This window comes from Lolium rigidum, chromosome 3 (genome assembly GCF_022539505.1).
Source record: "Lolium rigidum isolate FL_2022 chromosome 3, APGP_CSIRO_Lrig_0.1, whole genome shotgun sequence".
Lineage (NCBI taxonomy): Eukaryota > Viridiplantae > Streptophyta > Magnoliopsida > Poales > Poaceae > Lolium > Lolium rigidum.
The window spans coordinates 264,295,325-264,367,413 of NC_061510.1; the positions used below are offsets into that span (position 1 = coordinate 264,295,325).

General features: G+C 43.7%; 1 protein-coding gene and 1 pseudogene across 1 annotated transcript; one reads left to right on the plus strand and one right to left on the minus strand.

Moving 5' to 3' along the window:
• The first annotated feature begins 20,996 nt into the window (after positions 1–20,996).
• On the plus strand, positions 20,997–22,094 carry LOC124699426 (annotated as a pseudogene).
• A 38,960-nt stretch (positions 22,095–61,054) lies between these two features.
• LOC124699427 (very-long-chain aldehyde decarbonylase GL1-10-like) lies at positions 61,055–64,277 on the minus strand. Its single transcript, XM_047231731.1, has 5 exons — positions 63,773–64,277; positions 62,463–62,785; positions 62,187–62,334; positions 62,070–62,102; positions 61,055–61,276 (listed from the first exon to the last, which is right to left on the minus strand). Exons 1-5 carry the CDS (start codon positions 64,100–64,102, stop codon positions 61,229–61,231), a joined length of 882 nt encoding a protein of 293 aa, XP_047087687.1. The 5' UTR covers positions 64,103–64,277; the 3' UTR covers positions 61,055–61,228.
• Positions 64,278–72,089: the final 7,812 nt, after the last annotated feature.

Genomic DNA, 72,089 nt, shown 5'->3' on the forward strand with positions numbered 1-72,089 from the left:
TATAACATGTATATCTCATGGATAATTGTCAACATAGAGTAATATAACAAGTGCAATATGCAAGTATGTAGGAATCAATGCACAGTTCACACAAGTGTTTGCTTCTTGAGGTGGAGAGAGATAGGTGAACTGACTCAACATAAAAGTAAAAAGAATGGTCCTTCAAAGAGGAAAGCATCGATTGCTATATTTGTGCTAGAGCTTTTATTTTGAAAACATGAAACAATTTTGTCAACGGTAGTAATAAAGCATATGAGTTATGTAAATTATATCCTACAAGTTGCAAGCCTCATGCATAGTATACTAATAGTGCCCGCACCTTGTCCTAATTAGCTTGGACTACCGGATCATCGCAATACACATGTTTTAACCAAGTGTCACAATGGGGTACCTCCATGCCGCCCGTACAAAGGTCTAAGGAGAAAGCTCGCATTTTGGATTTCTCGCTTTTGATTATTCTCAACTTAGACATCCATACGGGACAACATGGACAACAGATAATAGACTCCTCTTTAATGCATAAGCATGTGGCAACAATTATTATTCTCATATGAGATTGAGGATATATGTCCAAAACTGAAACTTCAACCATGAATCATGGCTTTAGTTAGCGGCCCAATGTTCTTCTCTAACAATATGCATGCTCCAACCATTAAGGTGGTAGATCTCTCTTACTTCGTACAAGACGGACATGCATAGCAATTCACATGATATTCAACAAAGAATAGTTGATGGCGTCCCCGTAAACATGGTTATCGCACAACAAGCAACTTAATAAGAGATAAAGTGCATAAGTACATATTCAATACCACAATAGTTTTTAAGCTATTTGTCCCATGAGCTATATATTGCAAAGGCGGATGATGGAATTTTAAAGGTAGCACTCAAGCAATTTACTTTGGAATGGCGGAGAAATACCATGTAGTAGGTAGGTATGGTGGACACAAATGGCATAGTGGTTGGCTCAATGATTTTGGATGCATGAGAAGTATTCCCTCTCGATACAAGGTTTAGGCTAGCAAGGTTATTTGAAACAAACACAAGGATGAACCAAGTGCAGCAAAACTCACATAAAAGACATATTGTAAACATTATAAGACTCTACACCGTCTTCCTTGTTGTTCAAAACTCAATACTAGAAATTATCTAGACTTTAGAGAGACCAAATATGCAAACCAAATTTTAGCAAGCTCTATGTATTTCTTCATGTAGAGTATATGATGCAAGAGCTTAAACATGAGCACAACAATTGCCAAGAGAAATTATCTAGACTTTAGAGAGACCAAATATGCAAACCAAATTTTAGCAAGCTCTATGTATTTCTTCATGTAGAGTATATGATGCAAGAGCTTAAACATGAGCACAACAATTGCCAAGTATCACATGGTTTCATGTAGAGTATTTCTTCATGTAGAGTATATGATGCAAGAGCTTAAACATGAGCACAGCAAGCTTAAACATGAGCTTAAACCTTCCAGAGCCGCCGCCATCGCGAAGCCAAGATCTGGGGGACAGGAGTCTCTGTTCCGGCACGCCGCCGGAACGGGGAAGTGCCCCCGGAAGGCTTCTCCATCGACACCGCTGCCATCTCCACCGCCATCTTCATCACCGCTGCTGCTCCCATGAGGAGGGAGTAGTTCTCCATCGAGGCTCGGGGCTGTACCGGTAGCTATGTGGTTAATCTCTCTCCTATGTGCTTCAATACAATAATCTCATGAGCTGCCTTACATGATTGAGATTCATATGATGATGCTTGTAATCTAGATGTCATTATGCTAGTCAAGTGGGTTTTACTTATGTGATCTCCGGAGACTCCTTGTCCCACGTGTGTAAAGGTGACACAGTGTGTGCACCGTGTGGGTCTCTTAGGCTATATTTCACAGAATACTTATTCACTGTTATGAATGGCGTAGTGAAGTTCTTATTTATATCTCTTTATGATTGCAATGTGTTTTGTATCACAATTTATCTATGTGCTACTCTAGTGATGTTATTAAAGTAGTCTATTCCTCCTGCACGGTGTAATGGTGACAGTGTGTGCATCCGTGTTAGTACTTGGCGTATGCTATGATCATGATCTCTTGTAGATTGTGAAGTTAACTATTGCTATGATAGTATTGATGTGATCTATTCCTCCTACATAGTGTGAAGGTGACGATGTGCATGCTTGTGTTAGTACTTGGTTTAGTCGTGTTGATCTTTCATGCACTCTAAGGTTATTTAAATATGAACATTGAATTGTGGAGCTTGTTAACTCCGGCATTGAGGGTTCGTGTAATCCTACGCAATGTGTTCATCATCCAACAAGAGTGTAGAGTATGCATTTATCTATTCTCGTTATGTGATCAAAGTTGAGAGTGTCCACTAGTGAAAGTCTAATCCCTAGGCCTTGTTCCTAAATATCGCTATCGCTGCTTGTTTATCGTTTTTCTTGCGTTACTCTTGCTGCCATATTACCACCATCAACTACACGCCAACAAGATATTTTCTCGGCGCACGTTACTACTGCTCATATTCATTCATACCACCTGTATTTCACTATCTCTTCGCCGAACTAGTGCACCTATTAGGTGTGTTGGGGACACAAGAGACTTCTTGCTTTGTGGTTGCAGGGTTGCATGAGAGGGATATCTTTGACCTCTTCCTCCCCGAGTTCGATAAACCTTGGGTGATCCACTTAAGGGAAACTTGCTGCTGTTCTACAAACCTCTGCTCTTGGAGGCCCAACACCGTCTACAAGAATAGAAGCACCCGTAGACATCAAGCTATTTTCCGGCGCCGTTGCCGGGAGGAAAGGTAAAAGGTACTCACACTCCGGATCTCGGCTACTAAGTTATTTTCGCCGTTGTAAGTACTCGAAGCTATTTCCTTTAGATCCTGCAATTGCATCTTTTTGTTTCTTGTTTACACTAGTTTGGCATAATGGACAACAATGAGCTTCTTATTCTATTTCCTGATTTAAGACATGGATGGTTTGATGCGAAAATTAAAAAACCTATGGAACCTTATTTGCATGCTCGGTAGTAATATTAGTATGAACGCTTTGAACACCATTGTTGATAATGATATAGAAAATTCTAAGCTTGGGGAAGCTGGTTTTCATGATCTTTTTAGTCCCCCAAGCATTGAGGAGAAAACTTTCTTTGATGATACTTTGCCTCCTATTTATGATGATTATAATGATAGTGGTCTTTTGGTGCCACCTACTATGGAGGATAATGCTTATTATGATTATACTATGCCTCCTACACTTGATGAGAATAATAATGATAGCTACTTTGTTGAATTTGCTCCCACTACAACCAATAAAATTGACTATGCCTATGTGGAGAGTAATAATTTTATGCATGAGACTCATGATAAGAATGCTTTATGTGATAGTTATATTGTTGAGTTTTCTCATGTTGCTACTGAAAGTTATTATGAGAGAGGAAAATATGGTTGTAGAAATTTTCATGTTACTAAAATGCCTCTCTATGTGCTGAAATTTTTGAAGCTACACTTGTTTTATCTTCCTATGCTTGTCAATTTGCTCTTCATGAACTTGTTTATTTACAAGACTCCTATGCATAGGAAGCATGTTAGACTTAAATTTGTTTTGAATTTGCCTCTTGATGCTCTCTTTTGCTTCAACTACTATTTCTTGCGAGTGCATCATTAAAACTCGCTGAGCCCATCTTAATGGCTATAAAGAAAGAACTTCTTGGGAGATAACCCATGTGTTTATTTTGCTACAGTACCTTTGTTTTATATTTGTGTCTTGGAAGTTGTTTACTACTGTAGCAACCTCTCCTTATCTTAGTTTTGTGTTTTGTTGTGCCAAGTAAAGTCGTTGATAGCAAGGTTGATACTAGATTTGGATTACTCGCGCAGAAACAGATTTCTTTGCTGTCACGAATCTGGGTCTAATTCTCTGTAGGTAACTCAGAAAATTAAGCCAATTTACGTGAGTGATCCTCAGATATGTACGCAACTTTCATTAAATTTGGGCATTTTCATTTGAGCAAGTCTGGTGCCCTAATAAAATCCATCTTTACGGACTGTTCTGTTTTGACAGATTCTGCCTTTTATTTCGCATTGCCTCTTTTGCTATGTTGGATGAATTTCTTTGATCCATTAATGTTCAGTAGCTTTATGCAATGTCCAGAAGTGTTAAGAATGATTGTGTCACCTCTGAACATGTTAATTTTTATTGTGCACTAACCCTCTAATGAGTTGTTTCGAGTTTGGTGTGGAGGAAGTTTTCAAGGATCAAGAGAGGAGTATGATACAATATGATCAAGGAGAGTGAAAGCTCTAAGCTTGGGGATGCCCCGGTGGTTCACCCCTGCATATTCTAAGAAGACTCAAGCGTCTAAGCTTGGGGATGCCCAAGGCATCCCCTTCTTCATCGACAACATTATCAGGTTCCTCCCCTGAAACTATATTTTTATTCCGTCACATCTTATGTACTTTACTTGGAGCGTCTTTGTGCTTTTATTTTTGTTTTTGTTTTGTTATTTTCATTCACTGAATAAATTCATGCTTGTGTGGGAGAGAGACACGCTCCGCTGGTTCGTATGAACACATGTGTTCTTAGCTTTTAATTTTCATGGCGAAGGATGAAACTGCTTCGTTCATTGTTATATGGTTGGAATTGGAAAATGCTACATGTAGTAATTCTAAAATGTCTTGGATAATTTGATACTTGGCAATTGTTGTGCTCATGTTTAAGCTCTTGTATCATATACTTTGCACCCATTAATGAAGAAACACTTAGAGCTTGCTAATTTGGTTTGCATATTTGGTTTCTCTAGAGTCTAGATAACATCTAGTATTGAGTTTTGAACAACAAGGAAGACGGTGTAGAGTCTTATAATGTTTACAATATGTCTTTTATGTGAGTTTTGCTGCACCGTTCATCCTTGTGTTTGTTTCAAATAACCTTGCTAGCCTAAACCTTGTATCGAGAGGGAATACTTCTCATGCATCCCAAATCCTTGAGCCAACCACTATGCCATTTGTGTCCACCATACCTACCTACTACATGGTATTTATCCGCCATTCCAAAGTAAATTGCTTGAGTGCTACCTTTAAAATTCCATCATTCACCTTTACAATATATAGCTCATGGGACAAATAGCTTAAAAACTATTGTGGTATTGAATATGTACTTATGCACTTTATCTCTTATTAAGTTGCTTGTTGTGCGATAACCATGCTTCTGGGGACGCCATCAACTATTCTTTGTTGAATATCATGTGAGTTGCTATGCATGTCCGTCTTGTCTGAAGTAAGAGAGATCTACCACCTTTATGGTTGGAGCATGCATATTGTTAGAGAAGAACATTGGGCCGCTAACTAAAGCCATGATTCATGGTGGAAGTTTCAGTTTTGGACACATATCCTCAATCTCATATGAGAATAATAATTGTTGCCACATGCTTATGCATTAAAGAGGAGTCCATTATCTGTTGTCCATGTTGTCCCGGTATGGATGTCTAAGTTGAGAATAATCAAAAGCGAGAAATCCAAAATGCGAGCTTTCTCCTTAGACCTTTGTACAGGCGGCATGGAGGTACCCCATTGTGACACTTGGTTAAAACATGTGTATTGCGAAGATCCGGTAGTCCAAGCTAATTAGGACAAGGTGCGGGCACTATTAGTATATTATGCATGAGGCTTGCAACTTGTAAGATATAATTTACATAACTCATATGCTTTATTACTACCGTTGACAAAATTGTTTCATGTTTTCAAAACCAAAGCTCTAGCACAAATATAGCAATCGATGCTTTCCTCTTTGAAGGACCTTTCTTTTACTTTTATGTTGAGTCAGTTCACCTATTTCTCTCCATCCCAAGAAGCAAACACTTGTGTGAACTGTGCATTGATTCCTACATACTTGCATATTGTACTTGTTATATTACTCTATGTTGACAATTATCCATGAGATATACATGTTACAAGTTGAAAGCAACCGCTGAAACTTAATCTTCCTTTGTGTTGCTTCAATACCTTTACTTTGATTTATTGCTTTATGAGTTAACTCTTATGCAAGACTTATTGATGCTTGTCTTGAAGTACTATTCATGAAAAGTCTTTGCTTTATGATTCGAGCTTGTTTACTCATGTCATTACCATTGTTTTGATCGCTGCATTCATTACATATGTTTACAATATGATCAAGTTTATGATGGCATGTCACTCCAGAAATTATCTTTGTTTATCGTTTACTCGCTCGGGACGAGCGTAAACTAAGCTTGGGGATGCTGATACGTCTCCGACGTATCGATAATTTCTTACGTTCCATGCCACATTATTGATGATATCTACATGTTATATGCACATTTTATGTCATATTCGTGCATTTTCTCGGAACTAACCTATTAACAAGATGCCGAAGTGCCATTTCTCGTTTTCTCGCTGTTTTTGGTTTCAGAAATCCTAGTAACGAAATATTCTCGGAATTGGACGAAATCAACGCCCGGGTTCCTATTTTGCCCGTAAGCATCCAGAACACCCGAGAGCCGCCAGAGGAGGGCCTTGTGGGCCCCACACATGCAGGTGGCGCGGCCCAAGCCCTGGCCGCGCCACCCTAGCGTGTCGTCGCCCCTTCGACCCTCCGACGCCGCCTCTTCGCCTATAAGAAGCCCCTGGACCTAAAACCTCGATACGGAAAAGCCACGGTACGCGAAACCTTCCAGAGCCGCCGCCATCGCGAAGCCAAGATCTGGGGGACAGGAGTCTCTGTTCCGGCACGCCGCCGGGACGGGGAAGTGCCCCCGGAAGGCTCCTCCATCGACACCACCGCCATCTTCATCAACGCTGCTGTCTCCCATGAGGAGGGAGTAGTTCTCCATTGAGGCTCGGGGCTGTACCGGTAGCTATGTGGTTCATCTCTCTCCTATGTGATTCAATACAATAATCTCATGAGCTGCCTTACATGATTGAGATTCATATGATGATGCTTGTAATCTAGATGTCATTATGCTAGTCAAGTGGGTTTTACTTATGTGATCTCCGGAGACTCCTTGTCCCACGTGTGTAAAGGTGACTAGTGTGTGCACCGTGTGGGTCTCTTAGGCTATATTTCACGAGAATACTTATTCACTGTTATGAATGGCGTAGTGAAGTGCTTATTTATATCTCTTTATGATTGCAATGTGTTTTGTATCACAATTCATCTATGTGCTACTCTAGTGATGTTATTAAAGTAGTCTATTCCTCCTGCATGGTGTAAAGGTGACTAGTGTGTGCATCGTGTGGTTCTTGTCGTAGGCTATGATCATGATCTCTTGTAGATTGTGAAGTTAACTTATTGTGATGGTATTGATGTGATCTATTTGGTTATGTTGATCTTTCATGCACTCTAAGGTTATTTAAATATGAACATTGAATTGTGGAGCTTGTTAACTCCGGCATTGAGGGTTCGTGTAATCCTACGCAATGGTGTTCATCATCCAACAAGAGTGTAGAGTATGCATTTATCTATTCTGTTATGTGATCAATGTTGAGAGTGTCCACTAGTGAAAGTATGATCCCTAGGCCTTGTTCCTAAATACGCTATCGCTTGTTTACTCGTTTCACCTGCGTTACTACTCGCTGCGTTACTACTGCTTGTTTCTCGTCCCGGGCAAAGCACTTTTCCGGTGCCGTTGCCATTGCTCATACTTATTTATACCACCTGTATTTCACTATCTCTTCGCCGAACTAGTGCACCTATTAGGTGTGTTGGGGACACAAGAGACTTCTTGCTTTGTGGTTGCAGGGTTGCATGAGAGCGATATCTTTGACCTCTTCCTCCCTGAGATCGATAAACCTTGGGTGATCCACTTAAGGGAAACTTGCTGCTGTTCTACAAACCTCTGCTCTTGGAGGCCCAACACTGTCTACAAGAATAGAAGCACCCGTAGACATCAGGCTCCCACCCCACATCTTGGCGCGGGGGGCCCCACTGCCGCACCGCCCTATGGTGTGGGCCCCCTGCTGGCTTTCCTCGACTCTTCTTCGGTCTTCTGGAACACTCCGTGGAAAATAGGGCCGTGGGCTTTTGTTTCGTCCAATTCCGAGAATATTTGTAAACCAACTTTTCTGAAATCAAAAACAGCATAAAACAGGAACTGGCACTATGGCATCTTGTTAATAGGTTAGTCCCAGAAAATGCATAAAAACATTATAAAGTGTGAATAAAACATGTAGGTATTGTCATAAAACTAGCATGGAACATAAGAAATTATAGATACGTTGGAGACGTATCAACGCTAGCGACAAAGACGTGGACCGCTTCTCCAAGGATCTGTCGGTGAAAGACCTTGAAAAGCTTGTCCGGAAGATTTCGTCGCTTAGCAAGAAAGACACCATTCCAACCTCATGTCGCGTGGAGCCGTATAGCAGCACCAACACCCTCCCCAAGGTAAACTATCTTTGCCCTCGACGAATTTTAACTTTGTCGACTACTATTTTGCTGAATTCATTGGTGTAACTTGTCGTCTCTATCTTTTCCTTCTGTAGAAACATCAAGTTTTATCCTCCCTACCTCCCCTTCCTGAAGGTGGGAGGTCGAGGAACGAACCATCGTCACCGATGATACCCAGGGTACTTCTCGCCCTGAGAGTGAAGTTGCGGGTTCTCATATATCCGCAGCTTCCTCTGAAAGAGATGCTGAATCCGAGGCTTCCGAGTTTGTGCACTCTCTCCCCTCCGCTGCTTCCCCGAAGAACAAACGGAAGAGGGGTGAGGTTGCAGACTCCGGCACCTCCAAAGCCGGCGAATCGCCTACCGAAGAAACTTCCCCCGAAGAGGAGGAAGCCTTGAACCCTTACAATGATGCCCTCGTTAGCTCATAAGTCTGTCGTCTTTTTCACTCGATATATTGCTTTTATAGTATTCTCATACTATTTTTGATGCACAGTGGCGACGAAGAAGAAGAACCCACTGTTAATGTGACTGCTCCCACGAGTACGTCACAGACTTTAATTCTTTCCAAGACTCGCCCTGCTACAGAGGAAACCTCGCCTCCTCAGCGGGACATAGGAAACCTGACTCCTGTCGGCAGCCCCCGTGCCCCTTCGCCGAAGAGAGCGAGGGTTGAACTTGGCAAAGAACATGTCCTCGAACTTTTCCCAGCTGTCGATGGATCCAGGTGGTAACTTTTTAATCCATGATCGCGCTGCTCCACTTAGGTGCACTTGGATGCTCTGCATGGCAGTTGCTTTAGTTCCTCCCGTCAATTTCACTGTTTCCAAATAATCGACTAGCCAATCCTCTGGATCTTGCAGGACATCGAACTTCTTGTAATTATCGGGTAACTTGAAACCAGATGGGACTCGCGTTTTGCGAACTCTTCGAGTAAAACAAGGGAGCCCGCACATCTCCTCTTTGTTGACTTCTGGTGACTGCCGACGTTCCCTCCTTTCTTGCCGTGCCCTATCAACTCGCGCCTGTGTCGATGTATTTCTTGTCGCGCTTGTTCTTGGCGGGTCCTGTACTGCCACTGTTGGTCGTGGACTATTTTGCCTTGGAGCACCTTCGGGAGGTGTGCCTGTGTTTGCGAACGATGTTCCCATGACTCCAACTCCTGCCATGGCCATGTTATATAATGCTTCCCTCGGATCTCCAGGAGGTGGTCTGTTTGCCAGTATGAAGGCCTGAGTCGCCATGTACCCAGCTTCCGGTGTTTTGGGAATAATGTTCCCCCTTGTGTCTATTGACATAAAGGACATGTCGAGGTTCTGGATCAAGCTTTCCCTCTCGGCTTCAGGTATGTTCTGCAGCCTGGACCTTCCCCTATTACGGGCTGCTCCGTGATTGGATTCCGAAGTTTCTGAATGTCGGCTGAGCTCTGCCCTTCTTCGGCTTGACGCGGAAGCTGCGGCTTTCCTCCTATTAAGCTCAGCTGTTTGCTTTTCGAGTTCTCGTCCAGCACGAGCGAGTCTATATTGGTATGCTTGCAATTCTTCAACCGTAGCAGTTGTATTCATCGGCTCTATACCGTCCATAGCTTATGCAGCTCTGTCCCAGGCCGCTTGTGGAAGTTGTACCATATGCCCTTCCGCAGGGCCGACATATTTGGTGCCCAAACCCCGCGTGAGGTCAGCGGGATCGACATATGGGTTCCCCAAAGGGTCGAAAGCCTCTGATGTCTCCTCCTGTGGGCGACTCGGCTCCCCAACTACATAAACTTGATGATATTTTGAAGCTTTATCTTTGATGGGGTTGGTGACACCATCGTATAGATCGGTGAAGATCTCCCGAACAGAAGTGGATCTGTCGATGAAGTTGTAGCTATCGACGCTGTCTGAGTCGCTGCTTATATTGGAGTCCGCAGACGACTCGAAGGACATGCCGCCGAAGATCTTGATGAGTTCTCCGCTTGTTGCCTACTTGGCGAAGCGCGGCGACGAGATTTCCTCGGCGTCGATCTTGAAGGATGACGATGATTCCGAAAAATCGGAGTAGACCGCCGACGATCCCGACGAAACCGGAACCTCGAGACGATGCGATCCCTCTTTTCCGACGCGGAAGTGGAACCTCCCGAACGTCATCTCCATAGGCTCCTCCAGATACGCATATGCATCCACACGGGAGGGCGGGTATGACGAGATCAGTTTATCTATTTACCTCTATCGATTGCGTTGCTTTCTACCGACGACGTCGACGATGTTGAGCGTGCCATCGAGATCGGATCTTTGTCGCCTTCAATCCCCACAGACGGCTCCAATTGACAAGGTATCGACTTGTCAATGCCTACAGATTGTAGACTAGGGTTTTCAAGGAAGTAAAGGGCAAGTAGATCTCGAAGGTTCAGCCGGAAAAGTACTCGACGACTATGAAAACTAGGATTGTGTTGACAATGAAATCGATGCTTTCTTTGTCCCTCGACTCCCCCTTATATAGGAGGCGGAGCCGAGGGTTTCATGATGTACAAGTTACAAAGTCCGGGAGACTATCTGAATCCGTCCCGTAATAGTTACAAGTCGATATTCCTAATACAACTCTATCTTTTCAAACTATCTCCTGACTGGGCTTCCGGGCTTCATAACCTTCGGGCCATGAGCCTTCAGTAAACCCCGGGTACCATCTTCGGCAGGCCCATTGGGGATGCCTATGTCAATGTGGCCTGGTGGTGGCAGTGCGAGTCCAAGGTCACCGTGACGAAGATTTCCAGACAAGCAACGGCCGGCCACCTAGCGTTACCGTCGCGCGTTGGTGTCCCCCGGTGGCGACTGGAGTGGGGGCTGGAGGAGTGGGTGCGGGCCCAATCTAGGCTTAGTGGGCCCCGATCTGTTGTTGGCAACAACCTCGGCTGGTGGTTCTGCCTCGTGCCGGTGGAGAGGGAATGAGGGAGGCTGACATTTTCTTGTTGAGTGGGAGGTGGAAGATGGATATGCCCTCGGCCATGTGGTGTGTTGGAGGCCACGGCTCAGCAACAACGATGGGGAGGAGCTACTGTGATGGTGGTGCAGGACTTCTTGGGCATCGATGTCCGACCCTCGGAGGTGTGGGATGTGTGATGACACGGATAAAATCCCGCCCGACCTTGATCGGGCTGGCGGGGATGGCATCCGCATGTGTCCTTTTTCCTCATTGGAGACGTCGCCGAGGGGCATCGATATCTTCGGTGCTCTCTCATGGTGTTGGTGTTGTCTCCGGGCCAAAGCCTAGATTCGGAGTTGGATCGGCACGACAACGTTCTCGATGTCGTTCCTCTGTTGGGAGTATCATTTTTGGAGACACAACTTGGAGGAACTAGGTTGCGCTCCTCCGGTGCTCGCCGCTGCCCAAAGTTGTTCTTCAGGGGCGCTATGAACGCCATCGCCGGCGATTCCAAGATCATGCTTCAAGGAGAACGTCTGAGTTCCACCATCTATCTTATTTATATGGTACATCGACAAGGAGTGTGCGTTTTGGAGGGTTTGTTCTTCGGAGGTGTCCGGTGTTGGTCGAGACGCGGCTTTGTAGTCTAGCTTAGGACATGATCTTCTAGGTTATGTTGTTGTGTGAGTGGTGGATGCCTTTGGACTAGCCGATGTGAAGTTGTTCTACGCTCGTTGCTTGCAGCGATTTGTAGTTTCTTGTACTCGAATCTCCCCTTCTATAAAAATATGGTACGTAAAAAAAATCTTTTTATCCTGACAATGTTCCATCCTACTACAACCCTAGCGCACCTCCAAAATTGCACAGTATTCCAACATTCCTGTTGCCATTCTAGCCGAGGAGAAGTCTTTTGTGATGAAGATATATGGCTACTCAAAAACCAAGGAGGTCTTCAAGCATGGCGAACATGCGACGTCCGCCCGTTTTAGCGTACCTGCGTCTTGATTCATCCGATGCCAAAGTTGTGAAGGCCAAATTCAAGTTTAGCATGCTTGACAAGGATGGAGAACCTGTGTCCTCTTACAACTATACAAGCCCTATAAAAACCTTCAGAAGCAAAGGTTCATATTGGGGTTACAATAAGTTCATCAAGCTAGAAGGCTGATCTGGATGGATTAGTGCATCTCAAAAACGATTGTTTCAGCATCAGCATCAGGTGTGATGTGTCTGTCATAAAGGCGAGTGAGGAAATAAGGGTTACTCAGCTTGTGGTGGTTCCTCCAAGCGACTTGCATCAGCATCTCAGCTATGAAACACATTATGCGACGGTACCAAACCGGTCCGTGTGGTGTTCTTTATATACTGGACAAGATTACATAGGTGCCTTGTATAATTAGAACTTCTACAAACAGGGGATCTAACGGAACACAAATACAATGTTTAACACTCCACCTCAATCATAACTTATCTAAGTTAAAATTGCGTCTAAAAGCCTCCAATTTACTAGTAGAGAGTGACTAAGTAAAACCCTCTGCTAGTTGGTCTCCAGAAGGTATAAACTGTATGTCCAGAAGTTTTTGAGCTACCCTTTCACGAACGAAGTGGTGATCGACTTCAATATAATTTGTCCTTGCATGAAACACATGATTATCAGAAAGGTACGTGGCTCCAAAATTATCACACCACAAACACACAGCTCTTGGCTGCGGCACTCCTAATTTTTCAACAAGGTTTGAACCTAAATAACTTCAGCAGTGACATTTTCTAGAGCTTTATATTAAGCTTATCTACTTCAGCGAGAAACTGTTGCTTGTTTCCTCACACTCAATGAGATCAAGTTTGACCTAAAGACAACAACAAAACCATCTGTGGATCTTCGGTCATCTGGACATGATGCCCAATCCGCATCAGAGAATGCACTGATCAGGATAGATTCAGACTTACTCAATCTCAAGCCAACTGGGATGGAACCTCTCAAATATCGCAGAATTCGCTTTGTTGCTGTCCAGTGAACTATAGTAGGTGCATGCAAGAACTAGCAGACTTTAGCAGACTTTATTTACTAAGTAAGCAATATAATATTGTGTCAGAGTAATATACTGTAATACACCTACAATACTGCTATATCGAGTAGAATCCTCACTACTCAAAGCATCACCGTCAATTAGAGACAGCTTGTCAGAAGTTGACATACGATCGAGTATCAACAAAGTTACACATCTTCATGTTCACACGTGCAAGTAGATCATTAGCATATTTTTCTTGGGAAAGAATAATACCATCAGGAACTTTCTTCACTTCAATGCCCAAAAAGAAGTTCAACTCGCCTAGATCCTTCAACGCCCAAAGAGAAGTTCAACTCGCCTAAATCCTTCGATGCAAAAGCCATACCAAGATCATGAAGGAGAGCATCAACGGCTGTAATCTGAGGAGCTGACTACAAAAATATCATCTACATAAATTAGTATAAAGATAGTTACTCTCCTTTTATTGTAGAAAAACAACAAAGTGTCAGCTTGAGATGCATACAAACCAAGCTCATGTAATTTAGAGCTAAGACGAGCATACCATGCACGAGACGTCTGCTTTAACCCATAAAGAGTTTTATAAAGCTTGCAAATATAGTCTGGCCGAGAAGCATCAACATAGCGAGGGGTTGCCGCATATAGACCTCTACTTCTAGAACACACCATGCAAAAACGCGTTCTTCACATCAAGTTGCCTGCTTCCAATTGCGTCATACTGCCAAAGACAAAACCAGTCAAATAGTGGCACCCTTGACCACTGGACTGAAGGTATCCTCATAGTCGATATCATAACGTTGCTTAAACCCTTTTGCCACAAGCCGTCCCTTGTACATATCAATAATACCATCAGATTTCCGCTTCACCATTTTTTTTGAGGAATTACAGCAGTAGAGGATCCTACTCCTACACTCTACTGCTGTAATTCCTCAAACTCCTACACTCTGAAGTAGTGTAGGAGTTTGGTGGCTGGGCTGGTAAACTCCACGCCGCCCTGTCTCTGCCGTGGGACCATGTTCGTGGGCGGGAGAGCTCGGGGGAAAATCGCGCGCGGCCACGCGTGGAGGGACAAGTGAAGCAGCGGTAATAGTTGCGTCTGGCCAATGAGATCGATTTGAGGCAGATCTCGCCGTGGATCCCTCTGAGGATTCGACCATGTTGTCTCTAAAAAAACACCGAATGATTCTGAAGTCAAAAATTGATCCGTTTCCTGCACAAATGACTCAGAAACTGGATTATCAGTAGGATTAGCATCGTCATCAGTCCGTTCATTAGTACCACCAATCATAGAACACAGATTGGACAGAAGGAGATATATTTCTGCACGCAATTGGGTGCCGACATTTGGATGAGGAGTGGCAAAAGGAAAAAACCGACTCATCAAAGACAACATCCCGTGAGATCTAAACACGACCAGTGGAGATATCAAAAGATCTATAGCCTTATGATGACCACTCTAACCAAGAAAAACACATTTTTTTAGATTGGAATTTTAGTTTGTGGGAATTATAAGGACGGAGGTTAGGCCAAGAAGCACACCCAAAAAATTGTAAACACAAATAATCACCTTTATTATTTAGAATACGCTCAATATGAGTTTGGTTTGCAATGACTTTACTAGGAAGAAGATTAATCAAAAAACCACGGTTTGAAAAGCCTCATCCCAAAATTTAAGGGGCATAGAATCATGAACTAGGACAATAAAAAAACAAGTGGATTATGGATTCATTTGTGTCACACAAAGCACATTTTTACACCATAACCATTGCCTTTTTTACCATATTATCGTTTGTAAGAATAACTTCATTATGTAGGAACCACATAAATATATTAATATTTAGTGCATTCAGATCCAAATATATTTTCTTAAAAAATTGTGTGACCATTCAAAAAATATTCATACATCGATTTAACCATAAAAGTCCCTTACTTAGTAAACTTTCGTACGAATTTATCCTCTTCATTTGTTAAGTTTATAAACATAAGTCGCTGAACCAAACGAAATCAAGCACCCCATTTACTTCCAGATAAAGTCCTTTGGAATTTAATATTTAAAGGATTATTTGCTAAAATGTTGGCAACCAAAACATTTTTCTAGGCGTACCACATTATATAGCAACATAATGAATGGCCAAGGGTTGTCACCCAACCAAGTGTCTTCCCAAAACTAGGTTGCTTGTCTATTACCACTAACAAGAGACCCTCGTGCAAAGAAATCGTTCTTTTCTTTCATTAGACATTTCCAAAATTGGTAGTCAGTGGGTTTCGTTGTCACTTGTGACATTGTTTTATTTCAGGTACTTATTAGGAAAAATTTCTTGCCACAGACACTCTCCTCACTGAGGAGTTTTGAAAATCATTTTACTTATAAAGGCATCTATTCTTTATATCAAGCACTTCAGTTCCCAAACCCCATGATCCTCTTCCAATCTTCTCAGAGCCTTTTCAGATGCAGACTTGGCAGGTTGCCTTGATGACTGGTGGGTTTGCTATTTTTTTTACCCTAACTTATTTTTTTGGAGTGATCGCAAGCAAGCTACTGTGTCACGTACTGAAGAAGAATATAAAACATTGGCCAATGAAATAATTGAGTTGATTTGGGTTGAAACACTTCTTTGTGAGTTGGGTGTTTCACTCTCTTAGCACCCTTGTCTTCGATGTGGCAATCTTGGTGCTACCTACCTTTCAGCAAATCCTATTTTTCAGGCCCACACCAAGCATATTAAGATTGTCTATCATTTTCTACGTGAGCAAGTAGCTAGCAAACTCTTAGACATAAAGTTTATTTCTACCAAAGATTAAGTTGCAGATGGTTTCACTAAACCTTTATTTGTCGAGATCTAGATGAGTTTATGCGTAATCTTAACCTCTCCCGAGGTGTAGATTAAGGTGTGTGTTAACCAATGTAATATATATTGTGTTATACCGGTATAGAGTAGTACTCTACCCGGTATAGTACCTCTCTGTACTTTGCCATTCTGGGGCTTTTCCACATACAATATAACATGTAACTCGTACCCCTAACCGGGTAACAATTCCCTCTAGATCAATATATCGACAATCAACACTTATAATCTCAAAAATACTGTTTGAATGATCGTGAAATATACTTTCATATTGTACGCATTTGGTATTCTATATGTTTATGTTTTTATCTTTATAGTTAGTCAAACTTCAAATAGTTTGACTTTTACGAAAAACTATATGCATCCTCTTTTAGGAAGGAGGAACTACTAAGTTAAAATCACTTGCAAACTAAACACATTAGTGTTTTAACAGTTGACATAATAATTATTTTCCCACTTTTAAGATGCTTGGAAGCTACTCACTTATCTGCTATGGCCTTTCTTATTTAATGCTGTTATTGACAGCCTTGACTTAAGAGAGGTGTTTATGTCCGGTCGACAGTTTACTTGTGCCAATAGCTTGCCTGAACCCACATACGAAAAAACTAGACCGCGTGCTGATGGATACCGAATGGGAAGATAAATACCCTATAGTGTCAGTCCGTGCACTAGAACGTATTGAAAAATTGTTTGGCCACGCTCCTATCCTCCTAACTACTGGGAATCCCTATCCCGTTTGTAAACGGTCGTTCAAGTTTGAGCTCGGTTGGCTACATCGAGAGGGGTTCCATGAGATGGTTAAGACGGTTTGGGAAAGACCAGTTGGTGGTAGCACTCCAATATTGAGATGGAATAATAAGATGCGCGCAATGCGTAAATATCTCTCTGGTTGGGCTGCCCACACGGCTGGTATCTTTAAAAAAGAGATGGCTCGTTTATCCAATGTGATTGATGAGCTAGAGGCTGTAGCTGAAGTAAGACCGCTGTCCCCGCATGAGATTGAACTTAAGAATCAGTCAAATGCGGAGATGGCGAGTCTTCTTCGCGAAGAGGAACTCAAATGGTATCAACGCTCTAAAGCCCCAATTCATTTTGGAAGGAGACTCAGATACGCGATATTTCCATGGCTTAGCCAATGGGAGACATCGGAAAAAACGTATTCACTCTCTCTCTCTCTCTCTCAAGATGAAGGGTTGATTGAAGGCCTTGAGCAACTCAAATCTTACATTACTAATTATTATAAAGGTCTATTTGGTCCTCCGGAGGAAAGTTCTTTTTCCCTTAACGAGGACTTAACGGATGACATACCCCAAGTTTCTATGGAAGAAAATGACTTACTAACCGCACCTTACTCTGAGGAAGAGGTTCAGAAGGCCATTTTCCAAATGGAATGCAACAAAGCACCGGGACCGGATAGTTTTCCAGCGAAGTTCTATCAAACTTTCTGGGATACTATTAAACCGGGCCTTCTAGATTTGTTCAGTGCCCTGCACACGGGATAACTAAAATTATTTCGTCTAAATTTTGGTGAAGTAATTTTGTTACCGAAATTTAATGAGGCAGAAAATATTCAACAATATAGACCTATCTGTCTCTTAAACGTAAGTTTTAAGATTTTCACGAAAGTGGCCACCATTAGACTTAATACGGTTGCGGACCATGTCGTTCTGCCATCACAGACCGCTTTCATGCAAGGTAGAAATATCCTTGATGGAGTCGCGGTTTTGCATGAGACGGTACATGAGATGCATACTAGGAAAGTAAATGGGGTTATGTTAAAATTAGATTTTGAAAAGGCTTATGATAAGGTCAAATGGTCTTTCTTACAGCAGACGACGCTCAGGATGAAAGGTTTTTCTCCTGAATGGCATGCTTTAATAAATGATTTTGTGTATGGAGGTAGTGTGGCAATCCGGGTTAATGATGACACCGGTCACTACTTCCAAACGTGAAAAGGGTTACACCAAGGGGATCCGTTATCGCCAATGTTATTCAACATTGTAGCGGATATGCTGGCTATACTCATAGAGCGGGCCAAGTCTGATGGTCAGATTGAAGGTGTGATTCCACATCTGGTTGATGGTGGTTTATCTATCCTTCAATATGCTGACGATACAATTCTGTTTATGGATCATGATCTCGAAAAAGCTCGGAATCTGAAATTAATTTTGGCGTCGTTCGAGCAGTTGTTGGGATTAAAAATCAAATTCCATAAAAGTGAATTGTTCTGTTTCGGTGATGCCCAAAATGATACAACTCTGTATACTGAGTTGTTTGGTTGTGGGCAAGGCCAATTTCCTATTCCCTATTTGGGTATTTCGATTCATTATCGGAAACTTAAAATCGCTGAATGGAAAATTGTGGAAGAAAGATTACAAAAGCGCCTTAGTAGTTGGAAAGGAAAATTGCTGTCCTTGGGAGGAAGATTGGTACTCATCAATTCGGTACTGACAAATATGGTATTGTATATGTTATCTTTCTTCCTAATACCGAAAGGAATTCTGCATAAGCTCGATTATTATCGATCCAGATTCTTTTGGCAAGGGGACAGTGAGAAAAAGAAATATCGACTGGTCAAATGGAGCATAGTTTGTATCCCAAAGATCAAGGCGGACTTGGAGTTCATGACTTGGAGGTCAAGAACTCAACTCTGCTAGGTAACTGGCTTTTTTAAGTTACTTACCGAGGATGGGATTTGGCAATCTATTCTTCGGAGAAAGTATATCGGTTCGAAGACGTTATCCCAAGTGGTTTGGAAACCTGGGGATTCACACTTCTGGGCTGGTCTCATGGCGACAAAAAATGTCTTTTTTCACCATGGTACTTTCTCGATCAAGAATGGAGCACATATACGGTTTTGGGAAGATATTTGGTTAGACAATGCTACCTTAAGTGACCAGTATCCCGCTTTGTATAGTATTGTTCGTTGCAAAGGGGATACCATTGCCACAGTAATGGCTACCTCCTCTCCAAATGTGACGTTCAGACGAGTTTTGCTTGGACAAAGGCTATTGGCATGGAATTCACCACTTCAACGGCTTGGAGATATTCACCTATCACCTGAACCGGATGAATTTAGATGGAATCTTCACGTAGATGGCACTTTCTCGGTCAAATCATTATACAATGCGCTCCTTCATTCGGATCTACCAGTTGATAATAATAAGAAAATTTGGAAGATGAAGATACCATTAAAAATATTTTTTTTTGGTTGTTATCTTCGTCGAGGAGTTATCCTCACCAAAGACAATCTTGTTAAACGGAATTGGCACGAAACGGTGTGTTTTCTGTCATCATGATGAAATCATTAAACACCTTTTCTTCTAGTGCCAATTTGCGAGATCTATATGGTCAGTCATCCAAGTAGCATCTTCCCTGTATCCTCCGACTAGTGTGGCCAATGTTTTGGGCAATTGGCTTCATGGTATCGATCCAAGGTTCAAGTTGCTTCTTAGGGTGGGGACACTAACAGCTGGGTGCTATGGCTAAGTAGAAATGACAAGATTTTTAACAATAAGAATTGTTCTTTGTTGCAGGTCATCTACAGATGTACAAGTATTCTCCATTTGTGGTTACCTCTTCAGCGAGTGGAGAACAAAGACCTATTTACGGAGGTCTGTACACAGTTGGAGGCTACGGCGAGGGATACTTTTTCCCTACATGAGCGGCAGCATAGTCTACGGATTGTAGCCCGACCTACACCTTAGGCGTCATATGATTCATCGTTCCGATATGTATCTCGTCTAGTTTGTTCTATTTTTTTTTTTTTTTTTGACTTGAGACAACAAAACGGTTGTGTGCATCCTGGTTATGCAGAGGCTGGATGTAATTGCTTTTCCAAAGTAATAAAGCATCCTTTATCGAAAAAAAAAATCTGCTATTATATTTCCTATAACATTTGCAATAGTCATTGGATAATATTATGTCTTATTATCAAATACAATATGATACCTATGATATAATATGACAATATTATGTCTTATTATAAATTATAAAAGTGGTTAATGATACAATCAACAAAGAAATTCTAACTAGCTTCAAAAAAAAAAACAAAGAAATTCTAACTTAGATTTCTAAGGAAATGATAATTAATTATCCCCGTTCGTGATGATTTAAGCACTAGGCATCTCGTCGTTTTAAAGGAAAGAAAACAAAAATGAAACGTATGTAGTAGTGCTCGGCGTGACCATTTTCTTTCTTTTCCGATGCTGCACTACACCGGCGACCGTTCAAATTTGGTCATTATGACCTACTCCGAAAGTTCAACCATTTTCTCTTCGCAGTACTAAAATGCGACAGCGTCGCTTCGTAATGGTAAACGAGTAAATGACAAATTATGCCGACTCTGAACGTGAAGGTAAATGACAGGCCACTTTTTACTTTCAAATGGATGTGAAACGAATCGGCGTTCAAATGGATGTGAAACGAATCGGCGTTCAAACCGGAGTAGCAGATATTCTCGGGACGTTTGCACTGCCCACGTTTAATGACTTCGATTTTATCTCCCCCTTTATTCCCTTTTTTGTCGCACAGTTAAGGAAAGAGCGATCTTCGTGAGAGATATTCTCGCCAATAATTTCTAGCGCATGCATTGGGCAGTTCTCGTTGCCATAGATCGACCCCTCTGTCGTCGCTCGACCAGCTATCTCATGCAGTTATTTTTAGAGAAAATAGGGGAGGTCGGCGCTAAATTTTAGAGGCATTTATGATTCTAGCCTGGGATTTCCGAAATATCAGGAAAACAAGAGTATACACTTGTATATAGACGCAGCTGAATCTTTTCATCTTGACAATGTTCCATCCTAGTACTGCCAAGCGCACCTCCAGAATGGCAGAGTATTCCAACATTCCGGTTGCCATTGTAGCTGAGGAGAAGTCTTTTGTGATGAAGATAGATGGCTACTCAAGAACCAAGGAGGTCTTCAAGCATGGCGAACATGCGACGTCCGCCCGTTTCAGTGTTGGAGGTCACCACTGGGTTGTGATTTATTACGCAAACGGTGACAAGGATGCAGATTTCGTATCTGTTTACCTGCGTCTTGATTCCTCCGATGCCAAAGATGTGAAGGCCAAATTCAAGTTTAGTATACTTGACAAGGATGGACAACCGGTGGCCTCTTACAGCAATACCAGCCCTGTACATACCTTCCAACGCAAAGGTTCAGATTGGGGTTACAATCAGTTCATCAAGAAGGCTGATCTGGATGGATCAGTGCATCTCTGAGACGATTGTTTCAGCATCAGGTGTGATGTGTCTGTCATAAAGGAGAGCGAGGAAATAAGGGTTAATCAGTCTTTGGTGGTTCCTCCAAGCGACTTGCATCGGCATCTCGGCGACCTCCTGAAAAGCAAAGATGGAACTGACGTGACCTTCCAAGTCGGCGGAAAGAGTTTCTCGGCACATAGGTCCGTGCTCGCTGCTCGGTCATCTGTCTTCAAAGCAGAGCTCTTCGGTGCCATGAAGGAGAATTCTGACGGTCCGATCGAAATTCGTGATATGGAAGCTGATGCGTTCAAGTCTTTGCTCCGTTTCATATACACCGATTCACTGTGTGAGGTGACTCCTGACGGTAACAGTGATGGTGGGGAAGCACCTGAAGATTTGGTTATGGCTAGCCATCTATTAGTTGCGGCGGACAGGTACCACATCGAGAGGCTAAAGTTGATTTGTGAGCGTAAGCTATGCAGCCACATCGACTGCAACATGGTGGCGAACAGCTTGGCTTTGGCTGAGCAGCATAGCTGCCATGTACTCAAGGAGGCATGCTTGCAGTTTCTTGTTTCTCCTACCAATTTGGATGGGATGAAGGCAAGTGATGGCTACAAGCATCTGAAAAGCAGTTGCCCATCTGTCCTCAAGGAGCTAGTTGCTAGACTCCTGCCGGCCGAGCTGAAATCAGCCAAGGATATTATCATGGAATTATAATGCCAGTATGTGTGGCAATCATCCACATTATCTTCTGCTTGTTCTCGATTCACTGGTTCCCTGGGATCAGAAATGCTACCAGTCTATATCTATACATGTCACTTGAACCGGTATTGTTTGTTCTGCTCCTGTTTTATTTTCTGTTATGGATTGCATGCACTTAAACTACGGTGTGTGGAGAACTGGAGACTAGTATGTTTTGTGTTCAGACTGCAATTCTAGATTTTTTTTCTCGCCCAGTTCCTAGTTATAATGCTACTCCCTCCATTCCATACTTTTTGTTGCGATTGTAGTTCAACAACCACAACAAGAATTATGGAATGGAGGAAGTATGTTTGTGTCTGAATTAGCTAGTGTGTGCTTGATAATCTCTGTTTGCTCTGTTCTAAAAGTGAAATAAAAACACCTCTCAGTTTTTTGAATTTGACATAGCCAAGTTTCCATGGAGTGAAGTAGTATAACTACCTTGGTTACCTACTTATATAAGAAATTGAGGACAATTGCTCGCTCTGTTGTGATTACTGATCACAGGCCTAGAGTTCGCAACACAATTTATTTGGCTGTTTGTTGGTCATTTAGGAATCAAGAAGCAATTTATTTTCCCTGGAGGACATAATAGAGAAACATCATTAGTGCCCCGGTCTGGATTTCAGCAACTCAAAGGCCTGAGAAGGCCTTTACTGACTGACAGTGATATCCAGAAAATGGTTGTGGCGTCAGACTGTCTCCAAGTCATTAACAACATTCATGGTGACTTCGGAGGCAGCTATAGTATGGTGACAAGAGAGATCAAGGTGAAAGCTTCTAGCTTCTCCAATGTTCGTTTTAGACATGAAAACAGGGCTTCAAATTCAGAAGCTCATAGAGTGGCCCGTAGTTTTGTTTCTAGCACAACTGGTAGACAGGTTTGGCTACTTTAGCCACTTGAAGGTTTTTGTATTCTGTTGTTGATTAATGAATAAAGAGCCACTCTATACCTCAAAAAAAAAAAAAAGCTAGTTTCACCAGCTAATTTATCCAGCGTCTCCAGCATGCCTACACTATATATAGAGGCTAACATTGCTCTCATCGACTCTAGGAAAGTGGCAGTGTTCCCACCCACCAAAATAGATGTGCCATAGATAGATAGTGACAACTGACAATGACTCAAGGCGGCAGCGTCGCCCCCGCGGGCACAGCAGCCATTCAGTTCACGGTCGTTGAACCCATACGATCGCCCTTGATATCCCATACGATCACCAGTGATATTCAACTCACGGTCGTCGAACTCCCTGACGCCAACGAAGACCCTAAACATGCGAGCCTCATCGCAGCTGGCTGAATCGCCGCCATGGAAGTACTCTGCCATCTCCTTCACCGCCGACAGGCAGACCCTCTCCTGGCCATGGAGCCCGAGGATCCCCTCCTCCGCCTGCCGAAGGAGCACGCCCATTGCGTCATGGAACCCGTTGTCGCTAGCTCGAACAAGCTCTCTCACTGAAGAAGGTAGGAGATGAAGGAAAACAAGAGACAACAAACTTGCTTCGGCGACGAACGCCACTAGGGGAGTACTCGGCACGGTCGGTGTACTGTGGCTTGTTGCAGGGGGAGTAGTGTTAGTGACACACTTCAAGGAGGTATGGCAGACACGGTGTTCCACCCAAGATTAAAGTCTTCCTGTGGCAGCTGATCCGTGGAAAGTTACCCTCCAGCGAGCAAGTGGCTAAGCGGCGGGGACCGTCCAATGGTCGTTGCACGTTATGTGGAGCGATTGAGGGCTGCAACCATATCTTCTTCACTTGCCCGATGGGTGACGCGCGCTTTCTTCCATATGTTGCTTCATATGCAGTCTTGAAGGGTTCTGATCAGACCGAGGGATCGTGCGTTGCTGGACGTGGCGGTGGACGAGGTCAGGAGGCTCCACGCGAGGACTAGAGCACCGTAGCATATTCGACCCGCTTCAGGGCTTTGTATCCTTCTCCCCGTTATGTACCGTGGTGCTTGGAATAACACTTGACTATGGTCGTGTAGTATTAGTACTTCACTCGCAAAAAAAAGTATTAGTACTTGATCTTGGTTCCGCGTGTGTGACGTGAGTCGTTGTGGCTGGTTGTAAAACTTTGGGTGTGTTTGGTAGCCCGGGTCAATCGAGAATTACTATCTCTTTTCATACATGATGACCCTAGCCAAGTTGAGCTGAGATGAGATGTTGTTTGGTGGCACATGTATGAGATGAGATAAGATGTTGTTTGGTAGCACATGTATCACATGAGATGGTAAGGACATCACGGCAATTGATTTCAGCACTAATTCAATATTTGAACTAAGTTAATACTATATCTATATAAAGTACACACTAATTCCATATTATATAAAATTCACACTGGTTTACTATTATGTATTTATACACAGCATTTTTACAAACAGGGACATTTTTGCAGAAAAGTCCTTGGAAAAAGTATAGCAAAAGCAATCGGGTCCAAAATCGGATCTGGAGGAGGCCCTGCTGGCGGTCGGAGGCCCTGCCGGCGCGGCGTCGGCCCCGGCGGCGCGACGACGGAACTGGCGGCGCGAGGCGGCTCTGCTGGGCAGCTGTGGCGGCGCGGCGTCGGCTCTGCCGGCGAGAGGCGGCGCTGCTTGGCGGCGCGAGGAGACCCTGTTGGGCGGCGCGAGGAGGCTCTTCCGGCGGCGAGGCTCGGTCTTGGCGGGAGGGGAAGCGCGGAGGCGGCGGCCAGTGGACGGAAGGCGCGGCGCCGTCGTCAGTCAGCGCTCGGGAGGCGCGGGAGGCGCGGCGGCCAGCTCTTGGGAGTCGGGAGGCGCGGCGGCCAGCGCTCACGAGAGATGTGCGGAGAGAAAAATGGCATCTTTTTTTTTTCGGGGTGGGAGTCTGGGCCTCTGCGAGGTGTGCGGGTGGGCGATTTTGCGGGATGCACTCAGCCGAGCTGAGTTGTGAAGCTCGATTTGAGCTTCACAACCGGGCCTGGCTGAGGAGCCTTTTCCGTATGAGGTGGGATAGTTGAGATGGATTGACACGGGCTAACAAACACATGTTTGTCCAAAAATCTCTGTTGAGATGAGAGTTTCTGAGTTGGCCCAGGCTACCAAACACACCCTTTGTGATTGGTGTTGCCGCTTTATTTATAAAACTGGGTCTAAGAACCTTCGGTTAAAAAAATAACGAACGCCAAGCGCACAAACGCCTTTACTCTTCTCAAGTCTGGCACATACGAGTACATACACGAGCAATACTGGAGGGATTGCGAAAACATGAAAATGGGGAGCAAACCTTCTTATTTTTTGTCGTTTTTTGTATCTCTCAAATTATATAATATTTCGATTTCATTTTTTCAAATCACTCAAAATTTCCTCATTCTATTTATTATGTTTAAATGATCTGCAAATTATAAAATTCAATTATTGTGTGGTGTGAGAGATATAAAAAGGAGAAGTTGTTTGAGAGGGAAAAAAAACGAGCTAGCACGGATCTTGATGCAGTATAGACACATACGATGCCCACTTCGTTCGGCTGCGCTCTACCGCGCACGGCACGCACCGACGTGCACCACTTGGCTACCCTCCAACAGCTAGAACGTGATCACCTCCGCACCTATCGCCAACAACTTAGAGCAAGTACAATAGAGTCCAGTCAGCTGACTATAAGACATTAAATAATATATTTTAGATGAGTTGAAGGAGAGAGAAGAGGAGAGAGAAGGGAGGTGGACTACTATGCAATAGCCAGCTCTTGCACGTGCTCCTAGGCACCTTGTGAGAGTGAAAGGTGGGCCAAATATTAGTAAAGTACTACATTCTTATAGCCAACTATTGTACATGTTAGCTATATAATGACTACAAATGATATGACATCTTGTTATAGCCAACAGTTGGCTATACTATTGGAATTGCTCTTAGTCCTACGTTGTGGATACCAATGCGAACACACACTGACGCGTCACCTACAGACACACCCACACACGCAAGCGATGGATGAACTCGTCGCAGTTTTTTTGCTAATAGAACCGACTACCGACAGGGGCTCTCCGCTGCCGATGCCTTCATGCTGTTAAGCCAGACCTTCTCGTTGGCATTTTTATTGGTCGCCCTGGTCTTCTCGTTCCGTCCATAGGCGGACCCAACCAACCCTAAACATGGGCACGCGCCTAGGCTTCCGGCCGACGGCGCACCTATTTTAATGTAATGCGCCCATGCTTGATGAAAATCTTGGGTTCCTCTTGAATGCAAACGGTACGTCCATAATTTTCTTCATAAAAGCATCGACTTTGCAAAGCTTGGCATGCGGATCATCATTCAAACTAGATAATACCCCGCGCGTTGCAGCGGAATATTGGACTGCCAATCAACACAGTCGATGTTGGGATGTTGGGAGCAACATTTGGCTAATAGCATGTATTTTATATTTATGAAAACTTCCGAAAAAGAGGAATAAAATGAAATATATCATAGTTGACAACCATACAATGGTGATCAGAAGAAGAGGAATAGAATGAACTGGCTCATAGCTCTGCAATTAATTTATGATAAAAGTAGCTTAAGATGCAATGGCTTACGGTACGGATGGAAACAGAAAGAAACATCATGGAATCACGGTCAGACAACAGATGCTTAAATCGTGTTTACATACCAATGTAAAAAACGCACAGAGAATAGGCAAAAGGATTTCTGTTTTCAGAGTCCGTAAAGTAACCTTGTGTTTCGTCGAAAACAGGCAACCTTATGTTATCTTTAAGCATGGATTGTTTTTGGGATTTGCAGACTATTATATTGAGCACAATAGTGCATCTTGACGTAGTAGTCATATTGCTATTGACGGAGGCCTTGTTACCAATGAAAAAACATGGCAATTTAGGAAGATATTCTAAAGCAAATAATGAAATAATATATTGGCCAGTGCAGAAGTGGAGTACCATGCTGTAGCAATATCTATGTTTATAGATTTCAAGAAAAACCAATGGAGATGGCAATCAGCTATACAGTGACATGATCATGTTGTGGACGGTTTAATCTAGTGCACGATACGCATGGATTTCAAGAACTGTCCTTTTTTTAAAATTAAATGCACTGCAAGAACATATATAGAAATCTGGGGCTGCAGGGTGCAAAATTACTGAACAAACAAAAGATACAAATGACAAAATATGAAGATATGTCCGCTTGCTCAAAAGAAAGTAGACTGGTGCGCTTGGGGCAGCTGCTATATGAGTATATGTCGACGGTCCTTGCCGAATGCATGAACTTTTGAGAATTATCTATATACTAGTAAAGGTGCACGTGCCACGCACGTATTTTTTATGCACAAATTTGATTACTAAGCCAGATCATTATTTGCCTTTAAAAGATCCTTCAAAATCATCAAAAAGAAATTAAGGGTCATCATTTTTTTCTGAATCTTTTTTGACAGGGAAAGGAGTGGCCAACAGCCCACGCTCACCCAAGGGCCGAGCCGACAGGCCTGAGACAAACAGGCCGACCTCACTCTCACAGTCTCACGCACTGGATCAAATTCCACTCCAAGTCAAAGAATAGAAGAAAAAAAAATCATACTCACTACCTTGACACTGCCTCTGCCCCACCGCCGGCGGCCGCCATCCTATTCCACCCCCATCACCGTACCTCCTCCTTACCACAGCCGGCTCCAGCTCCCCCTCCCCCTCTCCCCATCTCGCCTCCCCCCGTGTGGCCGACGCATCCACATCGACCTTTAGTGACCGGTGACCCTGGACTTTGTCCGAGCCCCGTTGCCGTTCATCGTGGTAAGTGGAGAAAACAGACCGGGAGGACGACCATTCCACCGACGAACACAGCCGTCCAAAACCCCTGCTCCACGCCTCCTCCCCAGCCTGCCCTCCAGGGAATCCATCCAGACCTGTTCATCCTCTCCAGATAAGGTAAGATCCTTCTTTTTCCCTCTGTTTTTTTCTTGCAATAGGAGGATTATCTGATTCAGCTTAGGCTCAAGATTCAAGTATCAAGATATACTTGTTCTTATTTTATAGAGATAATGATTGTTTTGGTATTTGGTGAGACGCATGATCAATGGGATAGAATGGAGTTGGTGCACATAAAAATGAATTTTCCAATGTGAGTTCTGTTGTCTCTAGACAACACAAATTAGCTTGGAACTACTATTGCAAGATAACAATGCTTGCTGTCTTCTAGCCAAAATGAATGCTTCACTTTTATAGATTGGAACTAAATTGAATTGAAATTTCAACGTTGATGCCTTAACAATTGATGCATCCTCATTTTCCATGGATTAGTGGTTAGATTGGTGAAAATGTTTTGGTGTAATGATGCATAGAGTCATATCGGCAGTCTTATGTGGTAACTTTTCACTATGACCAAAATTTGAAGAGCTTTCTTCAAAGCAGTTGTTGCAAAAAAGCAGAGCACCCATTTTTCACAAGCATCTAACCTCTTAACATAGTCTGTTATAATAATTCTGATTCCAGATATATTTGCTACACTTTCCCCTCGTTTTGATGTCTCGAGAGGGATCAAGAACCATTCAACGATGCATTTTTGGGATATACTGCTGCTATGACAGTAACAATAGTTGTGATGAACTGGTTTAAGCTGCACAGGTTTGTTCTCTTACATTTCTTGTCATCTTGTTGCTGGTGATGCCTTTCATCTCTAAAATGTTAAACATATGTTTCTTTCCCTTCTTTTTTTTATATGCAGCCTGCTCTGCTATACATCGTTCCTGGTGTGACTGGTTTTGTCGCTGTTCACTCTTTGTAGAATTGAGAAGTATAGCCGGTGATATTTATGACCAGCTTCCTACCTTGTGCTATGTGTAGAAAGTTTTGATGCGTGCTCGTATAAAGGGCTAATATAAGACTTGGCAATCCAATACTCTGACATGACTTGCTAGGTTTTCAAATCCACAAGGTCTAAGGGCCTCTTTTCCGGTATTTTCGAAGATGTAAAAACAAGACTGGTGTTACTATCTTCGAGAAAGCTTTTGTACATTCCAAAATGGATGCAAACCTCAAGGCCGTTTCTTTAACTACTGAAAACAAAAATTTAACTTGTGTGTTCTATAAATCTGCCAGCATGTTTCTCATTTACATCTACCTTCTAAAGAGATATTTCACTGTCATTTTGTTAGATTGGATTGATTTGGCAGTAATAACTTTTGTTTAACAAATAACCCGATGGACATCTAAAACAAATAACACAGTAAAACTTATTTTCGAATGCATTGAGTGAGGAGGTGTACCCATCTGTCTTCAGGCTACTCTTAATGCATTCTTCCCTGGGATCACTATCCACATTGTTGAGCATAAGAATCCCTACGTGGATACCATGGCCAGCATCAGAAATCTCCATTATGGAGTCCATCTAAAATCTGCAAATCTTGAAATATATAAGAACAATTTTATATTAGAATTCAACACGGAAGAAATGTAATTAGTGGTATAAGTTACCTGGGTGACTCCAGAGTTTCCAATGGACTGTATAGAACACAAGACCTTCAGTAGCTCTGTATTGTATCTGGGTGACTCCAGAGTTTCCAATGGACTGTGTATCACATGGTATGTTTTCGTCATTCACAGCGGCTATTGACTCTTTTTTAAGCTACCGTAAATGGCGTCGAGGTTTTAAAATATCATCTTTATTATTTGCATCCCGCTCTATTTCCCTCTGCCTTTTGACCTCTTTAGGATCTGCATATATATGACACTTAAGTATTTCACATAATAATAATGGGTACTGAACATTGCTTTTGTTATGAAGTACCTTGAATTTGTCGGTTGGTTATATTCTGAAATGGAGTCCGTCCGGAAGATAACATAGCAGATCTATGCCTTCTCTATTCCGTAATAATAAGAGGTACTAAACATTACTGCCTCCCTGTAAATTGTAATAGTAGCAATAAATTTATGGGAGAATTGTTTGTAAATCTCATTAGCATGGCGAAAGCTCCCAGTATATAATATCTTGTGTGTAGTAGGTTTTGTCCAGCTAAATTTGCACGGACACATCACTAAGTTTGACCTTTGTGCTTTTGAAGGATTTGTATGTGTTGGAGGTTTGCTTGAAGGAAGATTCAGTCAGTGATATGGATCAAACCATTGACAAATTTGTGCTATATATGAGGATTAGTTGATCAAGCTGATGCTGGTATGAATGTCCTAATGGAAGTATGCATAACTCATCCCACAAAGTAAGCTATCTTTCCTTATGTTCCTCAAAGATTATTACTGAATTCCACGGTCTATTGTAATGTTTTGCTTTAAACATACACAGTAATTGGATGAAACCACATCTTTCCGCTCTATCACTTGTCGATAACACATCATGTACCCACCTTATTCTGCAAGCTTTGGCCTCCCCTTAGCTGCTGATTTGCTGGCCATGATAATGCCTGCATGCCACCATCATTTGTTTGTTGTATATAAACTGCTGCAATGCAATTTCTAATTTAAATTATAGACGCCAAACCTGAGATTCAAGGTGTTTGACCTTGAGATTCAAATTATAGACGCCAAACCTGAAGAAACCTGAAGCCTGCTGTTCGGGCATCCGGCCAATGCGGGTATCGTCAGCGTCCTCGAGTCCCCGGCGTGCAGGGCGGCCTTGATTCCCCTGCGTGGAGGCGAGAGGAATGCAGGGGATTCCCCGGAGTTGAGTCGATACGGCGATGACAGCGACATCACGGCGGTGAGGGCGAGAAGGACTGCTGCGGCGGCGGCTAGAAGTACTGCTGCGGAGGGAGCGGAAGCTATGGCGAGAAGTACTGCTGCGATGGCAGGGGAGGCGGCGACGGCGTGAGGAGTCGTGCTGATGAGCGGTTGTTTGTGTAAGTTGTGTTAGTATGGAGAGAAAAACTGTTTGGTAGTGCGGTGGATGTTGTCTGCCAATGTAAATTGCCGAAGGGCTGTGGTGCGTTGGATCTTTTAATTGTACGGTTGAGATCACTTGGATGGGACTCTCTGGACCTTTTATTAGTAGTGGTGATGACAGCGACATCACGGCGGTGAGGGCGAGAAGGACTGCTGCGGCGGCGGCTAGAAGTACTGCTGCGGAGGGAGCGGAAGCTATGGCGAGAAGTACTGCTGCGATGGCAGGGGAGGCGGCGACGGCGTGAGGAGTCGTGCTGATGAGCGGTTGTTTGTGTAAGTTGTGTTAGTATGGAGAGAAAAACTGTTTGGTAGTGCGGTGGATGTTGTCTGCCAATGTAAATTGCCGAAGGGCTGTGGTGCGTTGGATCTTTTAATTGTACGGTTGAGATCACTTGGATGGGACTCTCTGGACCTTTTATTAGTAGTGGTGATAGAATTAAATGGACTGCAGTAAACAACAACATTGTATCTCAATAGCAGGTATATCGACAAAGACAAAAATACTTGGTCATTGTATATAATCAGACGATAAGAAAATTAGAATTTTTTTCGATAAAGGAAATATATTAATATCACGAATATACAAATTACACTCAGCCTCTGCAACAACAAAATATCCCAAAGATATTATGGATGCACACATCCCTACTACAAAAAAATCCCGCTACGGTGATCAAAACCTTGTAGTTGCAACACAAACCACTCCCAAAACAACACCCGGAGTCCACGCTCTCAAAAAATGCATGAACAAAGTCATTGCTAGGCACAACCAATTAAGGCCATACCTTAAATTTTCATCCTGGAGCAAGTCCACCCTCTCAAAACAATGCCTTCAACAAGTTTATTGCCAGACACAATCAACTAAGACCAGACCTTGGATTTTCATCCTGAAAGATAAGACTACGTACTCTTCCTGTGCTGCCGCCCCTGCTTGCCGATATCGCTGCTGCAAGACAATAACCACCAAGGAAAAGACTCTTTGCCACGAATACTCAGTCCGCCATTACTAGATCTCAGATCTCGTCTGTCATAACATTCTTCGCCACAGCTTGTACTTTTCCAGTTAGTCCATAAGGATCGGATACCCATATCCCAGGACCATACAAACCCGTTACATGAAATGCGCCAAAGCCAAAGCAAGCCACCCCTGCAAGAAATAAATGAATTCCAAAGATCTTGGGCAAATCCAAAGAGGGTTTTCCCGTCCGCTCATCAGAGAATATTTCTAGGTCCCAATATACCCAATGCCAGATTGCTGCCAAGAAACACAAGCCAGAAAACACAATATGCGCACCTGCCACACCTTCATAACTCCAAATACCCGGATTTGTTACAGTTCCTCCTGAAATACTCCAACCACCCCACGAATCCGTTATTCCTAAACGAGTCATGAAGGGAATGACGAACATACCTTGTCTCCACATTGGATCTTCATGGAAATCGAAAACGAGAAGAAAGCGAAGCTTCGCAACGCACCCTTTCGAAGCCGTGTTGGCTGATAACATAGGCACGCACGACCGGAGCATTTCCAATCTGGATATCTAGGGGTAAGATACGCCAATCCGTGTAGATCTCCAACGGGAAAGCCCGGAACTTGTCGAAGGCTAGGTCGAAGAAGTCGACATTTGGTGGAAAGTCGACTTGGCGGAAGACCGGACCCCTCTGAACCAGAGGTCTAGGAGCGCTCTGCGCTTGTCCATGAAGACCAACCGGTCAAGATGATCTAGAATCTGGGCAACGAGGGTTGGTACACCATCTAGATGAGCATCGGTGGCCTCTGGGACGGCTTGATGCGCCCAGCTCGGCCTTGCCCGCGCGCGCCTCCACCTTCAATGGTTGATCTGGGCGCACCTCCTGATGTTTGTACTATGGCTGCATGCCTACTCCTTCCGCTTGGGCCTAGCGCAAGCATCCGCTGTATAGGTTGTTGCCTGCTGATACCCATGCGCTTATAGCTCCACAAATCTGGATCGATCTGCATACAGCTACGGCGCGCGGTGGCCGCGTGAAGCCCCACTTCTGATAGACCGAAGGCCCAATAGCTAGCACACAAATCCGACGACGTACTCTTGATCGGCCGGATGTGACGAGATCGGGGCAGCCAGATCGGCAGCAAAGAGGTGGATGCAAAGATGAATACTAGGGACGGCTAAAAAGGAGAAAAAATCTTGTTGGGAGCACCCCGCCGCCGGCCTCCTTCGGCGACGGCAGGGTGGATACAACGGTGGATTGAGGAGCTCTAAGGGTGGCAGCGCGGTGGCCTCCGGAGTCGCCCCTGAGGCAACCCGTGAGTTCTAAGAAAATTAGATACTTGATAATAAAAGAAAACACATCAGAAACTACTTAACCATGATGCACATGACTCTGTTTAACTCTAGTCTGAACTCCCAATGAAGCCACACTCGAGCATTTTGGAGTATTATGGACAATTTTACAGTTGTAGCGTCTTCATCTGAGGCTCCAGAGAACATAACGACCAGTGATTCGGGTGCACCTTGCCCGCATAGGATGCCATCGTCTCCGCATCATTATAAGGGTCAACTTCCGTGAAGGGACACGAAACGAAATCAGATCACAGCAGCCGCCATTTGCCCCTAGAGAGGAAGACATCCAAAGAAAAAGGAGAAGAGCTTCGATTCGATCTGCGATCTTCACTCTCAACACCATCCATTCCACTTTTAGACGAGAGAGGAACATTCACACCTGTAGGAATAGGGTTGAGACACTATTCGTACTTGGTTTGTATTTGGATTTGATCTTCTCCATTCTGGCTTGCTACTGTAATATCGAGATGAAACCTATTTACTTCATGATTATATCATTTTTTATTCGAGCTTTAACAATTATTTTTTATTGTATGGTTTTCTGGCCTAAACATTTTTTTTCGAAATGGGGGAGCCCTAGCCTCAGCATCAAAATGATGCATACGGCTTTTATTTAAGCTTTATTCAAAATGAATCTGTCAAGATCATACATCACAAAATCCAAAGCCACCGCTCAACACCTACAAACCCGACAATGGGTGAAGGAACATGTTGTCAAGCCCTCTGCCCTAAAAAATAGAAACAAACGCCCCACCAAACTAAACACCGAGGGCATCCCTCACTCACCCTATGGTGAAAAGAGAAGCTCACAACCAGTTTAGCAGACTCTTGGCGAGCACCTTCGTCCTTGCTTCAGAAGCCATCACCTTCATCGAACCGCTGACCCATCTTCTAGGCCTAAACATATCCGGTCAATTTTGTTTTCGCCCTAAAACCGCACAATTTCCATTCTGGATCCATGGTCTTGTAATATGTGGTAAAGTACCGATCCGATCTTATTTGCTTACACCTCTAGCTGGGCGCATGAATATTTGCACCAATGTAAACTGTCTAGACTGGAAATAGTTATTTTGAAACTTGATTTCGCCAATGCATTTGATACAGTTGAACACTCTGCTATTTTGAAGGAGCTTTCTTGTCAAAGTTTTGATTTGAAATGGTTGAATTGGATGCATATGCTTATGTCTACTGGTACCTTGGCTATCCTTCTAAATGCAGTGCCGGGCAAAAAGTTTCCTTGTCGTCGTGGTGTTCGTCAAGAGGATCCACTGTCCCCGACCTTATTTGTCAGTGTTTCAGAATTGCTTCAGTGTATGGTGAATCATCTTTTCCAGGAAGGGGTTTTGCAGGCTCCTCTGGCCATCCCTAACTCTGACTTCTCCATCATCCAATACGCAGACGATACATTATTGATTATGCAAGCCTTCTCCATTCAGCTGCTAGCTCTTAAGGAGCTCTTGGAATGGTTTGCTCAAGCTACAAGGTTGAGGGTAAAATTTTTTAAGTCTAAAACTATGCCAGTTAACATCTCAGATCAGCATCCGAGAACCTTGCGGTTATTTTTGGTTGTGATATTGGTAAGCCCCCGTTCACCTATTTGGTTTACCCCTTGGGACTACAAAGACAACAATCCAAGATCTTTCTCCATTGGTTGGGCCAGGAGGCCAAGACCACATACTGTTAGAGCATCTCCACCGGCGCACCCCAAATAGTCGCCGGTAGAGGTGCCGGCACCGTCGTATGGGAGGGGGGGCACAACATCCTCCATTTGGGGGAGTTGCTCCCACACCGGCGCCCCCCATACGACAGCCCCGATAGATGATTTGAATTATAAACTCAAACAAAAGCATAAAAATTTGAATAAGTTTTCGAATTTAAAATGTGAGCCAACACACGACCACCAAATTCGAATAGGTTTTCGAATATGAAATTTAGGCCAACATACGGCCACCGAATCGCCGTCTCCGGCTGCAAAAAACAACTTCGGTTTCTAGGCCAACCGATCAGATGAACGGGGTCATGGGCGGCTCAACCTCGATGACTTCCTCATCGTTGGCGAGCCCCGGCAGCAGCTCCGTCGATGAAACAGGATCCACGGTCGCTGGGGGAGGCATGAACGTCGACGGTGCCGGTAGAGACATGAACGTCGACGGTGCCAGGAGAGACACCGAAGCAGCTCGTGCCGCCATCACCTCTTAGCCGATGCGCTCGTGGTACATCTTGTGCCATGCCCGCGCCAACGAGTCCATCTTCTCCATGTCGTCCATCAAGATCTTGGATTCTTGAGACATTTGGCCAACGAAAGCTGCGTCGCTTCGTTGGTGGCCTTCATGGCAGCAGCGTGAGCTTCCATCTTCACCGCCTCCACCTTCTCCCTCTCCAACTCGATCTTCATGTCTTGCTTGTTGTTGAGGATTTCCTTCCACACGACGGCGGCCCTATCCGGCGCTTCCTTGTTCTCCATTGAGAATGAGGTTCTTCTCGTGGGAGGCGTCCATGGCGGCCAATGCCGGCGCCGCACTCCTCTCGGCCTTTCCCTTCTTGTTGCCAATGGGGCGCCCGGTGGAGGCACTGGCTGGACCGACCGGCCCATATACCCCGTCCTTGTTTAGAGTGTGGCGGAGGTTGTCCCATTTTTGCAGCCTTGTAGCTTGTTGAAGCAATGCACGAAGAGGAAATCTTTGTCCGCATGTTTGTACTTGTACATCTCGAGGGCGTCGAGCATCTAACAATACATGATGCAATAACAAGATATAGAACAAGATGGATCATCAAATAAATACATTATGATGCATTATGAAATAGACATCACCAAATGGGCGTAGATCATACCCAATCCAACATCATCTTGCCGCTCTCCTTCCGGCCCTTAATCGTCTCATAGCATCCATGGAGCTTGCTACACACCGCATTGATGATGTTCCAACGGTGGGAGAGGGTGCCCTTGTTCCGGATCATGTTGATGGTGGCGTAGTCACCATAGTTCTTCTCATTGAATGAATTGAGGGTGCGCTTGTAGTACTTGCCTCCGGTTTGGTTGGCGCCTGACCCACAAGTATAGGGGGTGTATCGTAGTACTTTCGATAAATAAGAGTGTCGAACCCAACGAGGAGCAGAAGGTGTTGACAAGCAGTTTCGATGAAGGATTCACTGTAAATGCTCACAGACAAGTATTCGAGGGGGTTTGATATAGCAGATGAATAAAGTACAAGTAAGTAAAATGCGAGAGAAATAATTGCAGCGAGTGGCCCATTCCTTTTTAGCACAAAGGACAAGCCGGTTTGTTTACTTATAATGACCAAACGTTCTTGAGGACACACGGGAATTTAGTCTAGTGCTTTCGCTTCATATAGCTGATTAATCTTCATTGTTTTGATAAGTGTTGTGTGGGTGAACCTATGCTAATGCACCGCCCTTCCTAGGACTAATACATAATTGTGATTATACCCCTTGCAAGCATCCGCAACTACAAGAAAGTAATTAAGATAAATCTAACCACGAGCCTTCAACTCGAGATCCTGCTATCCCTCCCGCATCGATATACCAACGGGGGTTTAGGTTTCGTCACTCCGGCAACCCCGCAATTGGCAAACGAATACAAGATGCATTCCCCTAGGCCCATAAATGGTGAAGTATCATGTAGTCGACGTTCACATGACACCACTAGAAGAATAACACCACAACTTAAATATCATAACATTGAATACTAACCAACATAATTCACTACTAACATTTAGACTTCACCCATGTCCTCAAGAACTAAACGAACTACTCACGAGACATCATATGTAACATGATCAGAGGTGATATGATGATGAATAACAATCTGAACATAAACCTTGGTTCAATAGTTTCACTCAATAGCATCAATAACAAGTAGAAATCAACACCGGGAGAGTTTCCCCTATCAAACAATCAAGATCAAACCCTAATTGTTACAGCGGTGACGAGGTGCAGCGGTGGAGATGGCGGTGATGATGATGGAGATGATGGTGATGATGATGGAGATGATGTCCAGCTCGATGACGATGACGATGGCGTCGATTTCCCCCTCCGGGAGGGAATTTCCCCTGCCGGAGAGCTCTTTTCTCTCTGGTGTTCTCCGCCCCGCAGAGGCAGCTGTGACCCTTCGCGACTATCCTCTGGAGCTTAGGTTTTCGGGACGAAGATGTACGCGAAGGAGAGGAAGCCAGAGGGGGCTGTGGCCCCCCTCCTCACAAGGCGGCGCGGCTAGGCCTTGGCCCACGCCGGCCTATGAGGTGGGCCCACGGCGGCCCTCCTCGGCTCCCCCTTCTGGCTCCCTTCGTCTTCTGGAAAAATATGATTTTTCATATAATTTCCGTCAACTGTTGATCTTCCGAAATATTGCATTCTGACGGCGCTTTTTCCAGCGAGAATCCCGCCTCCGGTGCGCGATCCTCCAATAATCATGAAACATGCAAAATAGATGAAATAACGAAGTATCACCCCTAAATATGAAATATATCAATGAATAACGAGCAAATTATGATATAAAATAGTGATGCAAAATGGACGTATCAACTCCCCCAAGCTTAGACTTCGCTTGTCCCCAAGCGAAACCGAACTCGGTAAACAAGACCACATGTTTATGGAGTGAAGAGTCGATAAATAAAATACGGACAAGAAGCATCATATTCATTCACACAAGACATTCTAGTGAACAACTTCCTCATATAATTCAACTTGAAACAAGTAGAAGGAAATCACAAATAAAGGTGCATAAGAAATCATAATTGGTGATGGCAAACTTCGTTCTTGGTCAGAGAACAGTTAACAGATTATACTTATCTATTGAGCAGCGCTCTCATATTAAAGCTTATAATAAACTTGCATACTCAATCATAGTAATCTCCTCATAATCATTGATAACTTTCAAAGCCATATTCATTCAGATAAAACTTGTACTAAACAAGGAAGAGTAAAAGACATGATGAAATAGATCACAATATAGATGGTTGGATCACAACAACTCAATTGCTTGCTTAAGATGGAGGGAAATAGGTTTACTGACTCAACATAAAGTAAAAGAAAGGTCCTTCGCTGAGGGAAGCAGGGATTAAATCATGTGCTAGAGCTTTTTAAATTTTAAAATCATATAGAGAGCATGAAAGTAAAGTTTTGAGAGGTGTTTGTTGTTGTCAACGAATGGTAGTGGGTACTCTAACCCCCTTGCCAAACAGACCTCCAAAGAGCGGCTCCCATGAAGGACGTTATCTCTGCCAGCAAGGTAGATCATCCCTCTTCTCTTTTGTTTACACATGTACTTTAGTTTATTTAAGGATGACACTCCCCCCAACCTTGCTTACACAAGCCATGGCTAACCGAATCCTCGGGTGCCTTCCAACAATCTGATACCATGGAGGAGTGTCTATTGCAAAATTAAGTTGCTTACTGATGAATCAGGGCAAAACATGTGAAGAGAGTTATTAATGAGAGTTGATTAATTGGGGCTGGGAACCCCGTTGCTAGCTCTTTTTGCAAAATTATAGGATAAGTGGATGAAGCCACTAGTCCATTAATGGAAGCTGCCTAACAAGACTGAAAGATAAAACACCACATACTTTCTCATGAGCTATAAAACATTAACACAAATAAGAGGCAATAATTTTTGAATTATTTAAAGGTGGCACATGAAGTATTTACTTGAAATGGCAGGGAAATACCACATAGTAGGTAGTTATGGTGGACACTGATGGCATAGGTTTGGTTTAAGGGTTTGGATGCACGAGAAGTATTCCCTCTCGGTACAAGTCTTTGGCTAGCAAGGTTGATTAGCAAGCATAAGAGTTGAGGGAAACAAACAAATATACATGTGATAGAAATAATCATGCATCTTACTTGTAAGCACAAACGATTTTAACTTCAGAATACTAAGCTAGGAACTAACAAGAAAGATAATAATATATGTACATGTATTTCCTCTTCTCTACTTAAAACTCAAAGTGTTGTTGCTATTGACCAATGCTAAGTTTGCCAAGACAAAATAGATTTACTCAATGCTCCCAAAGTGATACCCATACTAACAACAAGAACAATCATATAATAGAGATTGCAAACTAAAATAAGATGTGCAATATGTAAATGATAAGACTTCTCATTAATATTCCATAACGATAACTCACACCAAGAGATACATAGATAACCAACTAAAGGGAGATACTCCCATACCGCAACACATCTTATATGATAACTTCCCTACTCATGATATGACACTACTTAAAAGTAAAAAGGTAAAAGATAGTGATGATGTGATACCGCGGCACTCCCCCAAGCTTGGAACAAACCAAGGGGATGCCAATACCGATGATGAATTACTCCTTCGGCGGTGGTGATGGCTTCTTGATGAGCTTCTCAACAAGCTCCTTTAGCTCATCAATCCTGTACGTGAGGTTGCGGATCATCTCCGAATTGTGCTCGACGTGGTTAAGAAGTATGTCCGACGGCGAGTCCCAACTCTTAGAGTTGTTTCCCCACTCTTCAGCTTCAGGCTTCATCCTTCCTGCAGTGTTAGAAAGATCTATATCCCAATTGCTGGGCAATACTGCCTTGGGAACCCTTTCAGTTTGACTATTATGAATTAGAATGTGGAAGGGGTTGTAGGTGCCTGGAGGAGATGTCTTTGGAGCTAGGTAGTGACGTGGAACCTTCCCTCCGGTGCGAATTCTTGCACTCTTCTTGGTACTGAAAGAGTTTTCCACCACCTTGATGCTTGCGATGGTGGCACGCGGGTATGCACGCGAGTCTTCCTCCACTTCTGCTTTATATAAGTGTGGGTCATCCCAAAAATAATGACTCAAGTCATAAAAGAATTTCCTCCTTTGCTGAGCTGAAAAGGTTGGAGGCAAGTACTTGGATACGATAAAGTTAGCATAATCAGCGTACCAAGGACTATCTCGCGAGCTCACCTTTATTACAGCCAATTGCTCATTTGGAAAACTATCATTAACAGGGACATGATCATAAGTAATATTTTCCAATCTAGACAAATTATCAGCAACAGGATTATCAACAACTTTCCTATCTATAATATGCAAATCAAATTCTTGCAAAAGAAGTACCCATCTAATAAGCCTTGGCTTAGCAACTTTCTTTGTCATAAGGTATCTAATTGCAGCATGATCAGTATGAATTGTAACTTTTGAATCAACAATATAGGATCTAAACTTGTCACAAGCAAAGACTACAGCCTAATAATTCTTTTTCAGTTGTAGCATAATTTCTTTGAGCAGCATCAAGAGTCTTGCTAGCATAATGAATAACATTCAATTTCTTATCTACTCGCTGTCCAAGAACAGCGCCTACAACAAAATCACTAGCATCACACATAATTTCAAAAGGCAAATTCCAATCAGGAGGTTCAACTACAGGAGCAGTTGTTAAGGCTTTCTTTAGAGTTTCAAAAGCTTCCTTACAATCATCATCAAAAACAAAAGGTACATCTTTTTGAAGAAGATTAGTAAGAGACTTTGAAATATTGGAGAAATCTTTAATAAATCTCCTATAAAACCCAGCATGACCAAGAACACTACGAATACCTTTAACATCCCTAGGATAGGGCATCTTCTCAATTGCTTCAACTTTAGCTCTATCAACTTCAATACCTCTCTCAGAAATTTTATGTCCCAATACAATTACTTCATTAACCACAAAGTGGCATTTCTCCCAATTAAGAACAAGGTTAGTTTCTTCACATCTCTGCAATACTTTATCAAGGTTTCGCAAGCAATTATGAAAAGAATTCCCATAGACAGAAAAATCATCCATGAATACCTCTACAATATTCTCACAAAAGCCATGAAAAATAGCAGACATGCATCTTTGAAAAGTAGTAGGAGCATTACATAAACCAAAAGGCATACGCCTATAAGCATAAGTTCCATAGGGACAAGTGAAAGTGGTTTTCTCTTGATCTTTAGTTTTAACAACAATTTGTGAAAACCCAGAATAACCATCAAGAAAGAAAAAATGAGTATTTTTAGACAACCTTTCTAACATTTGATCAATAAATGGTAAAGGGTAATGATCTTTCTTAGTAACCTTATTAACTTTTCGATAATCAATGCACATTCTATACCCTACAACTACTCTTTGAGGGATGAGCTCATCATTATCATTAGGCACAACAGTCATTCCTCCTTTCTTAGGAACACAATGCACAGGACTAACCCATCTACTATCAGCAATAGGATATATAATACCAGCTTCAAGAAGTTTTAATACCTCATTCCTTACCACATCCTTCATATTCGGAATTAGACGACGCTGATGTTCAACAACGAGCTCGCATCATCTTCCATATTGATAGCATGTTGGCAAATAGAGGGAGAAATCCCCTTCAAGTCATCAAGAGTATAGCCAATAGCTCCTCGGTGTTTCTTCAATATTTCCAATAACCTTTCTTCCTCAATATCTGAAAGCTTAGAACTAATAATAACAGGGTATATTTTCTTATCATCAATATGAGCATACTTAAGATTATCAGGCAACGGTTTTAAATCAAAAACAGGATCTTCCTTTGGTGGTGGTGTTGTACCTAAATCTTCAACCGGCAAGTCATGTTTAAGAATATGTTGACGAAGGAAAATTTCATCAAGCTCATTTCTTTCTTCCCTAAAGACTTCACTCTCACTATTCTCCAAATGTTGCTGCAAAGGATTATTAGGAGCAAGAGCAATAGACGCACACTCGTTCAACTCTAAAATCATTATTAGGCAAATCAGCTTTATAAGGAGTTTTGGCAAATTTAGAGAAATTAAACTCATAAGATTCACCAAGCAAATTTAGTCATAATTTTTTCCTTCTTGCAATCTATAACAGCTCCACAAGTATTTAGGAAAGGTCTACCAAAAATAATAGGACAATACTTACTAGCAGCAGAACCAAGTACCAAAAAGTCAGCAGGATATTTAATCCTACCACAAAGAACTTCCACATCTCGAACAATACCAATAGGAGAGATAGTTTCGCTATTAGCTAGTCGAATAACCACATCAATATCTTCAAGTTCACAAGAACCAATTTCATGCATGATCTCCGTATAAAGCTCATAAGGAATGGCGCTAATACTTGCACCAATGTCGCATAAACCATAATAACAATGATCACCAATTCTAACAGAGAGCATAGGAACACTGGCTTTCCTAGACTTATTAGGATGTGAAACAATATTAGAAGCATCTTCACAGAAAATAATATGACCATCTTCTACATTTTCAGTCACAAGATCTTTAACTATTGCAACAGCAGAGTTCAACCTTTATTTGTTCTTCAGGTTCTATAGGTTTCTTTGCACTTTTATTAACCGCACTAGATATAACAGAATACTCCTTCATTTTTGCAGGGAAAGGAGTTTTTTCAATATAAGCTTCAGGAAGAATATGATCAACAGTTTCAATTATAGCACATTTATTTATAGATGAATCAATTTTATCTTTATAAGGTTCATGATACTTATCAAAATTCTTCCTAGGCAATTCAAAGTGAGATGCAAAAGCTTTATAAAAATTTGCAACGACTTGAGAATCAAGACCATAAGTAGCACTCATATTACGAAATTTATCGAGTATTCATAAAAACTTCAATGCATTTATAATCATAGTTTATACCGACTCTCTATCTTTGTCGTTCTCCCATCCTTCAGTATTCTCCTGGATCCGATCAAGAAGGTCCCTTTTAAACTCTTCTTTGTTGCGTGTAAATGATCCGGAACAAGAAGTATCCAAGCAAAGTCTTATCTTGAAAAGACAAGTCTTGCATAGAAATTATCAATAATAATATTACCAGGAAGCTCATGAATGGGGCATTTGAGCATTAAAGACTTCAATCTTCCCCAAGCTTGGGCAATACTCTCTCCATCATGAGGCCAGAAATTATATATGCGGTTCCGATCTTTGTGAATTTCACTTGGAGGATAGAATTTGGAATAAAATAAAGGCACAATGTCCTCCCAATTAAGATAATCCCTATTCTTCAACGAATTTATACCAATGCGCTGCTTTACCAGACAGCGATATAGAGAATAGTTTCTTCCTAACTTCATCCATAGCAATACCTGCACATTTGAATAACCCGCATAATTCATGTAGAAACAGTAAATGATCACCAGGATGGACAGTTCCATCCCCTTCATAGCGGTTATCCACAACACGTTCAATAATTTTCATAGGTATTTTGTATGGAACCTCTTTCTCACTTGGCGCCCCATCCACTACCTTTGCAGTAGTAGTAGATTTTCCAAAGAGGAATTCAAGAGAAGACCTCTCCATAATGAATTATAGCAGCAGGCAGAAATAAAAACAGCACGTAGAGTAAAAGTTTCCCTTACCAATTCCACTTACCAATAGCACTTCACTCCCCGGCAACGCCGCCAGAAAATAGTCTTGATGAGCCACAAGTATAGGGGGTGTAACATAGTACTTTCGATAAATAAGAGTGTCGAACCCAACGAGGAGCAGAAGGTGTTGACAAGCAGTTTCGATGAAGGATTCATCGTAAATGCTCACAGACAAGTATTCAGGGGGGTTTGATATAGCAGATGAATAAAGTACAAGTAAGTAAAATGCAAGAGAAATAATTGCAGCGAGTGGCCCAATCCTTTTTAGCACAAAGGACAAGCCGGTTTGTTTACTTATAATGACCAAACGTTCTTGAGGACACACGGGAATTTAGTCTAGTGCTTTCGCTTCATATAGCTGATTAATCTTCATTGTTTTGATAAGTGTTGTGTGGGTGAACCTATGCTAATGCACCGCCCTTCCTTGGACTAATACATACTTGTGATTATACCCCTTGCAAGCATCCGCAACTACAAGAAAGTAATTAAGATAAATCTAACCACGACCTTAAACTACGAGATCCTGCTATCCCTCCCGCATCGATATACCAACGGGGGTTTAGGTTTCGTCACTCCGGCAACCCCGCAATTGGCAAACGGATACAAGATGCATTCCCCTAGGCCCATAAATGGTGAAGTATCATGTAGTCGACGTTCACATGACACCACTAGAAGAATAACACCACAACTTAAATATCATAACATTGAATACTAACCAACATAATTCACTACTAACATTTAGACTTCACCCATGTCCTCAAGAACTAAACGAACTACTCACGAGACATCATATGGAACATGATCAGAGGTGATATGATGATGAATAACAATCTGAACATAAACCTTGGTTCAATAGTTTCACTCAATAGCATCAATAACAAATAGAAATCAACACCGGGAGAGTTTCCCCTATCAAACAATCAAGATCAAACCCTAATTGTTACAGCGGTGACGAGGTGCAGCGGTGGAGATGGCGGTGATGATGATGGAGATGATGGTGATGATGATGGAGATGATGTCCAGCTCGATGACGATGACGATGGCGTCGATTTCCCCCTCCGGGAGGGAATTTCCCGGCGGATTTCAGCCTGCCGGAGAGCTCTTTCTCTCTGGTGTTCTCCGCCCCGCAGAGGCGGCTGTGACCCTTCGCGACTATCCTCTGGAGCTTAGGTTTTCGGGACGAAGATGTACGCGAAGGAGAGGAGGCCAGAGGGGGCTGTGGGCCCCTCCTCACAAGGCGGCGCGGCCAGGCCTTGGCCCGCGCCGGCCTATGAGGTGGGCCCACGGCGGCCCTCCTCGGCTCCCCCTTCTGGCTCCCTTTGTCTTTTGGAAAAATAGGATTTTTCATATAATTTCCGTCAACTGTTGATCTTCCGAAATATTGCATTCTGACGGCGCTTTTTCCAGCAGAATCCTGCCTCCGGTGCGCGATCCTCCAATAATCATGAAACATGCAAAATAGATGAAATAACATAAGTATCACCCCTAAATATGAAATATATCGATGAATAGCAACAAATTATGATATAAAATAGTGATGCAAAATGGACGTATCAGCGCCGTTGATGGGGAAAAAGCTCACTTGCTTCCATGCCTCGATGAGACATTCATCCTCCAAAGACCTCTACCTTGGACCACGAGTGCCGCTGGAACATTTGCGCGTCATCGTCCTTGTCGTGGTCACGCCGGTGTCGGCATCGATCAGCTCCTCCTGGACATCCTCCTCATCTTCGTCCTCCTCGACCTCTTCTTCATACTCGTCGATGGGGGGTTCGTAGGCTTGGCCGCGTATGAAGCCGGTGAGGATCTCATCCCCGGTGGCAATCTACGCAACAAGTTACCTACTTTGAGTTGCCGCCGGTATCTACGATGCACATAACACAAAAAAAGTAAGGAAACTCACCTCGTCCTCGCCCATGGACACGCTAGACGTGCGGCCGAACACCTCGTCGGGGAAGAGGTGGCGGGGAAGGCTATAACATCCCAATTTTTTTAAAACAAAGAAGAAAATGGATTTCCGTATTTCAAAAATTGGAGCCAACAATTTTTTTGGATTACTTTCTCTTATGTGCATAGTGTCCATACATGTGTGTGGGGTTTTTAACCTACATGTTTGATTGAAGTATTAAACAAGTTCAAAACCCTAAAACCCTACCCTTTTGAAAACCCAAGAGGAACAAATAAAAAGAAAATAAAATAAAAGGTGAGACATATGTGGGCTTATGGCCATTTCTACAAATAATGGCCTATGCCCTATTTACCTTAACTAAATGGTTGAAACCATTACTATACCCAACCTAACCCTAAATGAACCCAAATGAATACTTTTTGGATCAAAGAGAAACCAAAATAAAATAAAATAAAAATAAAAATAACACCACATATGAGGCTATGGCCATATTTGCAAATCTTTAACCTAGGCCATTTTGAATTGTGTCAATGGTTTGAAAATGTTACTAAACTAATAAGAATCACTTTTGAATCAAAGAAATGCAAATCAAATCAAAAGAAAATTCAAAACTATGCAACATATGATAATGGTCACATTTGGTTTTTATATCAGGGTACCCACTTTGAGCCCCTGTATTAAGAAACTTTTAAACTAAACTCTCTCAAATCTTTGCACCTCATCCAAGACCTCATCAAGTTAAACGCTTTTGATGTTGACCACCTTGACAAAGTCCTTTTCAATTACTTAATATAACGATGCAAAGTGGCAATGTTGAATCAGATTTAAGATCACCCCACATTTGGATTTTCACAAAACCACTCCAATTTGCAAACCAACACCACCACAAGGTGCCAAACATTATTTGGGACACACCCATAAAATTTTGTGCCAAAATTGAAAAATAATTCTCATGCGGCCATTTCATCAAACACTTGGCAGGCATCAATCTGATTTACTCACACATGCTTATATCCATTGGGTATTGGCCTAAACCGGTGCTCAAGTGTGATGATTATTATCCTTGTACGTCCTCTGAATCAAGCCATGTATTGCAGCAATGATAAAAGTGGAGAAATGATCAAGACTTGTCCATGTCGTGCACCATGATCACCACCCTGCCAACCCTCACCCTGGTCCTCTCCTCTCTCTCCCACCATGTCAACTATGCTTGTCTCACTCCCCTGACCTTACTGGCGCAAGCCCTGGCCCAGGAGAGCAAGCCAACGCCGGGAACACGACGCGCCCATGGCGACAGGATGCGCCAGAACGCGCACGGTGACGCTCTGGACGCGACAGAACACATGCTCGCCCTTGTCACCCTGACCTCCTCTCGCCCCCTTTCTTTCTCCTACACGATCACCAGGACCACGACTACCTCGTAGACACGCCCGATTGCCCATGCACGGCCTGTCGCCGTCGCCATGGATGACGCCCGTCCACCATAGTACCTGGGTACGCGAGGACGATGACGACGCCCCCGTCCCTCTCCTGCTGCGCCATGATGCGCTTTAGGACCGCCTCGATGTCGCCTACATGACGCAACCACCCCGCTGACCTCTAGCACCCTCTAGCCCCGTCGTCACCACTCACCTGCCCGCGCCCCCTCAGCCACCCCTCGTCGCTATAAAAGGAGGCATTCCCTGGACGAATTCCTCACACCATTAGCTTCTCCTCTCCCTCCTGAGCATCCCTGACTTCCTCCTCTCTCCGATTACACCCTCAGTGGCCGGAATTTGGTCGGAGTTGCCGCGGCAGTAGCTGGAGGGAGAAGGCGATTTCGTCCACCTCAGCACCACCTGCGACCCTCCGTCGACTCATCGTCGTCTCCGCCACCGTTTGCCCGCCTCGCCGACCTCGCTGGACACCGGTAAGACTCCCATCGTGACCCCGCTGCATGCCAGTAGGGTTTGGTCTCCGGCGAGCCCTGTCGAGGAAGGTGACGACCTGCAGCCGTTAGATCACCTTTTAATCCAACGGCTCACCTCGCTGCGTACCGCTTCGCTATTTAAAACCCACTGACGCCTAGGACCCAATGTCAGGTGGCCCGCGTGTGCGAGACACACTGCTGGGCCGGCCCAACTCTTTTTCTCCCTCTGGCCCAGTCATTTTCCCGCGCGAGCCCATGTGTTTGAATTTGGTTTAAATAGTTTATTTCAAATTCAATACTGGTGCTTTGCTAGAAATTGAATAACTTCAAATCTACTGAGACAAATTTGATGAGTTTTATATTGTTGGAAGCCTATGAAATTATCTATCAAACCCCACTGGTTTCAAACCCTAGTTCACTATAGATCACCTGCAATAAAAATAACAAGGCAGTAACTTTTCAGAATTCAAACATTTTTATAAAATCAACCATGAATTATTTTGAGACGATTCCAACTCAAAAATCACATTTCATATTGTCTATCGGAATATGTAAAAATATGACATGGTTGTTTCAAATGATCATGGGCTAGATTCAAATAATGGCTATGTAGTCATTTCTAGCTCATTTTAATTATTTCAAAAATGGTATTTAAATTCTATGAGATGTAGCATCTCATTTGAATCATTTTTTTAAGTAATGCAATGTGAGGTGATGACATTAGTCCTCATGACCCCATATGTTAGTACTTGAGAATATTAAATCCTTTTCTAAAATAGTAATGATTAAACGGCATGAGATATTTTATCTCATTTAAATCATTTCCCAAATGGTAAATATGAAGTGTCGACTTTGGTCAACATGATCTCATACTTATTATTTGTGGATATTAAATCTTAGTAATTTTCAGTGAGAGGAAATTATTCCTCAAAGGAAATAAATAGAAACCCTAATGAATATTTCAATGAGAGGAAATTACTTTTCAAAGGAAATAAAAGTAAAACCCTAGTATGGATGCTTGTGATGATAATAGATCATCTTGTGTGGCAAATAGAATAATTAAGATTTGTTTGGTGATTGTGTACCTCGTATTCATTTATAGACGCTAGTACCGAGTGCTCCGAGGAAGAAGAAGTCTACGAAGAAGAAGAAGAAGGAAACCTTGATCACTACACCAATCAAGGCAAGCTATATTATTGCAAGCTATTACCAAGATACCCTACTGCAAAGCTCTACTAGAGCAAGGCAACATTGCAATATTATTTTGTGTTTAAGGATCCAATCCCAAGTTTTTATCTTGCAAGCTTTACTTTGGTTTATCAAAGTTTATTTTGTTCATAGTTCACTTTGGTCTAGATATGAAGTATTACAAGAGTCTCAAAGTTAGCTTAGAGAACTACAAGTTAGTTAGCACCCCTCATGGCTAGTTGCTAGTGCTAAACTAAAATTGACTACTCTAACATGTGAATCAAATGACTTTGAAAACCTTGGAATGATGATTCATTCTATTGAAACATTTTTGAATGTGAATATGACTTGTGAAGACATGGTGAATTTTACAAAAACTGATGGTTGGGTTCGGATGCGATACCATTCCAATTTGAAAGTACCCCCACAATACCTGATCATGGGTAGGGCTTAACGGGAAATTTATGTGCTTTACTATGGGTTCCCTCTAAACAAGCGTCATAGGGGTTATGCCGAGGCCGCCTCCGTTGAAAGTGAAATGACGTGAACTGAGGTGAATGTCCTAAGCCCTGTGCAGTTCCCAGGTTGGCGGTTTGCCTTCACTGGGAGGCCAAACTCATGGGGAGAGTTGCCTATACTAGGGTATGTAACTGAAAGGTTATGGTTGATGATCCGCATACTGAGTATGACTATTCAGGGCTATCCCTGACGGATGTAATCAAAAGTTGTGGCACAAGTGTACAACCTCTGCAGAGTGTAAACCTATTCGAATAGCCGTGTCCACGGTTATGGACGGTTGGAAAGGCCATACTGTTCCGTCATCAAAACTTTTCAAGAATGTTACATGTGACTGGTGAATGGTGACTTGAATTTGAATGGTGAATTTGACTTGAATCACAACAGAGTTGTGGGAATGACACCAATGTTCCCACTTGAGTTAAGTTAGGCAAATGAAGAGTCTTTTACTACTAAGTGCTTATGAAATAAAACTGGCTTTATGCAAATGAACCTAGAGCTTAGAACCCCCTTACTATAGTTGATAGTGCTTACACTAGTATTAGTTTGCGAGTACTTTAAAGTACTCATGGCTGTGTCCCTGGCTATTCAAATGGCCAGACTATGAAGAGGAGAACCAATACCATGAAGATGGACAGCAGGACGTCTTTGATAACTAGGACTACTCATGACGTCAACAGTTGCCTGTGGAACAGATGGACCGCTACTACGGTTCTTCCGCTGCATGTTTTGTAATTGATCATTAGATCAACCTATGTTGTAAGATTGGATCATGTGATCCCTTGTAAGACGATTATGGTTTGTAATGAATGATGTTCTGTGATATCAATCTATTATGTCTTGCAAAAACAATATTCCTGGGATTGCGATGTATGGCATAATAGGCATCTGGACTTAAAAATTCAGGTGTTGACAAGTTGGTATTAGAGCCATTGTTTGACCTTAGGAGACTCTAGTTAGAATGGACGTCTGAAAAACTTAGTTTCAAAACAAAGAAAGTGAATATTTATGAAAACTTATTCTCACTCTTATCCTTGAGATCTTTTCAAAATAAGAAATCCATGCTCTACTTTCCTTGTAATTCGATCTACATAAAATTTTGCAGACTTGATCACTCCTCTAACCTACTCATCCTAATTGCTCACAGATGGAGTACCACTATGAGTCCTATCAGCTTGGCCACGGAGGAAACCTAATGTCCGAGAAGGATTTGGAGCAACTGGTTGAATACTTAGGACGCCCGTATCCCGAGTTCTTTGGAGTGCCACTCAATAATCAGTCGGGAAGACAACCTCGGTGTGAAGTTACTGCAGATCTGAGAGGAAAGCTGGGAACTCCAATTTGGGAAACCATCTGGTTTTCTGTAAGGGGAAACACTTGGAAGGAAGGAATAGCCAAAGCCATGCAAGAAGCAATTGCCCGTCTGTGTGGACAAAATGTGAACAAGATCAAGAACACTCGCTACTTCTACTACCCAACACATGATCCCATGGGAAGGCCAATAACCATGCCACCGCACCCGGAGATGAACCACTATGTTGCATACCTGGACTTTATGATGTACAAGACCCGCAAGGAGTTGGACAACACCTGCGCCTTTCGCCAAGCACATTACCCATGAAGACGAAGAACCTACCCTTCCGGATGAAGAGTAGTATCACTAGAACACCTGCGTAGGTGTGAGTTTGTATCTGTCCCCTTGTATCGTAGAACGAATGAATGGTTCTTAAAACCAACGGTGTGTTAGCTTTGTAATATGTGATGTTTGGTATGAATGAAAAAGTGTTGTTGGTTTTTACCCCCTCAACACTACTCAAGTTTTCAAGTTTTGAACTTTTCAAACTTAAACCAAACAAACCATAGAAATTTCCCACTTATCTTATGATCTACCTCAAAATTTTCAGATGGCCCCTCCAACCCGCAGCACCAACCAAGATGCAATGCTGCAGATGCTACAGATGATGATGACAGACCGAAAAGTCGAAAGAGCTGAGCGACAAGCCAACCTTGTCGTACTGCAACAGCTATCCCAGAACAACCAAGGACATGGACACAGCTGAAGAATTTTCAGAACACTAACCCACCCATGTTCAGCAAGACCGAAGATCCCCTAGATGCAGATGACTGGCTCCAAACAATGGAGAACAACCTGGAAGTTGCAGGAGTAGAAGCTGCAGAGAAAGTACTGTTCGCCACCCACTACCTGTCAGGACCTGCCAAAGCCTGGTGGACAAGTGCCCACGCAATAAATGCTGGACAAATGATGACCTGGAAGATTTCAAACTCAAGTTCAGAAAATACCATGTGCCCCAGGGTTTGATTAATAAGATGAGAGACGAGTTCAGGGAACTTAAACAAGGAAGGATGTCCGTGGTGGAATACCATGACAGGTTTCTCACTCTATCTAGGTACGCCCCGGATGAGACCGACACCAACGAGAAGAGAAAGGAAAAATTTCTGAATGGACTGCACGATGAGATGCAGACGGTGTTAGTGAACATCCCGTTTGCTGACTTGGAAGCCCTTGTGGACTCTGCCATCCAGATGGAAGGGAAGCTGCACCAAGCCAACGAGAACCGCAAGCGCAGAATGATGCACCAGAATGGACCCAACAATGCACAGAAATACCGCAACAATTTATCTGGAGGATTTGCCCCAAGACACAACAAGCCACCTGCTCAGACATACCGCCCAAGCTACACCAACAACAATGGAGGACCCCCGAAGCCCGGAGGCAACAACAACAACAACAACCACAACAGCAACAACAACCACCACAACAACAGCAACCACAACCAGAATGGTAACAACAACAACACCAATACTGCCCCAAGGACTGGAAGCAACGCTGTCCCCGTCACCCCAAAGGACAAGTCAACTGTGACTTGTTATGAATGTGGAACTGTGGGTCACTACTCCAATGAGTGCCCCAAGAAACTGGCGAAGACAGCCCCCACCACCACTGCACCTGCCCAGCAACAGCGCCGCTTCGCAGCTAGAAGGAACTCCAACAACCGCAACGGCCGTCTCTACCACATGAGTGCCACAGAAGCCCAGGAAGCACCCCAAGCCATGCAGAGTATGTTTTACTGTTAACCCATCTGCCCAATCTCTCTTAGGAACCTAACTTTTCTTAAATCTCGGGACGAGATTTTGTTTAAGGGGGAAGGGTTTGTAACATCCCAATTTTTTTTAAAACAAATAAGAAAATGGATTTCACGTATTTTAAAAATTGGAGCCAACAAAAAATTTGGATTACTTTCTCTTATGTGCATAGTGTCCATACATGTGTGTGGAGTTTTTAACCTACATGTTTGATTGAAGTATTAAACAAGTTCAAAACCCTAAAACCCTACCCTTTTCAAAACCCAAGAGGAACAAATAAAAAGAAAATAAAATAAAAGGTGAGACATATGTGGGCTTATGGCCATTTCTACAAATAATGGCCTATGCCCTATTTACCTTACCTAAATGGTTGAAACCATTACTAAACCCAACCTAACCCTAAATGAACCCAAATGAATACTTTTTGGATCAAAGAGAAACCAAAATAAAAGAAAAATAAAAATAACACCACATATGAGGCTATGGCCATATTTGCAAATCTTTAACCTAGGCCATTTTGAATTGTTTCAATGGTTTGGAAATGTTACTAAACTAATAAGAATCACTTTTGAATCAAATAAATGCAAATCAAATCAAAAGAAAATTCAAAACTATGCAACATACGATAATGGTCACATTTGGTTTTTATATCAGGGTACCCACTTTGAGCCCTTGTATTATGAAACTTTTAAACTAAACTCTCTCAAATCTTTGCACCTCATATAAGACCTCATCAAGTTGAACACTTTTGATGCTGACCACCTTGACTAATTCCTTTTCAATTACTTAATATAAGGATGCAAAGTGGCAATGTTGAATCAGATTTAAGATCACCCCACATTTGGATTTTCACAAAAACCACTCCAATTTGCAAACCAACACCACCACAAGGTGCCAAACATTATTTGAGACACACCCATAAAATTTTGTGCCAAAATTCAAAAATAATTCTCATGCGGCCATTTCATCAAACACTTGGCAGGCATCAATCTGATTTACTCACACATGCTTATATCCATTGGGTATTGGCCTAAACCAGTGCTCAAGTGTGATGATTATTATCCTTGTACCTCCTCTGAATGAAGCATGCATTGCAGCAATGATAAAAGTGGAGAAATGATCAAGACTTGTCCATGCCGTGCACCATGATCACCACCCTGCCAACCCTCACCCTGGTCCTCCCCTCTCTCTCCCACCATGTCAACTATGCTTGTCTCACTCCCCTGGCTTTACTGGCGCAAGCCCTGGCCCAGGAGAGCAAGCCAACGCCGGGAACACGACGCGCCCACGGCGACAGGACGCGCCAGAACGCGCACGGTGACGCTCTGGACGCGACAGAACACATGCCCGCCCTTGTCACCCTGACCTCCTCTCGCCCCCTTTCTTTCTCCTACACGATCACCAGGACCACGGCTACCTCGTAGACACGCTCGATTGCCCACGCACGCCCTGTCGCCGTCGCCATGGATGACGCCCGTCCACCACAGTACCCTGGAACGCGAGGACGATGAGGACGCCCCCGTCCCTCTCCTGCTGCGCCATGATGCGCTTTAGGACCGCCTCGATGTCGCCTACAGGACGCAACCACCCCGCTGACCTCTAGCGCCCTCTAGCCCCGTCGTCACCACTCACATGCCCGCGCCCCCTCGGCCACCCCTCGCCGCAATAAAAGGAGGCATTCCCTGGACGAATTCCTCACACCATTAGCTTCTCCTCTCCCTCCTGAGCATCCCTGACTTCCTCCTCTCTCCGATTACACCCTCAGTCGCCGGAATTTGGTCGGAGTTGCTGCGGCAGTAGCTGGAGGGAGAAGGCAATTTCGTCCACCTCAGCACCACCTGTGACCCTCCATCGACTCGCCGTCGTCTCCGCCGCCGTTTACCCGCCTCGCCGACCTCGCTGGACGCCGGTAAGCCTCCCATCGCGACCCCGCTGCCCGCCAGTAGGGTTTGGTCTCCGGCGAGCCCTGTCGAGGAAGGTGACGACCTGCAGCCGTTAGATCACCTTTTAATCCAACGGCTCACCTCGCTGCATACCGCTTCGCTATTTAAAACCCACTGATGCCTGGGACCCAGTGTCAGGCGGCCCGCGTGTGCGAGACACACTGCTGGGCCGGCCCAACTCTTTTTCTCCCTCTCGCCCAGTCATTTTCCCGCGCGAGCCCATGTGTTTGAATTTGGTTTAAATAGTTTATTTCAAATTCAATACTGGTGCTTTGCTAGAAATTGAATAACTTCAAATCTACTGAGCTAAATTTGATGAATTTAATATTGTTGGAAACCCTATGAAATTATCTATCAAACCCCACTGGTTTCAAACCCTAGTTCATTATAGATCACCTGCAATAAAAATAACAAGGCAGTAACTTTTCAAAATTAAAACATTTTTATAAAATCAACCATGAATTATTTTGAGACGATTCCAACTCAAAAATCACATTTCATATTGTCTATCGGAATATGTAAAAATATGACATGGTTGTTTCAAATGATCATGGGCTAGATTCAAATAATGGCTATGTAGTCATTTCTAGCTCATTTTAATTAGTTCAAAAATGGTATTTAAATTCTATGAGATGTAGCATCTCATTTGAATCATTCTTTTACGTAATTCAATGTGAGCTGATGACACTAGTTCTCATGACCCCATATGTTAGTACTTGAGAATATTAAATCCTTTTCTAAAATAGTAATGATTAAATGGCATGAGATATTTTATCTCATTTAAATCATTTCCCAAATGGTAAATATGAAGTGTTGACTTTGGTCAACATGATCTCTTACTTATTATTTGTGGATATTAAATCTTAGTAATGTTCAATGAGAGGAAATTATTCCTCAAAGGAAATAAATAGAAACCCTAATGAATATTTCAATGAGAGGAAATTACTTTTCAAAGGAAATAAAAGTAAAACCCTAGTATGGATGCTTGTGATGATAATAGATCATCTTGTGTGGAAAATAGAATAATTAAGAATTGTGTGGTGGTTATGTACCTCGTATTCATTTATAGACGCTAGTACCGAGTGCTACGAGGAAGAAGAAGTCTACGAAGAAGAAGAAGGAAACCTTGATCACTACACCAATCAAGGCAAGCTATATTATTGCAAGCTATTACCAAGATACCCTACTACAAAGCTCTACTAGAGCAAGGCACCATTGCAATATTATTTTGTGTTTAAGGATCCAATCCCAAGTTTTTATCTTGCAAGCTTTACTTTGGTTTATCAAAGTTTATTTTGTTCATAGTTCACTTTGGTCTAGATATGAAGTATTACAAGAGTCTCAAAGTTAGCTTAGAGAACTACACGTTAGTTAGCACCCCTCATGGCTAGTTGCTAGTGGTAAACTAAAATTGACTACTCTAGATGGGAAACATGTGAATCACATGACTTTGAAAACCTTGGAATGATGATTCATTCTATTGAAAGATTTTTGAAGGTGAATATGACTTGTGAATGACATGGTGAATTTTACAAAAACTGATGGTTGGGTTCGGATGCGATACCATTCCAATTTGAAAGTACCCCCACAATACCTGATCATGGGTAGGGCTTAACTGGAAATTTATGTGCTTTAGTATGGGTTCCCTCTAAACAAGCGTCATAGGGGTTATGCCGAGGCTGCCTCCGTTGAAAGTTAAATGACGTGAAATGAGGTGAATGTCCTACCCAAGCCCTGTGCAGTTCCCAGGTTGGCGGTTTGCCTTCACTGGGAGGACAAACTCATGGGGAGAGGTGCCTATACTAGGGTATGTAAGTGAAAGGTTATGGTTGATGATCCGCATACTGAGTATGACTATTCAGGGCTATCCCTGACGGATGTAATCAAAAGTTGTGGCACAAGTGTACAACCTCTGCAGAGTGTAAACCTATTCGAATAGCCGTGTCCACGATTATGGACGGTTGGAAAGGCCATACTGTTCCGTCATCATAACTTTTCAAGAATGTTACATATGACTAGTGAATGGTGACTTGAATTTGAATGGTGAATTTGACTTGAATCACAACAGAGTTGTGGAAATGACATCAATGTTCCCACTTGAGTTAAGTTAGGCAAATGCAGAGTCTTTTACTACTAAGTGCTTATGAAATAAATATGCAAATGAACCTAGAGTTTAGAACCCCCTTACTATAGTTGATAGTGCTTACACTAGTATTAGTTTGCGAGTACTTTAAAGTACTCATGGCTGTGTCCCTGGCTATTCAAATGGCCAGACTATGAAGAGGAGAATCAGTACCATGAAGATGGACAGCATGACGTCTATGATAACTAGGACTACTCCTGACGTCAACAATTGCCTGTGAAACAGATGGACCGCTACTACGTTTCTTTCGTTGCATGTTTTGTAATTGATCATTAGATCAACCTATTTTGTAAGATTGGATCATGTGATCCCTTGTAAGACGATTATGCTTTGTAGTGAATGATGTTCTGTGATATCAATCTATTATGTCTCGCAAAAACAATATTCCTGGGATTGCGATGTATGACATAATAGGCATCTGGACTTAAAAATCCGGGTGTTGACAAAGGCCGGTGCCGTCTATCACGTGGGCGTCGGTGCTTCCCGGGCGGCAGGTCAGGCGACGAGTTCAGGTCGACGGGGAAGGGAAAGGCGCCGCTGCCCCTCGGCGCCGAATCCGGCGAGAACGGGGAGTTGGGGTCGAAGGTCATGTCGTTGTACGCGTACTCGGGGGAAGTTCGGGCTGGCCGCTACCCAAGCCGAGGCACACTTCCACAGCACGCTAGCTGCTTTCGCGGCTTCAAGAGCTGCGAGGCGGCGCCTCCTGCGGTCGGCCGTCGCAAAGGAGCAACGGCGTTTCTCGTCCTCCCACTCCTCTTGCGACATGTCTTCTCCTTCGGTGCGACGGTGCGCGGCTTCGGCGGCGCCTTCATCGGCGCTTTCGCTGCCTTCGCTAGAGCCTTTCTCTTCGGTGGCATGGCGGAGGCGAGGGTTTTTCGGGTTGGAGGCTGGATGGGAGATGGAGTGGCGGGCAGGAGAAATGAGTGGCGGAGGGGACGGGGTTTTGGTCGAAAAGATGTATACTTTTAAGATGTGTGACTGACAGGCGGCTCCCACGCCCAAATATTTCGTCTCGCGAGGCGCCGGCGCGCCCGATTCGCCCCTTCGCGAAGGGGCCGGCACGAGGTTGCCGGCGCTTCTATTAGGCTCGAAAAAGCACCGGTGCTATTTGGAGCGCGCCGGTGTGAGCCCATTTTCGCTGCCGCCCCCAAAACTCTATCAAGATCGCTATGGGGCGCTCTAGTGGAGATGCTCTTATACTCCTAACACATTTTGTCACCCTTCCTAATTATTGCCAATTGGTGAGTATGCAACAAATCACGTGAGTGCCCTTTATATGTACGACGAGTAAGAAAATATATTACAAACTTTCCTACTCCCTTCGACCGATATTGTTGCTTGTCGTGAAATGTGTGTAGATACATGCGAATCAACGACAAGTACTATGGGTATGGGTTAGAGGGAGCAGTAGTTTGTTGTAAGGGCATCTTCAGCGGCGCGACGTTTTAAACGCGAGCGTCCGTTTGCGTCGCGCTGCGGACGCTAGAATGACCGTTTTTGTTCACGCGTCCGTTTGCGTCTGGGGGCTGCTCCAGCGGGGCGACGCATTTATTTATTTTTTCTTTTTAAACATAGCTCCAAATATAGTTCCAAATATTACATATTAAAACATGATTTTACACAAACTAACACATAGTTTGGAACATGGTTTACACAAACTAACACATAGTTTGAACCATGGTCCACACAAATATAATTTTTTTATAAAAAGAAACCAATTGTGTTGATTTCCGTATGTTCGCTGCCAAGAAAGAACATTTCGAGGGCACACCCAATCACCCAAACTGTAAAATCCAGCGGGAGGAGACGGTGCCCTTGTTAGTTCTACCGAGGAAGAACAGACAGAGACCTCCACTACTGGCTTCGTCTGGCCTATAGCCAGATTCGCTGCAAAGAAAGAACACTCGACGTTCTAACTATCGGTGTCCGAGCCGGATTCGCCGGTGTGGTAGTGCCTGCGGCAGGCTGTGTCGTCGAACACCTTGACGATCATCTCGCCGTCCCCCTCGTAGAGGAAGGTGAGCTGGCAGCCGGGCTCGAGCGCGAGGTCACGGGCGAACTTGTCCCACCCCGTGTGCAGGTACATCTTGCCCTGCCCGTCGAACAAGACCTCCACGGACCAGCGGCAGAAGTTGCAGCTGGCCTCCCGTAGCTGCAACTGCGCCGGCTCGACGCCGTCGACGAACTCGACGAACTTGTCCGGGAGCCGCTTGATGGCGAGTGGGTCGTCGTCGATGCGGAGGAGGAACTCGAAGCAGCGCTCGTCCTGCGAGGACGAGGAGGGCGCAGGCGACGGCGAGCGTGGGGCCGTAGCTGCTCCACCACGGCGGCCCCTGCCTCGGCCACGGGGGCGCCCAGGGCCGCGGCCTCGACTGCCTCGCCGGCCACCAGGACCGGCCATGGACTTCCTCGCGGGCCTGGCTACGTCGCAGGAACACCTAGGCGGCGCTACGGTCGAGCTTTGTGGCGGCTAGGGTTTCGTTGGAGGAGTGGATGAGGAAGAAGAACGCGTGCCCCCTTTATATAGGCCGGCGGCATGCGGTGGCCGCGGGATGCGTGGCGTCGCCATTAACGTGGTTGGCGGAGGTGGGCGGCCGCTCGGCAGCCGAGGCATCGCCATTAACGTGGCGCAGACTGCCGAAGCGGCGCCAGTTGCTGGCGCGTTTGAGAAGACGCATCGACGCAGGATCGCTGCTAGGCAGGCCCGACGAAACGTCCGCCAGACGCGAGCGGACACTTTCCGCGTCCGCCGAGTGTCCGCCAAAGACGCATCCGAGGCGCATATTTGGGTCAGGTTTGCGTCTCCACGGACGGCCCGGTCATTTTGCTTCGCCCCGCTGGAGGTGGTGCCAGACGCATTTTCGGTCATGACGGACGAAAACGGTCGCTGAGCGACCGTTTGGGTCGCGCCGCTGGAGATGCCCTAACAAAACAACTCTTATCCCTGTGAGAGAATGCAAAGGTCATGGTACCTTTTTTTGCACATAGAAGGTGGTATTCCATTAAAGTGACACGTGACGGGTACAATTTGCAAACAGGCCCTTTACAACACTCGCCCTGGAGAACCTAGTATTTGAAGATAAGGCCTGTAAAGTTACAAAACACACCCCAGAACAAAATATAAAAAAGCAATCCAGTCCTGGAGCTTCACCGTCGCTGCTCGCCGGCTTCCTCAAAGCGTCACCGCCAAGGAATGGAGAGAAGGTGCTCGCACTCTTCCGTCCGACGAGAACCCACCCCCGTTGGCTACCTCCACACCGCCGGGAACGAATCACTTGGCCACATTGAGGCGCCGAGCTCCAACAGGGACAGGAAGAGGCCTCCGTCATGGAGGTAGAGAACCAGCCGACATTGCGGCTGAAGATCGCATCGGCCATGGCGCCGATAGCGTGATTGCGCTCGCAGAAGAACCACCCGGGATAAGGCTGGATCCGCCTGGTCAGGAGCAGCACATCGCCCTTCCTTCTCCCCTTGCCTCCATGGCCGGACAGAGAAGGAGAAAAAACGGCGCAGCCCATGAGCAGAAAGCACCAGCAAGCTAACCTCCACATCGTCGATGCCGAAGACGAAGCCCAGCGGAGGTTCTCCCCCTCGCCTCCACGGCCGTCCAGGAGAAGCTTCACCCAGCTGCAGTCCTCGACCCGCCGCCCCTCTTCCTCGCCGCCACGGCCGGCCAAGAGGAGCTCCGCGCCAAGGATCTCGCGCCTCTGGGTGTGGAAGACGACCACGATTTTATTGAAGGAGACCGTGCTCTCCTCCTCCGCCTCCAGCTCCGACCACCGGAGAACTAGCTGCAGGGAGAAAAGCCCTAAGAAGCCCTGGATCTGGTCATCTGGACCCCGAGCTCTGCTCCTACTACCGGCAAAACAGCCGAAAACTAACCTAACCCTAATCCTAACTACTCCGGTGCCCCTCCTAGCCCATCTCCGGCCGGCTATTCCAGCGGAGAGGGCATCGGGGAGGCCCGGTCGGTGGTGAGGAGCACGCAGGGAACTGTTCACGCGTGAGAGCTGGGAGGGGGGAGAAAGGAACTCATACTGGTCATGGTACTTTTGAGTTGTCATGCTTCCTCGTATAACTGCAGCTTTTTCCGTCTTCGATAAGTAATGTGATGTCGCATTCACGTCAAAGTGGGTTCCACGCACTATATTGTGCAGGGGCACGGACTATCCACTCTTTCACATGGGAAAGATCACCGATCAAAGATATTTTCCTTCTAATATGATAACAGCTATGTAAAACACTAGTACTACGTATAAAAGCGACACGATAGGGCAGATTGTACATGAAAACGGCCTAGCACAACTGATTGGAGGTTTCTCGGATGTGGAATAATATAAAAGCGACACGACACGACATGAAAACGGCATAGCACAACAGATTGTACAAGATGGTGCATGAAAACGGCCTAGCACAACTGATTGGAGGTTTCTCGGATGTGAAATAATACTTTCATGTGGACACTTTTTTATCTAAACAGGTCGACACGACAGTCTGCTAGAACAGTTCAGTCACTGGTGCATATTGCTTATCGCAACATGCAGGACATGTACCACAGGACGTAGGAAAAAGATCGATCATCCAATCATGTACAACATCTCATATGAAAAATACGGTGGGAAATGCTCTCGACTACATCTGGACATTCGACATATTTTTCATTGCTTGCATACGAACATCCGAGAAGCAGTGGAGCTATGCATACGAACGGAGGGAGCACTGTAAGTAAATAAACACTTGGAACGACTCTGCCGGTGGTTCATGAGCCACTCAACCTTGATGATTGACATGAAATAAATATTTTATACTAGTGTACTCCATCATGGGGATATATCCGGAGACCACATAGATTAGTGACGCCTATCTCTCTCTGGTCCTGCTTGCCCCTGTGGAATCAATTGCCATCTCCTTTCTGAACGTTGCTGCCCGCCAACTCCTTCAGCTGTTCGATCCAATGGTTTAGGAAAATAGAGTTAAATTAATAGCAGATGATTCCTTTTTCAACTAATTTAGCGTCAGGTAGTCTGTGATAAGTTCATTGTTTCCTATCTACATGTCACTTTAGGAGTTCGATCAGAAGAAGAATTAACCAAATGAAGAGTGGCAGTAATATTGTAACCTTTGACCTGGATTGTTAGTATGTAGAAAGCTAGAATGACATTTCTTCAGGAATTTAGCGAGCATACGGTAGATAAGTACAGTTAGAATTAATCTTTGCTTCTAGCTAATTGATAGTGTAGGGTGCGGCGGGTGATAAATGTATGAGCAATTTGATGCCGCGAGAGTAGGTCCCTTTAATTGTATCTAGGGTGTAACTGGGTGCTATGTAAAAACTATTTCTGCTTCTTCTTAATGAATGGAATAGGGCAAATCTTTGCCCTCTTTTCAACGAAAAAAATAGTGTAGGGTGCGGCATAGCTTATATCTCTGTAGTGGAGGGATTTTTTTATATATATTTGGCAATGGCCAAATATCACGAATTGTTCACTGCTACAGGCGGAGAAAAACCATGGCCAAAAATCCAAAAGAAACCCAATCAACTTTGGGTGGTGACAATGTTGTTTAGTACAGACCTAGGATGCATGCCACACACTGGGAACCAGACAAGTGTGCAAGCAAAAAAGAGCCAACTGTAGCGGTTGGTGCGAAGTATACAAGCATGGATAATGTTGATTGTTGAAAATATGTTTCATCAAAAATAAATAAAAAATAATTAGTAGAAGCTAGATAGCTACCTTTGCAAGGGTTGCCTTGTGAAATCGGTAGCCCTGAAGAAGAAAAAAATGACTTAGTGTATGTGCCATGAGATCTTATTTCAGGTGGTTTATGTAAGATAGTAGAACACTACATACTTTGTCCGTTCCGTATATGTAATCACAGTAGGTGAAAACAGGAGCGAAGTTGCTCTTGCTCTGCCCTCCAATGTAGTGGTGGTAGTCATGGTGTTCCGCCCCTCCGTAGAACGGTATATACTTCTCAGCGTTGAACGGTAACTTAAATCTGCAGTACAATAGCTAATTCATATAAGGCACACATTTACAAACCTTTATTTCTTCAGTCATTAAGAAATTAACTTTATTCAGCTATGTTTGAAAAATGAAACTACAGATGTAGTGGAAGTGAGTTACCCGCTGTGAATGTTGAGGCTCTCTACCAGGCGAGCAGCAAACCAGATCCAGAGCGTGGTGACATGGCATGGGACGATAGCCGGGCCGGCAAGGGAGGGGACAGCGAGGATAAGCATCTCGGCCCAGTGTCCATACCACGCGGCATACGCCATGGGAGCCGTGAACTCGTGGTGAACATGGTGGATCTTCTCATAGCCCCATTTTGTGTGCAGCAGACGATGTAGCCAGTAGTTCAGGTAGTCTTCCACCAGGAAGTATACCGTCAGCTGCGCCGCTATCTCCCCCATCGACGGCAGTGGCAGTCCCGTCCGTATGTCCATTATCTAACACCACACAAGTATATAAACTCAGTTGTATGTTCGATCCATGTATCTGTCAATTTTATAGGAACTTCAATTCCTAGCATAGGTGCTAATTACTTGGCATGTTCTTACTCTTATTGTTTTTTCTGTCATGGTGGTGACTTTTAAGTAGGGATACCAGTTGGAACTGGTATGCACCATGTCCACACACGTATGCTCTATCGGCATTCCAATTTTAGGTAGCTAGTACTTATCCAGATAAAAGACCTAAGTCACGTTTTTTTAACCTTTATCCAACGAGGCTCAGTGTGCAGTTGTTGAACCTTGTGGTGCTGAACTTACAATACAATCTTCTTGGAGACAAATAGAGACACAAATATGTAAGCAATGGTTAGCAAAACTGTACAACATGAAGAAAAAATGGTTAGTGACACGAAATTAAAATAGTCCACATAAATGCTAAACAGAGCATAAATCTTTCCTGATTAGCTAAGTAGTGCACACTATTCAGCTAGTGAATTTTCAATATAAATTCAAGTCCAAAAATTTCAACTGAAACTTAAGTGGCTACACAAAGCTTCCAAGTTCACGTCCATTTCTCAACTTCAACTCAGTGATCATAGGAAATATACAAGCTCACCATCGATCACTCCCGTGAGAGCGGCAATTCTTCCGTGAACGGGAGGTTTCGTGCATGCTTAAATTTACTTCTTACCGATTTGTGCCCCAATTTTTTACCAAAAAATTCGTCATGTTTCATTGTGTTTCAGTAAACTATGTCATATTGGAATGCAATAAAATGGAATGAGACCATGCACGGGATCGATGTCCCTTGCACGGAAGAAAAGTATTTCTCTCACTCCAGTCACATCTTTATGCTGTTTTTGTTCATGTGAAAGGAAATAAGAAATTGTTTTCCTACAGTATTGAGGAACCTTTTCTTTTTATAAAAGAGGAACCTAATTTCTCAAGTATAACAGAGTTCAGATTGCAAGAAGTGTAGTAGACCTTAGCGGCAGGATACGAGATGAGCTGGTAAGGCCCGATGGTGAGCAGCGAGACGCGAACGGCGTCCATGTAGCAGCGGAAGAAGGCGGCCGGCGGGTGCTGCACCTTGGGCTGCAGCTTGTACGGCGCGGCGATCTCCGGCGCGGCGAGGTCGAAGAGCACGAGCGGCAGCGGCGCCAGCGTGTAGACGACCAATGTGATGGCGATGTTGGGCCAGTGGAGGTAGCAGTCCGGCACCGACGCCGAGTACCGGAGCCACGCCGCCTCCGCCCACGTCAGGGCGCGCCCCAGCGCCGCCTCCGCCTCGCCCGCCGTCGAGTACGGCAGCATCGTGCTCACTCTCCCTCTCCGGCGAGACGTACGAAGATGTTTGTTGGTTCTGATCCGGGAGATCGGGGCGGAGGCCGTTGCTAGATCTCCCTCGACTGTTTTCCTCGTCTACGCCCTGGGCGCCTACTTACTCGCGTCAGTTCAAGATGGCATGCGTATATGGTCTGCTCCGCGCGACGTGGCGGAGTGAGCTATCCTCCAGCGTTTGCATGGTTGCCTATTTATAGTCGGTGCTAGGGCAAAACACGATTGCGTGACTAGGGCTTTCCCAGTCGCCCAGGATAATAGCTGAGAGCCGGAAAAAGTAAGAACACATGAGGACGATACACTTTTTAGATAATGCCAGTGACCACAAGATAATCTTTCTTTGGTGGGAGTCACTCCAAGCATTTTACTCCTTCACGGTACGTAATTTATTATCACCCGGCCTGTGTGCCCTAATTCAACAATTGAACATGTTTTCGTTGATTGACGTGACAGAAAGTCACTACGTGCAGCCCGTTGCAAGGAAGGAAAGAGCTAGAGCTATAAGTGTGCTCGAGTTACGGTTGTTGACTCATAACTGTGAGCCTAAGAAGAATTCCTGTGACCTGACCATATGAATGGTTTCTTTCTCAACGCTAGAGCAAAATGATTATTAGGCACCAAACTTCGAAAAGTTTTGACTTCAACATCAACCACCGATATCGAAGATTCGTAAATATGAATATCCCCCCTCCTCATTAGTAGAAAGCACTTTCTACAGAAAACTAGGCAAGGAACATATCGAGTTGGCTATGGGCAGTGGCGACTGTTCGCCGACTTGGGCAAAAACTCCCCCTCCACCCGTTTTCGTGCTCTGTCTCGCTCCCATGGTTGGATCGACATGATTTACACAACCAATTAGCCAAACAAAACAATTTAGTTCTACCAAGATGACATGTCCTTGCTACTTTTTTATTCTACGAAACAGCCTTGGGACGTTGGTAAATAAGAGAGATTTGAATTGCAACATAATTTAAAAAAAATTGTGGGCATGGGCTATTCTTATGGTCCCAACGTTTCAAAACAGTGACATTCTGCATTTTGTACTGTCTTCCCTGTACAATTTTAACAGTTACATGTCTATGGACATATTCGCTGAAAATATAACAACCATTTTCAATATGATTAAATAAGATACTTCCATTTAAAGTGTAAGTTATTAGTTATCACTTTTTTGTAAATAAGAGAACTTGGGTTCTCTGCATCGATTGATTGATAGACACACAATATCTATGTTCAAAAAAAAAAGATAGACACACAATAGCTTCCATAGCAAGGTTCGGTCCTTGGGATTTTTTTTTTTTTGAGAAACACAGTACAAACGCAGGCGGTCATATATACGCGCATACACTCACCCCTATGAACGCACACACGCACACCCTACCCCTATGAGCACCTCCAGAAGACTGAGCCGGCGGATTGGATCTTGAAATTAACGAAGTCACCACAGACGCCTCGCTGTCGACGGGAACATCGCCTCCCACTAAATGAATACTCCGCCTTTATGAGACACACAGATGTCAAACTTGGGATTTGAACTCTGGTGAGCTGGGGGTACAACCACCTTCCTATACGTACAGAAAGTATAGACACGGGTGTGTCATAAGTGGGGCAACGAGTATCCACATGTCCATAAGACAAATAACCAAGTGTGGCGTGTGTGTATTTCTTGTCATCTTAGAAAAAATGATTTTTTTTTCAAAATGGGGGCCACGTCGCATCTTCTGCATAAAAGTGATGCACACGGTTTTACTTTCTTTCATAAGTTACAGTATTAAGTAGCAATAATCATAAGTTTACAGCTCATGGATCTCCTAAAGTGGATACAAAAATCAACCAAGGAGACAAGATAAGCAAATCTCTTCTATGCATCATGTAAACGTCTAGTATGCACCCAACCACCCTGGCTAAAGATAGCCCGTATAACCGCCATGAGCCGGTTGCACCCGGTATATATGGCAATATCTATAGGCTCTCGCTGGTCAGCCGGCAGAAGGTAAGACCACATATGTATTGATGAAGCTGTCATGTGAATAACCTGCAAAAAATTTGGTTTCACAACCCTCTTAAAAATAGCATCATTGTGGCAGTTCGAAATCGCCCAAACTAAAGCACATACTCCTACTCGAATGCGAGATTTAGTTTTTTTATCTATCCTATTTAGTCAATTACCAAACAAATTAGTAACATTAGCAGGAGGTGGGATATTATAGGTGAAGTGGAATACCCTCCAAACCAAACGTGAGAATGAACGTGAAATAAAAAAAAGGTGATTAATTGTCTCCTTAGATCGACAACACACACAATCTGAGCATCATTTCACTGTCTTTTAGCCAAGTTATCTTTAGTTAATAACACCTTATTAAATAAGAACCACATGAAGATCTTAATTTTCAGTGGTACCTTTATTCTCTAAATGTATTTTTTCATAAACATAGTATGCCCATTTAAAAATATCTGCATACATAGACTTTACCAAAAAAAATCTTAGATGTGGTAAGGCGCCATTTGAAAGTAGCCGGTTCATCACTAAGAGATATATGCATAAGCCTATGTAGTAAACTAATCCTTGTCTCCCATTTATCATGAGAAGGTGAGCTTCAATGGTGCTATCCCAAAAATGATCAAGTGATGTTTATGTCTGAAGAGACCATGAAGTATCATCGTCAAGATCAAGCGGGATGCGCAAGGCAAAGGTATGGCATTGCTATGTTTTGCATCTACCGGTCTCTAGTTGTTTGTTAGGAGAACGGGTTATAGGATAGATAGCCACATTATCAAAAGGGGCTTCCAGCTGGGTAACTTGATAACATCGTCTTAGGGAGCTCAATCCTTTCCATACCTAGCATCTTCCTATCTTGTTTTTTCTTGGTTTTTTTTTGTCTATGTGAGGTTCATGAGATTTTTGTTGGCTTTTTAACAAGCCTAAGTTCATCGAAAACAGAACTCGGTTGCATCTTCTATGAGGCTCATGAGGTTTTACCGGTTATTCGCTTTGGGAGGATCCAAACTTCTCTCCATCACGTTTTTCTTCCATTGCTAGTACTTAATATTTTCACCTTTTATCTTTCTAACAAAATTGAATCTAACTTATTCGGAGTTCGGATGCAAAAAATTTGGTATTTTTCATACCAAGTGTTCATCGTATTTTTGTATGGCCGGTCATACCAGACCCATGGCGGTATGACCGGGCCTACATGTCCTCGAACCAGAGAATCCGGCCGGTATGACCGGGCATCCCGTTTTTAGGCTCCAATGGGTATATTTTGGTTGCACTATAAAGTGGGGGTCTTCTTCCCAAAATTTTACACGGTTATTGAGCACGAAATACCATTGTTTACCTTGAAAAGCTTACTTCCTCCCGCTTCCCTCCTATGGTTCTTTCATCTTTTTGAGGGCTTTGTAAGAGAAGATCTAGATCTACAACTCCACCTAATAAATTCCACCTCTAAGTGAGGGGAACCCATGAGATCTAGATCTAGAATTCATTAGGTGAGTCCCTCCATTGTTCTTCCTCTCTAATCCCTCCCTAGAACTTGTTTGTTTTGGTGGGATTTGAGAGAGAAGAGTTATCTTTTAATTCTTGCATAAGTAGAGCTCTCTAGTTTGATTGGTTCGAGTGAGAGATCGTGAGTTTGTTACTCTTAGAGAGTGACCTTCTAGTTAGCTTGGCGGTTGGTGCCTCGGTGAAGAGGCTCGGGATTCTCCTTCGTGGAGGTTATGAAGTGGTTGTGGAGCTTGCCATCTCCGGGGTGGAGGAGAAACTATACATAGTGAAGGAGCCCTTACTTTGTGGGGGATTAAGGAGAATAAAGTGGCCATCGTGCGCATTCGGGAATCCTTCGTGGTTCCCGCACCTCTCCAATGGTGATTAGCTTCCTTTCAAGAAAGTGAACATCAGGATATATCTTGCATGTCTCGGTTATCTCTTTACCCGAGTTCCTTCACTTAAATTTATATTGTGATAGCCTTTATGCTTATGTTGTTCATATGATATATATTTCTAGCTAAATTATATTGTGCTCATCTTGATTAGTTTAATTTGTTGGTGCCACTAGCTGAAACTAGCATATTATGATTTGTGTTTGAAAGCTAAACGAGTAATTAATTTATGCATTCTTTGACGCCAAATCTTTAGTAGTTTTTTAAAACGCCTATTCACCCCCTCCCTTCTAGGAGACAACTCAATCTTCCAGATTGCGTCGGTCTAACAAATTTGTGAGCAACCACGTCACTCTCCTACCTTCGTAAAACTTTAAAACTAACATTGAGCAAGAAAATGGGGATAAATTTCTCGATCCTGCTAGCATCTTCCTTTTTAGGAAGAAGAGTCATAACTCCAAAATTCAATTTTTATGAAGCGGCAAGGCAGCCTAATGAAGCTGAGGAAATAAGCCAAATAAGTCTGGTATAATAACCTCCCAATTTTTTTTATAAAACTCCGCGGGAAACCCGTCTGACGTGGGTGCTTTATTATGCTCCATTGGAGAAATAGCTTAATAGAAAAGCCACATTAGTCAGAGCCCCATACGGTAGCCAGCAACCCTCAAGCGACCCATGTAGAAAGGGAGCCAATCGGGATCGCCGGCACCAAACCACGCCACTCCACGTTGGATTTTCTCACCTCCCACTTGCCTGGCCCACCTGTCAATTTCTAATCTCCCCCCTCTCTCTCTTCTCTCTCATTTTCCCACTTTCCCCAACCACCACCGCATCCTCTCCTACTGCTCCCTGCTCGTTGTCCTCACCCAGCGGCGAGCCACCACATTCCCCTACTCCTCCTCCCTGGCAAAGCGTCAGCCGCCCCCACCATTTTTCCCGACTACCGTCGACGAATTCCATCGCTCCGTCATGAGGTCGAGGGCGTTGACCGCGAGGACGACCTAGGCGGTAAAGCTCAAGGAGGCGCCGTAGCATGGGCTCGATCTGTCAGTCGTCGTAGAGCACGGTGTTGTTCCATGCCACCGCCACAACCCCGCGAGCACGCGACCATGCACATGAGTCAAAGGAGGGAGCTAGTCGAGGTGCTTTGCAAGAGGCTAGATCAACCTTGCTCTTATGCCGCGATGCAGCCGTCTCGCACATGATGGAGCACACGTGTCCGAGAACCAACTTCTCATGGAAGAGCACTGGGAGCAACGTCGTGCTTGGTGGTGGAACCAAGCGGGGACGACGAGTGGGTCGAGGCCAGCATGCACGAGCAAGCTTGGCGACGACGCGGGATCTGGAGGAGCGAGCCGCATGTTCCACAAGCGGCAGTGTGAACACGGAGTAGAGGCCGAGGCAGGCATGGTGGAGCTCCAAAATAAAGAAAAACAAAGAATAATTTATTGGGGATGGCTATCGGAGTTGTCTGGTCTAGGCACTTTTTTTACAGGTGTGCGTTGCCGACGATCCCATTACGTATCCGGCATGTATGATGCCGGCTGTGATTTTGAAGTCATCCATGAAGATACTCGGAGGACAACCTTGATAGAAGTTTGAATGAACTATCAATAACATCGTGGCATTGCACATTAATTATCGGGGTGAGCACAATCAACATACAGTAGTTTTCTTTCTTGAAGAACATGGAACTACAAATATCGTTTGATCGTACTGATCATTGTTTGACACCCTTTGCTAGCTCTGAACCATCGACGCTTTACCTGAGTTGGGATGTCTGAACTTTGTTGCTTGAAAAAAAAAAGGATCTTTCTTCCTAGAAAAAGAAGGGGATCTCGAAGGTCCGAATCATTTCCCATGTGAGGACCAGGACGTCGCATTCTGTCGATCCAAGGCGCAAATCTTCCGTGATTTAGTTTTGTGTGGCCTAAGCATACCTGACCAGGGAGGAAGGGACACATGTCTGGCCGTGAATTGCTGACGGTGACTGGCCCTGCAGCCGGGGAGGAGCGCGATGTCGATCGCCGCGGGGGCGTGGATAGACCTATGCGCCGACGAGATGTCACATGCAAGCCCAATGGTAGCATGGTGTGGGTCAGGTTGCACCTGGACACAGCGCCTAGTGTTGGTCTCGGTAATTCTTGGGGTAATTAGCTGTGTACAAGTAACAGAAATAAGAATTACATGATGCATTTGCGAGTTTAGTCTATCTGTGTAAGAAGTTTCAGAAGGTAATTCCTCCATGTCAAGAGCAACCACAAAGAGAAAACTATGACAATCCAAGAAAAATGCATACGCAAAGTTGCAGACACAGAGCAGCAGACCGTAGAGTAAAGTTGTAATGCCTTTTTTTTTTCATTTTTCTTCCAACTTTATCTACCGGAGCGAATAATATGTCCCGGCTAAGTAGCCTTCATACTTATCATGCCTGTATAATTTACACTTGCCATTGCATGAAAATTGCACTTATCGTGCACTCACTCTGTTCACAAATATAAGATGTTTTAGATATTTGCTCTTTAAAGTGAACTAGATATAGGCTATAATGAGTGAATCTAAACACTAAAAATAAACTAGATATATACTAAAATAGATGAATCTAAAAAAAGTTAAAATATTTTATATTAGTGAACGGAGGGAGTACAAACGTCTCACAGCAGATATCATTTTCGTTCTTCCATTTTTTGTTGTGTTAACGCACGCGAGTCTAGAGATGTCGATCACCCGCGTGCAAAACTACAAACACATAGCTTTCTGCTTGTCCTCCATAAACATAGCATAGTACACATGATATCATTTGAGAGAGTACAGACAAAAACATCTATTAATAAAGAAAGAGACACATCAATTGTCCTTTCGTTTCACCTTAATGCAACCCAATCTACAAAGATCACTGAACAAAATATGAATTATCATGAGAAAACCATACATTAATTTAAAACTTCAAAGGCCTGAGATAAACCATTTGACATGGAGTTCATCTGACACACCATATAGACCTTTATGGTACCAGGTGAGCCTTTGAATGGCTCTTTGATTATCAATCTGTAAAAGCATGCTATATAAAAATAATTATACATGATCAAAGATTATTTTACGATAAATCTAGTAGTATCAATTGAAAGTGTTCTACTTAAATGGCCCGTCCCCACTGGAACTCACCAGCGATTAAAACACAACGACAGCTAAGATTTGCCCCGATACCTCTTCGTTGTGAAAGACGTAACTGCTGATATTTGCTGGTACCCCTCTGAGTTACGTGAGTTGAGAAGTAATACAACTCAGACACACACTACATGGAGCCTGGAACTTGAATCACGGTGAGAATAAAATTAGCCAGCCCCCCTTACTTGGTGCCACAAGGTTCATAATGATAGCATTACATGTTGCGGCATACAACTCAACTAAACAGTTCATGGTGCATAAATCACTTGTGTCTGAACCTCTTATGAGGTAGACGCTCATACAGTCATACTCATACATGGTCGTCTCTGACAAGCCTTCATTGATCATGAAGGGCACAGGGGTTCAACAACGATACACATCGAGTCTTCTCAAAACGTGGAACAAATCAATACTTTATGCTTTTAGGATGTTCCAAAGTAGGTTTAAAGTGGACATATAGCCCGAATGATGTTTGCTCCGCCAGTTGCTCCAGAAACTTCATCGCCCCATGAGCTCCGCTACGGTTGTCTAAGTTAAAGAACGAGAGTATTTAGGGTTTTGTGTGGGGCAATGCCTCTCCACGTATCTCTTTATATATAGATCAGCTGTGTACATAATACAGATATACATGACAGGTATAATACATCTAGACCTACTTTAACACTCCCCCTCAATCTGAACTTCTACTCTGTACAAGATTCAGATTGGTACTAAATCGGTCTAGCATCTGTCGAGTAGATGGTTTGGTAAATACATCAGCTAGCTGATCACTGGAAGAGATGAACCTGACTTGAAGAGCTCCAGACGCCACACGCTCACGCACAAAATGGAAATCGATCTCAATGTGCTTTGTCCTTGCATGGAAAACTGGATTAGCTGTCAGGTAAGTTGCCCCTAAATTATCACACCACAA

Coding starts and splice junctions, on each gene's coding strand:
- LOC124699427 (XM_047231731.1), bottom strand. CDS start 64,102: ATGCTGCCGTACTCGACGGCGGGCGAGGCGGAGGCGGCGCTGGGGCGC. Junction 62,335..62,462: donor AGCCTCAACATTCACAGCGG/GTAACTCACTTC, acceptor ATTGTACTGCAG/ATTTAAGTTACCGTTCAACG. Junction 61,277..62,069: donor ACAAGGCAACCCTTGCAAAG/GTAGCTATCTAG, acceptor TGGATCGAACAG/CTGAAGGAGTTGGCGGGCAG.